The 72,089-nt window shown below is 42.4% G+C and overlaps 1 long non-coding RNA gene across 1 annotated transcript; it reads right to left on the bottom strand.

Annotated features, from left to right (window-relative positions):
* Positions 1-36,916: 36,916 nt before the first annotated feature.
* Positions 36,917-60,692, bottom strand: LOC124863889. The gene is made up of 2 exons (XR_007037215.1): positions 60,455-60,692; positions 36,917-37,210 (listed from the first exon to the last, which is right to left on the bottom strand). It is a non-coding gene; the product is annotated as an uncharacterized LOC124863889 (long non-coding RNA).
* Positions 60,693-72,089: the final 11,397 nt, after the last annotated feature.

Genomic DNA, 72,089 nt, shown 5'->3' with positions numbered 1-72,089 from the left:
CAGAGTGCTTTGCTCTTCTCTTCCTTTTTCCAGAACTTCTGCACGGTCACAAATTGCCGGGCTTTCCGCTCCAGTCTCCTTTCTAACTGGAACGGTATCTCCTTCTCTTCCAGCGTCGCCGTTCGCTTGGCTGACTTGTCTTAAGTTTTATAGTCTGTAGCGTCCCGGTCTAAAAGAAGGTCTCTCAGCGGATGGTTCACAATCCTTTGGTTGAAAAAGCCTTGCATGTGATCACATTGTTGTCATGATATGACATCCTTGGACTTGGTTTGTGTTTTGTGTTAACTTTTGTTTAGTTCTGTTTCCATGTGTTGTTAATCAGTTCCACCTGTCCCCTCTGCCTCCCTGCCAGCTTGTCACTCCTGTTCTTAGTTCCTGTGATTACTTGCCTTTGTTTTCTCCCTGTATATTACTTTGTCTGTGTTCTTTGTTCCCTGCTGGTTCCTCGGTTTATTTACTCACTGTTCTGCCATGTTTCATTTCCCTGATCAGTTCTTTGTGTTTTGCTACTTCCTCGAGATTGCTAATTAAAGATGGAAATTCCTTTAATTATGCGGCTGCCAAGCTCTTGTCTGCACTTTGGTCCGATCCAAACTCAGAAGCTGACAATTGTATGATCTAAGGATATGCAGAATGTAATGCCTTTTAACCCTTTATGAACTACCATAGAACAAGTTCGCCAGAGCATATTTTTACGTTGGTACATGCTGTAGAGCCATTTTTTAGAGCATTTCAATTTGTTATACATCAATACAACCCTTACATCCTAAATTTTTATATTTTGTATATAATAACTTCATATTAACTAAGTAAATTGCTAAAAAAGTGCAATTAACCACCAGAAAGATTAAAATCGTTTTTATTTTTTGCACATATTTTCCTAAATACAGAAATATCATAGCTGTATCCCTCAAATATTGCAATATGAAAAGGTTGCACAAAAGCCTTTTAAACCACAGGAAATGAATTGGGAGTGTGTCCATAACTTCATTTTTGAAATACACACATTTTTATGAACAGAGACCAAAACAAATATAAAATGTACATTGTGAACAGTTTGAGAAAAGATAATACAGGGGTTGGACAATGAAACTGAAACACCTGTCATTTTAGTGTGGGAGGTTTCATGGCTAAATTGGACCAGCCTGATAGCCAGTCTTCATTGATTGCACATTGCACCAGTAAGAGCAGAGTGTGAAGGTTCAATTAGCAGGTTCAATTAACAGTTTTGTTCAAAATATTGAAATGCACACAACATTATGGGTGACATACCAGAGTTCAAAAGAGGACCAATTGTTGGTGCACGTCTTGCTGGCACATCTATGACTAAGACAGCAAGTCTTTGTGTGTCAAGAGCCACGGTATCCAGGGTAATGTCAGCATACCATCAAGCAGGATGAATCACATCCAACAGGATTAACTGTGGATGCAAGAGGAAGCTTTCTGAAAGGGATGTTCGGGTGCTAACCCGGATTCTATCCAAAAAACATAAAACCACGGCTGCCCAAATCACGGCAGAATTAAATGTGCACCTCAACTCTTATTGTGGTCTAAAACCAGGTGTTTCAGTTTCATTGTCCAACCCCTGTATGTACATCAAAATAAACTATTTACAGAATTGTAATTAAATCTCTAAGTGTGCCAAATACCTATGAGCACACATATATGTTCATAAGACCATCTTCAAACAATAAAATGTGCAAAAAACAGCAAAAATGAAAGCGAAAGTGCGAGTGAAGTTTACCGTAAAAAACTACAACTTCAGGGTAAAAAAAGACCACTCCTGGGAAAAAACACCCAGGAAATGACATTACTTCTTGTTGTTGTGGGCATTGGTGTGATTGAAAACCATGTGATATTTCATCATGCATATTCCGATGTAGGAAGTACTCTTTGGTCTGGATTTTAATGTTTGTTTTTTGCGGTTTTTTACTGGATTTCTGCAACAGTTTCTGGAAAATAAAAACCTTGCTCTGGGACACATGGTGAGTAGAATATTTAAGTTGAACTCTCTGGTTTCATTTGCAAAACAAAGTGTTGTTTGAGCTTATTTGGTCTCAATTCTACAGGCATTTAAAAATAGATATGCAAATGGAAGCGCCAGCGCTCCGACGGTCATAAAGAGTTAATAACTCAATCTTTATGCTACTTTTAACCTCTTTGCCTCATTACTTTACCATAAAAGACTTATTTATCTTTAATTATTACAACCCCTTCGCCCTTGACAATCTTTTGAGTGCTTTTACCCCGTTTCACCATATATTTATTAAACATCCCACCTCCCTATATTTCCCAGTGCCATGAAATGATATAAAATATATATTTCAACTGTCTGTGACTTTACTTAGTTTATGATATCGAACCTAATAAACCTTCGTATTGCAATTAAGCATGCATAACATACTAAGAATATTGGCACCCTCAACTAAAAAATTTAATAAATAATGTAACTTGGTATTCTCATGTCAAATAAGCTCAGCACATGACCTTTCTGCACTCCTTCTCTTCTGTTTGTCTTCCATTTAAACACAGAGTTGTAAAGGAAGAGCCTGTGTGTGCTTCTCTGTGACTCAACAAAAAGGAAATTGTACTTGAGCGACAAATCTTTGTCCTCGACGCAGCTTTTAATATGTAAGCACTTATTTTCGCTGGAACCAGACAGATTTATAGTTGACGAGAAAGGCTCGTCTTAATGGTCTTATTCCCAAAAGGATTTGAGAGTCATTATAATAGCAGAGTTCAACTATAAATTCATTTAGGTGTTTATCATCTGAGTAACATGTTGAGATGTTTCCTTAGTGCATGGCTAAGAGATCATTGAACATTTCTTCTTTCTTCCTGTCTATGGCAACTGGCACCATGCTCCACCGTAACCTGCGAACAGGTGGATATGACCCGTCAAGGGTGGAGTTAAGCAATGTGCCTCTCATTGGCTACCGACCCTTATCTCCTGATGGTGGAACCCCAAGCAGCCAGTCAGGGATTATTATTATGATATTTCAACCTTGTTCCCTTATCAACCAGGCACTACAACTATTTCCTGTTACAATATTCATCATAACTAACTTTTCCCGTGATGATTGTAAAGCACACTTTCTTTCTGCACACAGGATTGGCGGTGCTCTGTTCAGTGGTTTACAGCATCTCCCCGGACTATGCGTTTCAACATAAGCACCAATCGTGCTGCTGCCACAGCAGCTTAACAAACTCTTATGAAACAATTTATGAACAGTCAATTTTTAGTAAAGTTATTTACATGGACGTAGCTTCATCCGTAGGTTTTGGGGGGTTTCTCAGGGCAATTCGTTTCCGCTGTAAGGCCTTCTTTCTTCCCGGATCTGAATCCCCAGCTTTCTATGAGATCATCCCATCACTATAGCCTGCTACATTTGGGGCATTTCTGGAAGAAAAGCATCGCCGCTTTTCTGATAATGCAGCAATGGTCAATCCCGTTAGTCAAAGCCGCTCGTCCTCTAAGGCATTATGCCTTACCTCCGGTGCATCCTGGCAAGTCATAACTCATAACTTCATCATTCCTGCCCATCATGTTCCAGGTTATTCTATTTAGTTCCTAGGTCTTCTGTTGTTTCTCCCCATCAGTCAACTTCAATTTCTCTTTTAAAGTCTAGGTTGATTGAATCCATCTCTTCATCCTTGCTAATATCAACCTGCATTCTATTATTTATCAGGTTTAAACTTTTTTCTACTTTCAAATTATTTTCTTTCGCATGCCCCATTTCTCACGCTAGAAGGAGCCCCATGTCTACATCCTGGTTCCTCAAATATTATAGGCATGTCCCAGTTCAATGCATTACGCCCCATCCAGTTTTCACGCCATTCCTTCAGAATAGGAACAGCCACTACTGCAGTGACCCAATGTCTCTCCCTCAGCCGCTCTCCAGCAATTGGGTCGTTGGTCTTCTTCGTCCTTCTCTTCCTATGTTTGGCCGGATTTCCACTCCGTTCTATCTGCTCAATGTTTTATCAGCTCTCAGATAAGAGCTCCCAACAATACCTGGTGGTGGTTGGCCTTTATCCATCATTGGCTTTGTTCAATCGACATGTTACTGTTTTGCAAGTCTCTTCCCCTCAGCACCTGCCAGTCTTGTCTAATTTTCTCCCTCACTCTAGCTCACCTATGTTCTTCGAAAAATACTTCTATTTGTTTCACCCTTCCTTAATTGGAGGCTGAATATTCCTTGTCTTCTCATGCTTTGTGCAATTACTTTACTCATTTTCCTGCATTTACCTTGACGTTCTTTACTCAACCCCAACTCATAGATCTTTATTTTAACCTTATTTCTTATCTTCATCTGCATTTCTTTAATAGCGTTTTCAGCACTCCATAGATTTCTGTAATTTCTTCATCTCATTTTTCTTCATCCTTCATCTTTTTATTCCTTCATTACCCGTTCTATCTGTTCTTTACTAGCTGATCTGTTCATAACTTCATATCTTTATTCAAATACTCAGTGGAATATACCTCTAATCACGCATTGCCACAGGGCATATCTATCACCTCGCTTAGCTATTTAAGCATCAATCATATTGCATTGCCAAGCGGCATATCTATCATCTTACTCTGATCTCTAAACTTTTCATCAAGCGTCGCATCTCCTTGCATCGCCTAAACGCCATATCTAACACTTCTTATTGCCCTTTTTGGCATATCTATCATCTCCTCTGCTTCTCAATTATTTTCCTTACTTCATACCATATTTACAAACTTCTCTTTTCTGCTTTAATCTTTCCTGCGGCTTTCGCCCCTCTCATTTTCCTATTTCATCCCACTCTCCTTAGTACTCAATTAGGCCTCGTCACGACCTCAACCTTATTTTTTGGGGGGAAGACATCTCTAAATCTAAGCTTCCCCGTGCGTCTCCCGGCCTTCCAATCAGCATCCTGTCCGCCTGATTCATCATCCAATCACCTTCCGATGTCTGGTTTTTAAAGGACCTTCAGCTGTGTTCCTCCTCGCTTGTCAGCTGAGCTCATTCCTCCTCCACCCCACCTCCACCATCTTCCTTCACATCTACTCCTGGCTTCCTCGCTCCCTGGCCGCCAATCCACCACCACTGTTGGATTGGGGGGAAGACATCTCTAAATCTAAGCCTTACAAATTGTCAGGTTCAAACAACCTAAAATACTTACAACATCACAAAAAGAAGAGAAAGACAAATAATTAGTTTTTTCACTCACTGCGAGGAGAACGGACAGAGATGTGCTTTTCAGTTACAAATCTCCTACCGCTCTGAAAACCATCTGTCCGCACATCTCTTTATATTATCTTTGGGGGTTCCCTAGTTACAATGAATGTCACTCTCTAAGGATGGGAAAAACAGCTGCATCATAAACAGATCATAAACACCATTATCTTGCAACAACACACTTCCACAGTCTCCCCCATCCTTAAGATCAGTTGTGTCTTCTGTTCAGCACAATCAGCCTTCATCTTTATGACCTCCTCAACTGTGACTGCTTCCTTTCCAGCTCCACCTTTGATCCTTGCCTGCAGACAAACTCATCACATCCTTACTCACACATACATCATGAAAGGTTATAAGATCAAATAGTGAAGTTAAAGAAAAGGAAAAAATATAAGATAAGAAGAAATATAAAAGATAAAAACTATATACAATTATTCCAACATTTCCCCCTTGTTTAGCTTATATTTGCTCATATTCTCATATCACTTAAACAGCCACTTCTTTATGATTTTTAACTGCAAGATCATTTTTCATGAGCACAAATATAATTACACTCAGAGGCACTTACTGACATTTAAATCACAGATTCATATAGAGATGGATCTGGGTACAGGTCAGAAAAGTGGTCAGTCGCATCCTCATCATCTTCATCATCCTGATGTTTAAGTAACGGATAGAGTTGGGTAACTCTGTCTTCCATAGGAGAAATAGCTGTGGTGATGAGACGGTTAAGAAGAGAACGAAGGCAGGGAATACAACAACATCCACACAATGTCAAAATTGCAGCAAATACTACAAAGGAAATTATTACTGATGATACTAAAACGTTATACTTCCCAAACACATCCAGCCAGGAGTACCACGTTGAGGTGTCTACTCCAGAATGCTCCGTCATTTTGCCATTTACAGATCTCAAACCTTCTATGGCTTTAGTTAGACTGCCATCAGCAGCAGTGTTGTTAGGTATGAATGTGCAACATTTTTCTCCAAAAATGGCACAAACTCCTCCTTTTTCAGCTGACAACATGTCCAAAGCAATTCTATTCTGGAATGCCATCAGGGAAGTTGAAGCCAATTGGTCATGGACAGCTTCAAACCCGCTTTGTGTCCAATTTCCTAGTTTCTGCACATTGTAGTGGATATAGTTGATCTTGTCCACGTTGTTGTTCATCGTACACCACCAACAGATACTTGATTCAAATCCTGCAGCTACTTGATCAGCCAATTTATATGCATCTGCACCCGCGAGGTACACCTATAGCATCGATGTACGTAGGGTCTCCCTCAGTCTGCCAAGCTGCAGCTCTGTGTTTTCTATTACGCCAGTCATGTGGGGTTACACTAGATAGTCCATGTGTTACCTCATTTACTGACATAGGATATACTGAAACTGGTAACAATAAAGTAACTGGAGCACAGAGTCCTGTTACATTGGAAGGCAATCGATCAAACAATCTGTCGTCACCACACCACCACCAAATGTCTCCTCTAGAGACTGGTTTAAAATACTTATTTACTTTTACAATTGCAGTACACCATACTGCAGTGAGATTTCCCAATTTATTGCCTCTCTCTGTCGTATTTATACATGTGTAGTTTCCAGTGGTGACCCGTTTATGGAATACTGGTTTGTTCTTATCTGCTGTAGTTACAGGAAAAACAGAATCCCAGTGCTGACACATTTCATTAGGATTAGTTTGATTCATTACTTCCATCACACAGGGTTGTGGTACCAAAGCTGGAATTATTTGTAACAAAGGTCTGGGACCCATACACAAAACACAATATCTTTTAGTCATGTAAGCCGCTTGCTCTACCATCAATAACCAGTTATTATTTGTTCCTGATACTCCAGTAATAACCTGGAACCAGTCATCTGTGGTTAAGTTTCCTAACATAATTTTTACTCTCTTCGCTGAAGCCTTAGGGGAGAGAGTCGTTTCAGTTTTTACTTAACAAACAAAAAGGTCAAAGTTTGGATCTGACCCTGAAACACAGACCCACAGGAGAAAACCCCAACGTAATTGGAAGGAAACAGAGAGTTATGCGTGAGGTTAATTGTTACCTGGATTGCATTATCAGCTTTATGGAGCTTAAACAACTCCTTTTGATGACTAGCATAAGCAGTGGTGCCCCACTCTGGTGTCCAATTGTTTCCTTCATCACCTACCATTGTGGACCATGAGGTGTCTCTTCTGTCATTAGTTAAGTACCATTTATAGCTTCTATAATCCTGCCCTTTCCTTCCTCGTTTGGTCAAGCTAATGAGTGGGATCAGCACCTCAGCTGTGGTATTAGATTTCACGCACACTTGAATTCCATAAGTATAAGAAGTTCGTTTAGTGCACATATTTAGGTTATCTTGCCTTCCTTGATTTAGTGCTACTTGTTTCATATGACTTACATTCTTATTTATCTTAACTGGTTCCCAGAAGTACCAGAAAAATAAGAAAATCAATATAAGAAAAAATATAAATACCCAGCAACGGAATGCATTGCTCATCCATCTAAAAGTCATTTTGGCTGAAATTTTGACTCCTCTAAGTGGTTCCACTGTCTTAATTTTCTTCACTGACAGGGCATTTTGGTTTTGGAAATTGTCCCTTTCGTGGTCTTAAATTCCCTTGTGGATTATGTTTTGCACATGTTAAACATGTTTTACAAAAATGTTTTGAATAAGAGTTAAATCCATATGTTCTATAATATTGATGTATCTGTCCTTACCATATCCCCTGTCTAGACATGTGAAACACCATGGCTCAATACTGCTGCCCATTTGTATAGGTTCTTTGGTAAGATAGGCTTATTATCTGGTCACATATAGATTTCATCTTTTAATGCAGCTCTACGTTTTTTCCACATTGCTATCTCCTGTGGTGGGCGTTGTTGTTTAATCTCTTTTAACACAATATTGTCTATATTATGTTGTTTTTCCATTACTTATATTTTGATTTGTCCTGCTGCAGCCACTTTTGTTGTCTTATCTGCAAATGCATTCCCTTTTATGACATCACTTGTGCCAGAAGTGTGAGCTGCACACTTACAGACTGCTAATTTTCTAGGGAGTTGTACTGATTTCAGTAAGTTTTTTAACAAATCAGCATGCGTTACTGGTTTCCCAATTAAACGCCTCTATTTTTCCAATATTGATCGAATGGATGCACTGTTGCAAATGCATATTGACTATCAGTATAAATAGTTATTTCCTCATCTGCAAATAGTTTGCAGGCCTCGGTTAGCGCAATTAGCTCTGCAGCCTGTGCAGAATAATGTGAAGGTAATTGCTCCGCTTTTAACACTGTATCTTTCGTCACTACTGCATATCCTGTTTGTGTCTTCCCTCTCTCATCTTTTTTGGAGGAACCATCTACATAAACTATTTTGCCGTGTACCAGAAGTTGATCCTGCAAATCAATTCTTGTTTTTGCTTCTTTTTCTGCTAATTCTTGACAATCACGTTGAATTCCATCTTCAGGCGTGGGTAACAATGTTGCTGAGTTTAAGGCGGTGGACCTTTCTATAGTTAAGTGTGGTTGTCACAGTAAGGTTGACATGCAGGACAAATGTCTGGCAGGTGATAGAAAGGTCATATTCGTCTGCAGTAATAATGCTGAAACTGCATGAGGAACTCTTAAAGTTAAGAGACAGGGTGAACAGTGTCCAGTTTTGAAGAGAAATAGGCTATTGGTTTCATTTTATCTCCATGTTGTTGAACCAGAACTGAAGTCATAAAATGTCCCTTACAATCTACCATCTGAACAAACGGTTTACTATAGTCTGGTAATGCTAAAGCAGTACTGGAAACTAGAACTCGTTTTATGTTGGTAAATCCTTCATCAGCTTCTACACTCCATTTCAGTTCAGACGTCATTTTCAGCTCTTCCTCATACATTGGTTTGTTTAATGGAGCTACTATTTCTGCATAATTTGGCACCCAGTTTCTACAATAATTAGTTAGTCCAAGGAAGGACATAATTTGCTTTTTTGTTACTGGTTTTGGAACTTGTAATATTGCAGTCTTTCTTTCTTCTACAATTGTGCATCCCCCTGCGCTAAGATTGTGGCCTAGGTATTTAACCTCATTTTTACACAACTGAAGTTTCTTTTTACTGACTTCTGCTAAATGTTTTAATAATGCTATTGTGTCATTTTTACAGGTGTCCTCATCAGGAGAGGCTAATAGCACATCATCAACATATAGTAAAACTTGACTAACTCCTGGAGGGTCAAACTTGGCCATACTTGCACTCATTACCTGAGAGTATATAGTTGGACTTTCACAGTAGCCTTGAGGTAGTCTGGTATAAGTATATCTTTGTCCCACAAAGGTGAATGCAAACCAAAACTGACTATCTTTATCTATAGGTACAGAGAAAAATGCATTGCTTATATCAACTACAGTAAATATTCTAGCATCTGGTCTTAGGGAATTTAATAATGTATAAGGATCAGGAACACACGGTGCTCTCTGAACAACTGCATTATTAACTGCCTGTAAGTCTTGTACCATGCGCCATCCTGTTGATGGAGCTTGTTTTTTAACTGGAAAAAAGGGGGGTGTTACATGGTGAGTCCTCGCATTTTATTATCACCCCTGCAGTTAAATCCTTTATTACTGGTCTTATTCCTTCACGTGCATCATGTTTCAAAGGGTATTGTTTTACGCTGGCCCTGTATTCTGTTTTTGCCCTGATTTGGACAGGTAACGCTCCTTTTACCAAGCCTACGTCAGTAGGGTCTTTTGACCATAACTTATCAGGGACTTCACTCAAGAACTGTTCCTCCTGTTCAGTAAGGAATATTTCTCATTGTTGCTTTGTGTGCAAATGTATCCCTTCCTGTACTGTCACTGTCCAGAATAATGGCTTCCTAGTTAATCCTGTGGATGCACTGATTTCTGTATTCATTGTTGTTGCAAACCAGTCTGTGGCATCTTTCCCCCTCTGCACTATTCTTCTCATGACCTGCCACTTGAGTTCTTTATTCTTGAATAAAGATATGTGTGGAGGTGTCCACATTTTGCAGAGCTTCCTAGTGTCTTCAGCTAACACTACTTCAGCAACTGACGTACTGTTCCCATCTGCATAAACATAAGTTACCATGACTTTGGTAGGGGTTACTTTAGTTAATGCTTCTTCATAAGTTTTATCTGGTCCAGGAGTATTTTTATACCAAATGGTAATATGTAGATCATCTGGTGTCATCTGATCTTGTAGTCGAGTAATGACATTTCTTCCTTCTGTTAATAAAGCTGTACCTATGTCTAGGGGTGACTTACTCGGAACATCCAGTGAGTAGTGGTAATAAGGTGGTCCCACTCCTTTTAACACGAAATAATCTCCTTGGCTGAGTTCTGCTTTTCTCTTTACTACAATATATCCTTCTGAGGTCGGAATTAATGCTAACCCCAGATGTAATAATCCATCTCGTCCCAATAGATTCACCGGACACTCAAGGAACATTAGAATCGATAGCTGGCACGACTGTCCATTGGGATCTCTTATCCAAACTGGTTCAGACTCACAGATTTGTGTCAATTTCCCTCTAGCTGACCTTACTGTTATTTGCTGATCACTAAGTCTGGAATTTGTTTCTCTACAGGTGATTCTGCATGCTCCGGTATCACAAAGAAAAGTAATTGATTTTCCATTCAATAGTAAGGTAACTTCAGGTTTAATGCTATCTAGGGAGAGAAGGTCCTGGAAATTTAGGTGACATCCTGCCCCTGTGTTTTTGTTATTTTGTTTTTATCGGTGTCTGAGGTACTAGGAACAATTTCACATGTTTTCTGTCCTAGTCATGCTGAATAATTATTTCTCCATTCAGGACAATTTCTGGCCAGATGTCCTTCTTTCCCACAACACCAGCACCCTGAGGTGTATTGTCTGTAGTTTCCTCTGCCTACTCCTCCTCTCTGACCCCTGCGATTTTGTCCTCTGCCTCTAAATCCTCCTCTTCCTCTGTTGTTCTGATAATAAATCTGTTCTTCTTCTTCTTCTTGCTGAAAAAAGGTGTTGGCTATCTTTTTTTGTTTTTTATCCTTCATTACTTTTTCTGCATGGAGGGCATGATTTACATAGTCTTCTAGATTTGCTGTGGGGAACCCTATAAAATGTCTCCTTACCCAGGTATTAATTGCATCCCTGGAACCAGCATGTAGTGCATTTTTTAAATGCTGTCGATACGCTCCTTGCTCGTTTTCATCTTCTTGTAGACCACTATGTATTTTAAACACTTTTGTCAGTCTAATCCTATATTCTTCAAAAGGCTCTTCCTCTTTTTGTTTCACTCTGGCTATTTCTGTATAGTCAACTCTGCGTCTGTATCTAACTGTAAGCCTATCAATTAATCCCCTCACTCTGTGTGTTAGTTCCTGGTCATTATGTGCAAGTACTGCGTTATTGAGTACAGGTTTCCAATTTCCCCTAACGTGATGCCAGTCAGTTCCTGTGACTGTCATCCATACTTGTTGAACTTCCTCACCATTCAAATGATAAGATCTCCTAAGACTCTCCAAATCTTCTCCACACTGAATGGGATCCTCTCTGGGGGAGGTTACTCCCTCCACAGCTTTTTTAACATCCTCCATTGTCCATGTTCTATATACAAAAATCGCAGGAGGTTGGTTATTTCCAACATTTGGATTGGCCACCTATATCATGGGATATGTTTCTGTTAGACTAGGGTTTTCGTCATGAGATAATTTAGGAGCTGTGGGGACTACTCTTGGGGAGTGAGTTAAAGTTGGAGAAAAAGTTCTCCCATACTGTCTAGACCATCTTAGGGAGATCTTATTTGATCTAGTCTGTGGTGGAGTGGGGTATTCAGGTGGTGGATCTTGTAGGGGCAAACCTGGATAAATAGATGAGGTTACAGCTGTTGCATGTGCCTGTGGTTGCTCATCTATCTGTGCTTCCTGCTCTTCCGCTCCTTGTGGTTGTATAGCTGCATTTCCTGGTTGTCTCCATCGAGCCCCAACACACCCAGTCTCATTATCTTCTGCTCTATGAAACATTAATTGTTTCCTACAATTTTCTTCTTCCTTTTCTTTCTCTTCTTTCTTACGCTTCTTTACTCCTTCCTCTCTCCTTTTAGCTACTTTTAACCAATAATCTACATCCTCATAACCTTCTTTTTCCAATTTTCTTGGGTCACGTTTTGTTCTTTTAATTATTGCATCCTGTAGATTGAGTAATTTTTGAGAGTTTAATCGACCATCATAATTATATGTGGTTATCCATTTTTCTAAATATTTTAATTTATTTGGATCTTGTGCTTCTATGAACTTCCAATCTTTGCAGTGTAATTCGTTTTTTAGTTTATTTTTACTCGCCCCTTTTCCCATTTTTTTTATTTTTTATTTTGTCCAGTATCTCAATACCTAGGGTATTCTAAATGCTGGATTATTCTGCTCAATAGGGTGACAGAAAAACCTCCTTTTGTGGTAATTCTCACTTCAACTCTTTCGAGTGGAGAATTCTTGCCTTTGCATCCACAAAAGTTAGTCACTTACAATTCTACTGCTTTGGTATGAGGCAAACCTAGTGGTTTAAATCCTCCATTCATTTCTCACATGCACACATTTTTAAACGCGGAATTTTCTTAGTATTTTTGTTTAAAATACTTAAACGCGGACTCTGCCGTCCTGAAAACACTGAATTTTCAGTATTACTTCTTAATACTTAGAGGACTCCGCCATCCCCTTTTTTAAACACAGAATGACCCCCTGTCATTCGTCACACTTTTAAATCCAAACTCAACTCACCACTTTGGCTTCTCCTCTCTCTCAGAGTTCCGTCAGCCATCACACCCCAGCAGGCGGGCCGAGATCCAGTCCCGGAAAGGGTCTGTGAGTCTCCCTGATGAAGCCTGCCATGCGCACGGTCTTTACTGGAGTCCACCAGTGATTTCGATGTAACTTCTCACAATTTGGTGATGAAGTGCATTACTAGTAATGGAATTGCAGCCAGAACGTCAGCCTCTCTCGGCTGATCGCCAGTATCAGCTTCTTCCATCTGCTCTGTTTTAGGTTCGTTGCTATTGTAGTCATCTGTTCCATCTTTTTTCCAATTTGTTTTTATTTTTGACCTCTGTTTATTCGGCATCCTCATTGGCTAAGTCAGATCAGTAACTTATTTTGGGGCATATACAAGTAGAAGGGTGGCTCTAGATGTGGTGAAGATGCAGGTTACAATGTGTAGGTCGGAACTCCTTTTGGGGCTGTTTAGGTAGATGCCATAACTCAAAGTCCTGTATCCAGAGATACAGTAAATATTCAAATCAGTACCATCATATAGACAGGGGCTACATGGTGGTAGCACTGTTGCCTTGCAGCAAGAAGGTCCTAAGTTTGACTACCAGCTGGGGTCTTTCTGCATTGACTTTGGATGTTCTCCCCATACATGCGTGCGTACTCCAGCTTCCTCCCACAGTCCAAAGACATTCCTGTTAGGTTGATTGGTCTCTCTTAGGTGTGTGAATGAGTGTGTACATGAGTGTCTGTGTTGCCCTGCGATGGATTGGCGACCTTTCCAGGATGTACCCCGCCTCCCGCCCTTAGACTGCTGGAGATAGGCAGCAGCTTCCCTGTAACCCACTATGGAAGAAGCGGTATAGCAAATGACTGACTGATATATAGTTATGTTATATTACAGGACAGATATTTGCTTAAATTACCAACTGGTAAAAAGTTATCCATATTTAAGGAAGCCAAGTTGATTGGATTAAGTAATTGACAATAACTGTAATACCTCTTTAACCCTTTGCTCGCACAGAACAACTTCAAACTTGGCTATCAGCATGTATAATTACGCGCTCAGAGGCACTCTGCGCAACTAAACACCAGTGAAATAATATTTTGTCAGGGTTGAGGCTGAGATGTCAGTCCTGCTTCTATGCATCATGACAACAAAGGCTGCAAATTGTAACAGTTTAACGATGAACAGAGCAGGTTAACAACTCCTCAGGAGGTGCATTGAAACAAAGGAAACTAATCAGTAGCTGGATCATGTTTAATGACGCAGCATAACAACCCTTGCATGCCTCGAGCACCACAGTGGAGAAGGACTAATCTCTGGCCACAGGGAGGCTTGATGAAATTCAGATGTAATGACAAATAAAAGCAAAAGTCATGAACTGGGACTGAAAAATATGTGGCAGCCATGCACACCACGTAACACGACAGCAAGCGCATGGAACAGAGGAGATAAGACATGGTTTCCTCCTCAGAGTTACGAGGTGAAGGATATAAGCCATTCAAAGTTATCCCCCTCGACCTGACTGAGCTTCTGATGCTTTTAGGTGTATAAGCAGGTGTAGGACGCAGTACAGCTGAGCTGCCGTCATCCTGTGTTCTGAGACAGGAAGAAGCGACAGAGAAAGGAGATAAATCACACACACTCTTTGCAGATGTCAAAGCTAACAGCAGGGCTGTTTTAACTGACAGACATTTTACTGAAGCCTTGTCTAAGGGTTCAAATAGAGGTTTAACCAGCAGGTGCAGAAACAGTGCTAAATACCACTGAGTAACTAGTGGGCAAGGCACCAGTCCATGTACACCTTTTGAAAACTGTTTTATCGGTGGGTGGTTAAAGACTGTTCTGTCACCAAAACCCTCATAACAGAATGAAATAGCCACAGCATACATTTTGATTGTGCTGACAGCTAAATTTCTGTTCATCAGCTGCTGGAGAAATGACAATACGCAGGCTAACTGACATGAAATGGAATCCATGCATTTCTCCAGACACTGGATCTAATATGGCTGTCTATTTAAATGTGTATTACCCTGTGGTAGCGATTCGTGCGCCCTGAATCATGCCCACCACATTCTGCGGGAGGCTGAGCCTCTCTGACCACTGGGTAACTCCTGATTGCCCCTCCCGGTAATATGTACACTTTGGATGCATATCCAAAAAAATTATTGTCACGGGTTCTTCCACGGAACTAATATGGTAGGCCTAGGCATCATTATCATGACTCCAAAAATGAGGAAAAAATCATGGAGGGCACGACGGAGTCTGAAGGCTGTGATTTTATTTACACACCTCCCAAAAAAGACTTTCAATATTTACAACACATTCTTTCTCCAGTGTTACCTCCTCTGTAACTAGGCCAGACTAACTACAGCAGGAACAGAGCCTCTTCTTATATACCCTTCACCCCACCCACAATCAGATCAACCAACAATTAATCACTTATTTTACCACATAGAACACCAAAAAAAAACCACTTATGTAACAAAAATTCACTAACATTCATTTACTGCTTTTATTTTAAAGCTCTTATTTTCTTTCATTTAAAATTATTATAATTAAACCTGCTGGCAGACGAATCCTCACTTCCGTTATGGGTACTGTGGAAGCACCACACCCACTTTTATTCCAGCCACCCAAGGCGGACCGGACAACGCTTCACAGGTGAGTTCGACCATAAGAATGTACGTTAAATGTGATTGTGTTATTTCCGATGTTTACGAGCATTTCCAAGTGTGCACCCATGGTCGCGCTTCAAACTACACAAAAGGAGAGGTGAGTGTGTAAGTTGATTTGGCTGTAGCTATCATACAAAGGGGAAACACGTAATAGAATTGCTGTGTGCTCATGTGCATCGGGGTGTATGAGTGTGTGTGTGTGCATGTGCTTTCAGCCTGAGGGACAGAACTGCTCCATCACATCATCCCCCTCCTCCCTAAGGTTGACGATGTGCGGCAAGCTGGACAGGTAATCTGCTACCACATTGGTTTTGCCAGATGGATAACGAATACTAAACCTAAATGGTTGTAGCAACAGATACCATCGGGTGTGCCTACTGTTCTTCATGGGGTTTATCCAGGTTAGGGCTCTGTGGTCTGTTTCTAAATACCAGCAGATATTATTTGAGGCTTTCTAGCGCCCACTTGATGGCCAGGCCCTCTTTCTCTACAGTAGAATACCTGGTCTCACATCGGTGCAGCTTGCAGCTAAGATATAGCAGTGGGTGTTCATCTTCTGGGTCTCCTTGGGCCAGGACTGCTCCCAAGCCAACTGCAGGGGCATCTACCTGTACCAGGAACTGTTTGCCAAAGTCTGGACTTTTCTGAACAGGAGAAGAACAAAGCAGTGTCTTCAGAATTTTGAATGCTTTCTCACAATCATCTGACCAGGTTACTGGATTTCTCTGATCTTTTCCTGTCAGCAATGTGAGTGGGGCTGCAATAGTTGCAAAGTGGGGTACAAAGTGCCGGTACCAACCGGCCAGCCCTAGAAAAGATCAAACCTCCTGTTTGGTGCAAGGTCTAGGATAGTTTCTTATGGCTTCCACTTTATCCACATGTGGCTGAACCTCTCCTCCTCCCAGAAGATAGCCCAAATATTGTGCCTCTCATTGTGCCCAATCGCACTTTGAAGGGTTGAGGGTTAACCCGGCTTCCTGGATCTTTCCCAAGACTAGAGACAGATGCTGGACATGCTCCTCCCATGAACTGCTAAAAACCACCACATCATCAAGGTAGGCTGCACTGCAGTGATCACAACCCTGGAGAACTCGATCAGCCCATACTCCATGCAGCCCAAACCACATTACTGTAAAGTGGAACAATCCTGATGGCACTCAGAATGCTGTGTAAGGCCTGACGCTCTCTTCAAGGGGTATCTGCCAGTAGCCTTTACATAGGTCGAGTGTGGTGATGTATTTGGCAGCTCCGATCTTCTCCAGCTGATCATCCACACGAGGCATTGGATAAGCATCAAACTATGAGATGGCATTAAGTTTTCTGAAATCAATACATATCCGCAGTGGACCATCGTTCTTGAATGCGATGACCACAGCACTGCACCATTCTGAACAGGAAGGCTCAGTCACTCCAAGACTCAACATTTCTTTGATTTCAACTTGAAGTTTCCCTACCAGTTGCTGGGGGACCCTGTAAGGGCTTTGGTGAATGGGTGTCTTGTTCTGTAAGCGAATGTCATGATGGGTCATAGTGGTTTTGCCTGGTGTAGCTGAAAAGAGTGAGGAGCCTTCTTTGAACATTATTTCGAGCTGTGCAACCTGCTCTGCTACAAGATGTGTCAGTCTAGGAGTAGTAGTGGTCATCAGACCTTCGGTTTCTGTATCCTCCCCACCTTCCAAGGTGAACCTTTGCACCATCAGAGCATTTGCACGGCGGTGAAAGGGTGACTCTTTCCATTCTTTTAACAAGTTCATGTGGTAAATCTGGTCTTTCATTTTTCTTGTCGGGAGTATGTACCTCGTAGGTGACAGGTCCCATCTTTTGGTTAATTATATATGGGCCCTGCCACTTGGCCAGAAGTGTATCAACTGAGGACTTTTAAAGGTTTCATTTTGATCTGAGGCTACTGACAAAACAGGCCCAGGCTAACAACGTGCCTATAGCAGACATAAAAACACAGAAGCGCAGGAAAAGAGTTAGGGGCTGCAGTAGTTCTGTAAATGGCTTTATCTAGATATGCACAGCTTAAACAGATAAGAGCTGACCCTGTAGTCTGTAAGATTGATGCAATGGGACAAATACGTTTTTGTGTCTAAAGTGGGGCTCCCAGAAACAACTGCATTTAAACATTTTATTCAGTTGAATCTACAGACGTTTCTCCTGCATCCTGTAATGAACTTTTCTGCAGCAAAGGAGAAAAAAATAAAAGTCCCAACATCTTTACTGCAGAGATGAACCACATAGAAAATCTGATCGAATCAAATCAATCAGCCAAGAATTAAATCTCACCTAGATGATCAGTCCAAAAATGATTTAGGGTAAATAATTAACAGTTTTTTTCAGCTAGTGAGTGGTTATACCAACAGAGAATGTGACCTGATTCCAAATCAAACCAGGTAAAATTTTAATAACCAGCCACGCCAGTATGAAGGAAGTTATTAGTGAAATAATATCAAATCTAGCTAAATCAGACTGAAAAAAAAATCTGATGAAATTTCTACACCTTTGTGATGTCAGTGAGGCTGGTGATTTTGTTTATGCCCATTTCATTTAATGTTCTGCTGGTAAAATTAACTAGATCATACGTAGTACAAAGATACTTTACCACAATACAGCAATCACGAAGTTTTTCAGCACTCATTAGGCAGAGCTAAGACAGCTGGCTGAGAAAATGTCACATACAGAGCAGTGAGAACACACAGCAGTCAAGATGAAAACTTGAACACTTCTCTGTAGGTTTCTTCAGACATCATTAAAGCTGAAAACAATCTTATAAAAGCTAGATACTTCTGATCTGGAGCTGTTTAGATACACCTTATTTCCACACATGTAAACAGCTAAGGAGCCATTAAGCTGCCTTTGAGGACCCTAATGGGCTTTGTTATGTAGACACGATGAATGGTGATGGCTACTGTTTACTAATGAACACAAGCTAAGGCATGAAAGGGCCTATATTTCTCATGATAATTGGGTTAATACCTGTCATGATGTCCACTATTACCAGTGGATTAAATATAGGATAGGTAGGAATTATCATTTGCTGTTTAAGAAACATGTAGATCAGCAGTAAGGAGTGGAACTGTATATCTTAAAGCAGAGCAGAGACCACCTTTATTGCTCTGTGCACATTAATAGTTCTGGCATTTGTGAGTGTCCTCCAACGACAGAGCACCTTTATGTGTTTCTATTTATCAGCATCTGTTAAACCAATGCTCTATTCACATACCTTTGAATTGCTTGCACAGACATTGCAGAATGTCATATGTACCAGTGCACTGCAGGCTGAGTGTGTGCATATATACACGTTTTACCGAGTGTGTGTGTGTGTGTGAGAATGTGACATGGTGTCTATCCCCGGTCCTCTTCCCTTTTCTGGGCTGGTTACTCCAGGGGCAGCTAAAAATGGAAGGGACTCTGTCAGCCACACACACACACACACACACACAGAAGACACACACACAGAAAAATAAGGGGGCAAGAGGATATGGGCCAAAAGGCCAGCTGAGATAACAAAACTTTTGTTGAAGACTAAAATAGGTTTTGTGAATTTAAAAGACTTATAGTTTCAGAACGAGAGAGTGTATCAGCCCCAACCCCTATGACACTATCAGCCCTTTCTGTTATGATGCTACTTGAATATGTCAGTCTCATACTAAAATAACATGCTCACAGAATTACAAAGCAGCAAGTAACTGATCTTTTATCAGATGTGTGAAGGTGCCACGTTCATGTGTTCAAACATTACACGATAGTATAAACATCATGGAAATGTTCAGCAATCATACAGTTCAGGAAGGAGACAGGTTCTAGGTCTTGGGCTGCTCACTCTCCTGAGTCAGCTTCTTGGGCTGCTCCCTCTCCTAGATTTACTTAGGCCCCCCATCAAATGTGGGGCCTATTTCCTCCCCGTCACACTCCCTGTCGGTTGCTGGTGTCTGTGCCTGTGCCTGCTGGTGTATTGGTGGTTTTTGGTATCTGGACCTGGGTGCTTTGGTGTGTGCCGACTCACTCCTTGTGGCTGCTTGGTGGGGCCTGGGCCCCCTGGCTCAGTCGGGCATCTGCTGGGGGGGGTGATGTGTCCCGGGGTCTTGGGTTTCTGGGTCCAGGGCTGGATCTGCTCCGGCATAGACGACAGTGAGGCCTATGAGCTCGTCGCTGCAGCTCCCTGGGGCTTCTACACTGTGGCTGCTGGGTGGTCCCACTGGGGTACTCCACTGCTCTTCTCTGGGAGGGAAGTGCGGTAGTCCCCAAGGTGGTCTGCTTAGGGTTTCCGTGCTCTTGGGGGCTTTGGATGTCTCTGGCTCAGATCTCCTCCATATCTGTCTCAGGTCCTAGGGGGCAGGTCTGAGGCTCCTGACACTTGCTATTGCATAATTTTATCAAGCAATCTCATATACACTAGCTCACTCACACATACACACAGTTGTTAACAGATACAAAGATGTTCTATATTGAGCTGCTGTTGCCACTAAATACATCTTTCATTCATTGGTACCATGCATGTTTTGGTAACATTGCTGTTGTTTTATATGCCTTTCTGCAGGTGTAGAAGCAGTCTCTAGAGTGTTATTTTGTATTTTCTCAATCCTTCTTTCACTACTCTATTCTTTTCTCCTTCTCTCCCTTTTACCTTTCTGCTCCACCTCTGACTCTTTCTTCCTTTTTTTCTTTCCCTTCTGTTTCCAACTCCACATCCATCACAAGCTGACTGGAAGCTGACTGCTGTTCTCCTGCTTTCTGATCCTGAGTTACTGAATAAACCTTTTTACTTATCACTTTGTGTTTTGATGAATTTGGGTTCTCTGTCTCTGGTCGTGATAACTTTGAGTTATATTGTGTTGTTTAATTGTTCCCTTTATTTTTTGAGTAGTGTATATGTGTTGAATTGTTATGTGACTGCCAAGACGATATATATATATATATATATATATATATAGTCAGTCAGTCATTTTCTACCGCTTATTCCATAGTGGGTCGCGGGGAAGCTGGTGCCTATCTCCAGCAGTCTATGGGTGAGAGGCGGGGTACACCCTGGACAGGTTGCCAGTCCGTCGCAGGGCAACACACAAACAACCATGCACACACTCATTCATACACCTAAGGGCAATTTAGAGTGACCAATTAACCTAACAGGCATGTCTTTGGACTCTGAGAGGAAGCCGGAGTACCCGGTGAGAACCCACGCATGCACGGGCAGAACATGTGTCTTGGCAGTCAGACAACAGTTCGACATATATACACTACTCAAAAAAATAAAGGGAACACTTAAACAACACAATATAAATCCAAGTAAATCAAACTTCTGTGAAATCAAACTGTCCACTTAGGAAGCAACACTGATCAACAATCAATTTCACATGCTGTTGTGCAAATGGAATAGACAACAGGGGGAAATCTTTGGCAATTAGCAAGACACACTCAATAAAGGAGTGGTTGTGCAGGTGGGGACCACAGACCACTTCTCAGTACCTATGCTTTCTGGCTAATGTTTTGGTCACTTTTGAATGTTGGTGGTGCTTTCACACTCGTGGTAGCATGAGACGGACTCTACAACCCACACAACTTTGCTGTGTCTGTCAGCGTAGTGTCTAGAGCCTGGAGGTGCTACCAGGAGACAGGCCAGTAAACCAGGAGGAGGCCGTAGGAGGGCAACAACCCAGTAGCAGGATAGCTACCTCTGCCTTTGTGCAAGGAGGAAAAGGAGGTGCACTGCCAGAGCCCTGCAAAATGACCTCCAGCAGGCCACAAATGTGCATGTGTCTGCACAAACGGTTAGAAACCGACTCCATGAGGATGGTATGAGGGCCCGACGACCACAAATGGGGGTTGTGCTCACAGCCCAACACTGGGCAGGACGCTTGGCATTTGCCAGAGAACACCAGGTTTGGCAAATTCACCACTGGCGCCCTGCGCTCTTTACAGATTAAAGCAGGTTCACACTGAGCACATGTGACAGACGTGACAGAGTCTGGAGACACCATGGAGAGCGATCTGCTGCCTGCAACATCCTTCAGCATGACCGGTTTGACAGTGGGTCAGTAACGGTGTGGGGCAGCATTTCTTTGGAGGGCCATACAGCCCTCCATGTGCTCGCCAGAGGTAGCCTGACTGCCATTAGGTACCTAGATGAGATCCTCAGACCCCTTGTGAGACCATATGCTGGTGCAGTTGGCCCTGGGTTCCTCCTAATGTAGGACAATGCTAGACCTCATGTGGCTGGAGTGTGTCAGCAGTTCTTCCAAGATGAAGACATTAAAGCTATGGTCTGGCCCGCCCATTCCCTCTGGTTTGATGTCTCTGCCTGCCCCTTGTCTGACACCTCTAGCCAATGAATTCGACCTTGTTTCTGTCCCTGGATTTACTCCTCAGCCTAGCCACTGGTTTATTCAGCCTGAGCCCGCCTGGCTCTCAAGTCCGCCTGGAATTATTGTCAAGAAGACAATCACAGCTCTCTGTGTTCCTGTCACAGTTTCAGCTGATTCCCCGGAGGATTTGGATCAGTCAGCAATCCGACTTCAGTTTGCTGGTTGCTTCCTCATTAACTGTCTGGATCACTTCCTCCTGTGGATTCTGTGCCTCATCCCCAGACTGAGAAGGTTAGTGGCTTTATCTAACTCTTTGCAAATCCTGAGTTTTATTCAGCCACTAACTAGTCTCTCTGTCCTCAGTGGTTCCTGGAAGCTGACTGATGTTCTCCTGCTTTTTGACCCTGAGTTACTGAATAAACCTTTTTACTTATCACTTTGTGTTTGGCTGAATTTGGGTTCTCTGTCTCTGGTCGTGATAGTAAAATCTGGCCAAAAGATGGACCCATCGCTAGCACACCAGTGATGCGCTAATGTTGATCAGTCTATTGCCCGTCTAGATTCCAGCATGAGGGAAATAATTTATATGCTGTCCTCCATGACTCCTGCCTCCACACCAGTGCCCTCACAGCCAGTTTCCTCCAAAGTTCCTGATCTTTACGCTGTGGTAGGAGAGCCTAGACTTACGCCTCCTGAACTGTTTAAGGGAGATCCTGACCAGTGCCATGCTTTTCTTACTCGATGTGAGATTCATTTTGAGCTTCAGCCTTCTTCGTTCCTTTCTGAACGCTCTAAGGTGGCGTTTGTCATTTCCCTGCTCTCTGGAAAGGCTAAGAAATGGGGCACTGCTGAGTGGCAAAATGGTTCGGTCACGTCCTTCTTATTCTGCATTCTCCAAGGAGCTCATCGGGGTTTTTGATCCAGTTCTTCCAAGTCGTGAAGCTGCCAGAGGTTTACTCTCCATTAAACAGGGAGAGAGATGTGTCACATCTTATATCATTGACATTCATTTATTAGCAGCAGACAGTTTTTGGAACAAGCATGCTAAAATGGATGCTTTCATGCAAGGTCTTAATGAGAACATTAAGAATGAACTGGCTACCCCGGACTACCCTGCCTCCCTTCACCAACTTGAGGACCTGGCAACCCGCATCGATTTGCGGCTCACAGAAAGGAGGAGGGAGAGGCTTCATAGGGGGGTTAAACCTTCTTCAGCTCACAGTCCTGTTCCCCACATAGAACCCAAGGTTCTTCCACCCCCTTCTGATCACCATTGTGACCTGGAGCCCATGCAGTTGGGTCGTTCAAAGATTTCTGCGGGGGAGCCTGATTGACGAAGGAAAAATAACTTGTGCTTTTATTGTGGTGGACAGGGTCATGTTGCCTTCAAGTGTCCGTTAAAAGCCCAGGCTCAGTAGAGGTGAGGAGAACTCTCCTGAGCCGAAGTCAACTGTCTATCTCCTCATGCTCATTTCCTGCAACCATTCAAGTGTCTTCTACTTCTCATCAGGTGTCAGTGTTCATTGACTCAGGGGCGGACACAGAGTTTATGGATGAGTCGTTTGCCAGGGACCATGACATCAAGCTCCTTCCCACGTCTGACACCCGTAATGTTCTGGCATTGGATGGTCATAGTATCAACAGTTCACACTACAAAACAGAGGTAATAAGACTCACTGGGGGGCATCAGAACGAAGTCACATTCAGGATCATCAACTCGCCTAAAAGTACTCATTGTTTTAAGGGCCTCCTGGTTACAAAAGCACAACTTGATATTGGGCTGGGCTAGGTCCTGCTCGGCCACTTGTCTGTCTTCTGCCTCTACAGATATTATTCCGGAGAATGACATTGAGGAGACATACCCCGATCTGTCTAAGGTGCTGCCCGAATATCATGCGTTTAAGGAGGTTTTCAACAAGTCTAGGGCCACGGCAATTCCACCTCATAGACCCTATGACTGCGCCATTGAGCTCCTACCAGGCACTTCTCCCCCTAGAGGTTGATTGTATTTATTATCAGGACCAGAGAACCAAGCCATGAGGAAGTATGTTGATGAGTCACTAAAAGCTGGTATTATCAGACTTTCTTCTTCTCCGGCAGGGGCAGGCTTCTTCTTTGTGGGAAAGAAGGATGGTTCCTTGATACCGTGTATCGACTACAGGGGTTTAAAAGTCATCACCATCAAGAATCAATACCCTCTACCACTTATGATCACTGCTTTCGACCAGATTCAAGGCGCCAAGAGCTTCTCTAAGTTGGATTTGAGAAACGCTTACCACCTTGTTCGTATTAAGGAGGGGGATGAATGTAAGACAGCATTTAACACTCCCACTGGTCACTATGAGTACTGTGTAATGCCTTTTGGTTTAACCAATGCAGTTGTTCAGGCATTGGTGAATGATGTCCTGAAGGACATGGTTGGACAGTTTGTTTTTGTTTACCTTGACGACATTCTGATTTATTCCCAGGATCTGGAAACTCACAGAAGTCATGTTTGGACCATTCTCCTCCATCTTCTTCAAAATCATCTGTTTGTCAAAGTTGAAAAGTGTGTGTTTCACACCACTACCATTTCATTCCTTGGATTCATCATTTCTCCAGACCAAGTCATTGTGGACCCCTCCAAAGTCAAGGCGGTCTTGGAATGGCCTTCTCCTACTGACCGCAAACAGCTTCATAGGTTTCTGGGGTTTGCTAATTTTTACAGACGATTCATCAGGAATTATAGCCTCGTAGTAGCCCCTCTTAATGCTCTCACATTGTCTAAGACAAGGTTTGTTTGGAACGAGATGGCAGAAAGAGCTTTTGTCAAGCTCAAAGGATTATTTACATCTGCTCCTGTTCTATGGTCCCCTAACCCTGATAAACAGTTTATTGTGGAGGTTGACGCCTCAAATACAGGGGTTGGAGCAGTCCTAAGCCAAAGAAATTCTGATGACCGTATTCACCCATGTGCCTTTTTTTCTAGGACTTTGTCTCAAGCAGATTATGATGTGGGGGACCGAGAACTGTTGGCAGTCAAATCTGCTCTCAAGGAGTGGAGGAATTAGCTAGAGGGGGGCTAAGGAACCATTTCTTGTATGGACACATCATAAGAACCTGGAGTACCTGAGATCAGCGAAGCACCTTAATCCCAGGCAGGCAATGCAGGCTTTATTCTTTGGAAGATTCAACTTCTCTCTGTCTTTCAGACATGGAGTCAAAAATGGCAAACCGGATGCCCTGTCCAGAATACAGGAACCCTCCGAGTCACAGGCGTCTGGGGAGGATGAATGTATTCTCCCGGAATCAGTGAGACTCTCTGTCACCATGTTGGAGTTGGAGGGAGAGGTTAGAGATGCCACCAAAGACCTCCCTATCCCAACTTCATGCCCACCTGACCGGTGTTTTGTCCCGGAGCGACACGTACCCAAGGTACCTAATTCATGCCATAATTCACGTCTGTTCTGTCATCCTGGTATCAGCAGGACGTTGCAGATGGTCCGGACTCAGTTTTGGTGGCCATCTCTTGTCAAAGATGTCACAGATTATGTCACGGCCTGTACTCAATGTTCCCGAGCAAAGTCTTCTCGTCGCCCTCCTGCTGGATTCTTGCATCCCCTACCCATTCCCCTTTGTCCCTGGTCACACATAGCCATGGACCTCGTCATAGGTTTGCAAGTTTCTAATGGCTTCACAGTTCTGTTAACTGTCATCGACAGATTTTCTAAGATGGTTCATCTAGTTCCTCTCAAGAAGCTGCCTTCAGCCAAGGAAATGGGGGACATTCTGGCACGTGAGATGTTTCGCCTTCATAGCATACCCACAGACATTGTCTCAGACAGAGGGCCCCAATTTGTGTCACGTTTCTGGAAAGAGTTTTGTTCCTTGCTGGGGATTACTGTTAGTTTGTCTTCAGGATTTCACCTGAGCTAACCCTTTTATTCAGAGCGAACGCACCTTCAACCCCCCACGAAGCTACCAAGCTAACTGCTTGTTGACTGTGGATACTTTCTTCAAACTTCGCCCTTAGACAACGATTCCTCACCACGGTTCATGAGGTGAAAGGTTTTGGGCAGAGAAAGATTTAGGATGAAATGATGAACGTTTATCATTTTATGAAGTTTGGTTTGTTTGTGTGAAACTCGGCTATTTTATTGCTAGCAGGCTATCTGCAGCACACGTGCCGGTTTGTGTTCTTTGTGTTTTTAAAGTTAAGACAAACTTTATTTAAAGGGTGATTTTAAACAGAACATTGATCATAACGCGCTGTCCGCGCTTATGCATTTTAACCCTTATATTAACCGAGGTATTTTAAAGCTGTGTTTGTTTCTGGTGCTAAGCTATCCACTTCTTTGTTAGCTAAAATGCTAACTGGTAAGAACACGTGCTTGCTACTAAAGAGTATTTAACAGAAAGGTTGTTAGTTTTCAAGCTAGTGAATAATAGTCCCTGAACATCATTTACTAGATTTGATAACTAAGTAAACACCATTAAGCCCCATTTCTCCAGAAAGATTTGGCTCTTTTCCAAAATACTCCCTTAATAATATTTATTCAAATATTATTTCAAAAAATAAAAGCAGCTAATTAGACACCGTTGAGAAATGGTAATCCAGAAGGTTGGTTTTATTCAGCAAATCATTATTTAAAACGTTATTTTATTAAAATAATATTTTATCTGAGCTTGCATTGTGAGTGGTTGTCTAAACATTTGCTGATTATTGCTTAAGTTGGTTCCAAGACTAACTTAACTTCACTTCCAGATTCTTCAAGATAATCCTTGGTCCTCAAACATAAATAACATTGCATGGTAATGTTGCATCACTCTTTTGGTCATGGTTTTCAATCATCTTTAATCAACCTGTTTATATTGTACATAGCCCATTAGTCTTCCTTATTCTTTAATTCTGCTTGGTAGTTTAGTTGGATTGTTTTAGCATAGTAAAGAGTTTGTTGATTGAAATATGTTTGACTTTGAGTTGACTTATTTTTGTTAATAAATTCTTGTATTTTAAGAAATTATGTGAATTCATTCCATATATGTGCAGTATGTTAAAATGCTTTCAGTAGAGCAGCAGTACAAAGTTATCAGCATCTCCTGTGGGAGTCCAGCCGTTTTAAGCATCCTCAGGAAGAACAGTCTTCTTTGCCTGAGCAGTAATGGTTGAGGTCCATATAAGATTTTCTGAGATGTTAACTCCTAAGAATGTGATGTTTCCAGCGTTCCGAAGTTTGGAGCTGCAGCTTTTCTAAAGTTGATGGTCTACTCCGTCTTGTTTGTGTGGAGAGACAGATTGTTCTCTGAAAACCAGCTGACCAGGTTTTGAATCTCCGCTCTGTATGCTGATTTGTTGCTGATCTGCCTGATTATGGTGGCGTTATTCACAAACGTCACTATGATGGTGCAGTTAATCAAACATCATTAACTACCAGCAGATATATGTATGAGGGACAGGTACAGAATTCATAGGTTAGATGAAAGAAGCCCTCTGAAGCAAATATAGTATTTGTAAGACAAACAACATCTGCCTTTATAAGGATTCCTAAAACAGGAACAAGTTAAAATAATCTGCAAATTTTTAGGTTAGGTAATAAAAGGCAATATGAATGGACAGTATGCTGTCTTTTGTTTAAAGACAGTAATGAATACATGAATGTGATAGTCACATGTCACCGGGAGCTCGGCCCCTTTTTTCTTCTCGAGCGCAGGTTGATTGAATGCAGGTGTTGGCTTGTGTTCTCCTAGCGTTTTCTGCTCATGCTGAGTCCGTTAAAGGTTTTCGGCAGTGGTTTACTGCTCGCTTTTGTTTATTCTTGTTTAACTGACTCGCCGATGGCATTTTCTGCTCGTGCTGAGTCCTACGGCTTGCTGCTGTTATTGCCGTAACAGGGTCTTGACAGCATTTTTTCGGCTCATTCAACCCCTCTGTTGCCGCCTTTCCGTTTGTAATGGACAATCTTTGTTGTGCAACCTGTTCAGCTCCTCTGTAGCCTGAGGATGGCCATGACATGTGCCCTTCCTGCCTTGGTGTTGAGCATCTCAGGGAGGCGCTTTCGGATCATGCATGCTCTAATTGCAGCGTTCTGCCCCGAGCAGTATGGTTGGCCCGGCTGTCCTCGGTGGAGCAGCCTGGCAGTCACTGTCCAGCAGCATCCGTTGCCACCTGGACAGACTGCGGCTTCCGACGATGCGGTCCGCTGTGGACGTGCCTTTGGTGTTTGGGAGGAGGGCCAAGCGGCGCGGGCCCCCGGAACTGTCCACTAAGGTGGATCAGCTTTCGATGGAGCTGGCCCAGGTGAAGGCCCTCAGTCTCTCCGGGCGGATGGTGGCCGCAGTGAGACTTCCCCTCATGAACAGGGCGGGTCCTCGACTTGCGAGGATGATGCTATTTCGGTCGCGGCATCGGGCACCCTTTTTCGAGAGGACTTTCTGGAGTTGTGCTCCCGGACCTCAGGTTTTGGGCTCTCAGGGAGGTGCATGGGAGCCGGTGTCTGCGGCTATTAGAATGGCTCTGGGCCGTTTGCAGCTGGATGTTCCACCAGCCCAGTCTGCTCCATCTAGCGCCTTCTTTAGGCGTCATGATGCCGAGGCTGCATGCTTGCTGGATGGACACGAGGGGGGCCTTTTCCTGCCCAAAGGCAGATGGTAGGGCCCTGGCTGCCATGCATGAGGCGTCCAAGTTTGGGTTGGGTTGCATGCCCCCTGTCAAATCTGCCATTGCCTCTCTTATTGTTCCTCCTGATGAGGCATTGAGGCCTAATGCCCATTGTCCACGACGGCAATGCCGTGTCACAGATTATTTGCTTTGTAGGGCCTACAACTCGGGTGCCTGGTGGCCGGATCAGAAACTCGCTCCCATCTTGGGCCTCTCCTCCTCTTTGGAGTCAGTTTCCTTGGACCTGTTGACTCAGGGCTTGTTCATCTCTGCAGGTCTTCGTTCCTGATGACACATGAGCTTGGGCACACACTCTCTATGCTGGTCCATGCTCAGCGCCAGGTGTGACTGACGCAATCATCTTTGACCGAGCCCTGCAGGAGAACACTGACGGTTCTTCCTGTGGTTCCGGGGAAGCTCTTTGGCTCTGTTGCACTGGAGGCTTTGGAACGCACAGCCACAGTCTCAAGAACGAGGCAGCACTTGGCGGGTCTCCATAGACCTGCCTGCCGGCCTGTTGCTGCTGGAGAAGCTGGGGGCTCGTTGCCGGGTTCCTTTCCCCGTCCTGTTCCTTTCTTGGATCCACGAGCATGGCTCTAAGACCGCGACTGGCTAGGGCCCAAGGGAACCACATTGGGGCCCAGGCTTCACGCCCAGTTCAGGCCACTCAATCTGGACGCCGTTTCCTCAAGCCCTCCGGGGACCAGGTTTTTTTTTTTCCCCAGGACAGCTCAGTTGTTGGGCTGTTCACGCCCTGGTAGCATGGGTGTTGTCCACTCTGTCCTGGGTATACCATCTTCAGTTCCGCCGCCGGCCTCCCGTCCCCAGCCAAGTCAAGATGACGGTCACCTGCGACCAGATGAAGGCTCGGGCCCTGGACCAAGAGATCTGCACCTTGCTAGCCATTGGTGAGATTGTTCTGGTGGACCCCCTGCGGGATCCAGGGGGTTTTTATTCCATTCATTTTCTGGTTCCCAAGAAGACCGGCAGTCTTCATCTAATATTGGACCTCTGAGGTCTGAACGCTTTTCTGAAGGTTATGCCCTTTCACATGTTGACCACTAGGGAGGTCCTGCATGTGATCTAACCAGGCGACTGGTTCACATCTATCGACCTGAAGGATGCTTATTTTCATGTCCCCATTGCTCTGGATATTGGCGGTTTCTCCGCTTTGCGTTTCAAGGGCAGCGCTTCCAGTTCAGGGTCCTTCCCTTTGGTCTTTCCCTCTCTCCACAGGTGTTCACCCGGTGCGTGGGAGCGGCCCTTTCCCCACTCCTGGCACCGGGACTGCGGATCCTGCCTTATTAGGACGACTGGCTCATTTGTGCTGCGACCCGCAATCAGGCGGTCCAGGACACTCGGACGGTGCTCGCCCACATGCGTCAGCTGGGTTTGAGAATGAACCTGGAGAAGAGCAGCCTGATCCCCTCCCAGGTGACTATTTATCTAGGCATGGTTCTAGACTCTTTTTCCATGACCGCCTGTCCTTCTCCTCGGTGGGTTGCCAATATTCTGGCCGTGGTTCCGAGCTTCCATCTTGGCAGGGCTCCACGGTTTGTGGAGTACCTGCATCTTCTGGGCATGCTCACTACAGCGTCCAGGGTGGTGCCTCTGGGGCTTCTTTCATTGCGACTCCTGCTGAAGTGGCGGAACGGGGTCGGCCTGGACCCCTCCTGGCATACTCACAGGCTTTGACGGCTTCGGGTTGCGCCTCAGTGCCTGCTGTCTCTGTCCCAGTGGTGGAACAGGTCCTACATCGTGGCAGGTGTTCCGCTCGGCCCCCTTCCGTGTTGGAGGGAAGTCGTCTCTGAGGGGGGTCTCAGAGACCTGGATCCCTCTTGATGATTTATGTGAAAGACAACCTTGGTGTTGTCTGACCGTTGTGGACCGCATTTGGCCGATCTTCGGCAGGGCGGAGGTGGACCTGTTTGCCTCCAGAGATGTGGTTCACTGTCCCCTCTGGTTGTCCGTGATGGACAGTGCCAGTCCTCTGGGCTGCGACGCACTGGTGCACGAGTGGCCCCGGACCCTTCTCAATGCCTTTCCCCCATTCCCCCTGATCCCCCAGATGCTCCTAAGGGTTCTCCAGGACGGGCACGAGCTTCTGTTGGTAGCCCCTTTTTGGCTGGGTAGGACCTGGTTCCCTCTGCTGCGCAGGCTCTACTCTGGCTCGCCGATGTGCCTCCCCTCCAGGAGGAACCTCCTCTCCCAGATAGGGGGTCAGATTCTCCACCCCGATCCGAGCCGCCTGCAGCTTTGGCTTTGGCCTCTACAGGTGCACGCTCTGCCTTCTCTCATTATGGGGGCAGGGTGAGCCAGACCATGACTGGCGCATGGGCGCCGTCCACGCAGGCCATCTATGGTGGTAAGGGACTGGACCCTGGACACCAGATATCATATTACAGCCTCAACACCCCAGTCCGGATGTCGTGAGAAATATTCATCTTTGTTAGTATTTTGTTCAGAGAACACTTGAGTATCAGTTGTAATCATTTTGAGTGAAGAAGCGAGAAATGTGGTGCTAATGTGGTGTACTCATGTTTAAGGTAGGCTAGTCATTTAAATGTGCTATGTAGTATCATTAATGCATTGGTATTAGTCAGTAATTTAGTTTTTCATTCTGTATATTTCAGTTACAAAGAGAAAATAGAAATTCTGGATGTCATGTCCTCCAGTCTAAAGAGGAAAATGATTATCCAAAGTGCAAAGTTCCAAAGCCAGCATCTGCGATGGTATGGGTTGTGTTAGTGCTCATGGCATGGGTAACTGGCACGTCTGAGAAGGCACCATCAATGCTGAATGGTACATACAGGTTTTGGAGCAACATCTGCTGCCATCCAAGCAACGTCTTCTTCAGAGACGTCCTGCTTATTATCAGCAAGACAAAGCTGATCCTCATTCTGCACGTGTTACAACAGCATGGCTTTGTAGTAAAAAAAGTGCTGGTACCAGACTGGCCTGCCTGCAGTCCAGACCTGTCACCCAGTGAAAATGTGTGGAGCATTATGAAGCACAAAAGAGAACAGAGACCCCGGACCGTTGAGCAATTGAAGTTGTACATCAAGCATGAATAGGAAATAATTCCACCTACAGAGCTTCAACATTTAGTGGCCTCATTTCCCAAATGCTTATTGAGTGCTTTTAAAAGAAAGGTGATGTTACACAGAGGTAAACGCTCATGTACCAGCTTTTTGGGAATGTGTTGCAAGCATCAAATTCAAAATGAGTGAATATTTCCAAACAAACAATAAAGTACCAGTTTGAACATTAAACATTTTGTCTTTTTAGGGTATCCAATTGCATATAGGTTAAACAAGATTTGAAAATCACTGTATTCCGATTTTATTAATATTTTTACACAATGTCCCAACTTCATTGGAATTGGGGTTGTATTAAAGAGAGTCCACATATATGTAATTTAATCCCAGAATCAGGTCGGCTATTCCATGAAAGCCACTGGCAAGTGGAAAACCATGGTTGATAGAAAGCCATAAAAAGTCTTGTTTGCAGTTTTTCGCAAGCCATATAGAGGACAAAACACACACATGGAAGATGGTGCTCTGGTCAAATTAGTTAAAATTATGTGAGAAGAAAAACTAAGAATAGTCATCACCCTGAACACACGATCCATACCATGAGAAAAGTTGGTGGCAGCATTATGCTAAGGGTAGGCTCTGCTTTAGCAAAGACAGAGATGATAGGATATCCATGTGTTACAATTGCCCAGTCAAAGTCTAGTCCTAAATTCAATTAAGATTATCCAAATCCGAATCATCCATTCTGAGTGAATTTGGGCTATAATTCAAAGAAGAATAGGAAAATAATTTCAGTCACTAGATGTTGAAAGCTGGTGGAGACAAAAATCCCAAAAGCTTTGCTGGTTTAACTGCAGCAAAAGCAGGTTCTACAAAGTATTGATTTAGAGGGGGCTGAATACAAATGTATGGCCCACTTTTCAAAACTTTGTTGTGAAAAACATATGACATGTAATTTCTATTCTAGTGTAATAATTGTGTTGATCAATGACACAAGCAGTTTCTGTTTTGTAGTATGATGAAAAAATATTGAATAGATTTGCAAAGTGTGTGTAATCTCTATGCAGCTCTTCAGATATTACCAGCAAACAGAGTAATTACAAGTTATATTGTGCCTTAGTATTATAAAGCTCATTTGTGTAACCTCAGGTTATCCTAAGGGATAGGATGTCTTCCAGTTGCTTTCCAAGTAGGGGTTGAGGACAATTTATTTTAACAAACAATAACATTTATTTATCTGATGAGCTCTGGATTACCCAGCAATTGCTGTAGCCTTGTAGCCGTTTCCCTATTTCTCCTCCTTCAGTAGCGACACGATATGAATAACATTCAGACAGCTTTCTATTAACTTAGATTTATCTGAAGGATAAACCAGATAGATATAGTACATAAGATAACTCTACATTGACAAGAAGCAGGAGGACAAGGAAAAACATATTAACAGACAAAGCTGCGAAGAACTGAGAGAGGTCTGTTTAGATGGCATCTGTCAGTGACTGGTTGCCATTACAGTCCAACATCAGAACTAAACAATTCCTACATGAGATTAATTTAAATTCAAATGAACTGCACGAATGAATACTTATTTTGAAAAATTTGCATTAGTCAATCATATTAGTATGTTATGGTTCCATGAACAAAAAAAAAATGTATTTCAAATTTAGATGTCATCTTTTCTAAGAATTGTAACCCACTTCTGTAAACTGTTTGAAGACCACATTGATGATTTGAAAGGTTTATTGTCAAAGTGAAGTGAGTAATCTTGAGTTTTCTAACATCTAAACAATCTGTAAAATGTCTGTCTGGCAGAGAAAGGAAAATATCTGAGATGCTCAGATGCAACTTAGAGTTGAGTGGATTCAGTAATTTATCTAACTTCTTTGTGGTTTCTCTGCTTCATGGAGATGAAACATTACTCTGACTAATCTTGATCCCAGCGAGTCAGTCTGTATTGCTCTTCAGATAAATGTTGACGTCGACAACTTTATCATATGAGGCTCAGACCCTCTGTCCCCCCAACCAATCAAATACAAATAAAATCAATAATTGATTTTGCTATATTATCACTTTGAAGATTTGAAAGTTTAAGTCCTGCAAAGTTCCCCCCGAGATATACTACCTAAAACCAGGGACTTGGCAAAACAGCCCCACAGCATGAAGCTGCCACCATCATGCTTTATTATAAGTACTGTGGTCTTAGATTAGAAATCTTCAACTTAAGTTCTCCATAGTGCTTATGTGGCCAAATATTTATTTATTATTTTTTGTCTGATCTGGCAGTAAAACCCTTGATTTGGCAGGTCTATGCGGGAATCTGAAAGTTTTTGTCCAGGTTGAGGATGTTAATTTTGACCTTGAACTGGTCAACCTCTTGCCACATTTCAGGCTTCAAACATAAAGATATAAAATTCAAATTATTTGTGAAGAATCAACAATAAGTGGGACACAATCGTGAAGTGGAATGAAATTTATTGGATGTGTCAAACGTTTTTAACAAATAAAAAACTGAAAAGTGGGGCATGCAATATTATTCGGCCCCTTTACTTTCAGTGCAGGAAACTTACTCCAGAAGTTCAGTGAGGATCTCTGAATGATCCCATGTTGTCCCAAATGACTGATGATGATAAATACAATCCACCTGTGTGTAATCAAGTTTCCGTATAAGTGCACCTGCTCTGTGATAGTCTCAGGGTTCTGTTCAAAGCGCAGAGAGCATCCTGACGACCAAGGAACACACCAGGCAAGGTCCGAGATACTATTGTGGAGAAGTTTAAAGCTGGATTTGGATACAAAAAGATGTCCCAAGCTTTAAACATCCCAAGGAGCACTGTGCAAGCAATCATATTGAAATTGAAGGAGTATCAGACCACTGCAAATCTAACAAGACCTGGCCGTCCCTCTAAACTTTCATCTCGAACAAGGAGAAGACTGCTCAGAGATGCAGCCAAGAGGCCCATGATTACTCTGGATGAACTGCAGATATCTACAGCTGAGGTGGGAGAGTCTGTCCATAGGACAACAATCACTGCACAAATCTTGCCTTAATGGAAGAGTGGCAAGAAGAAAGCCATTTCTCAAAGATATCCATAAAATGTCTCGTTTAAAGTTTGCCACAAGCCAACTGGGAGACACACCAAACATGTGGAAGAAGGTGCTCTGGTCAGATAAAACCAAAATTGAACTGTTTGGCCACAATGCCAAACGATATGTTTGACGTAAAAGCAACACAGCTCATCACCCTGAACACACCATCCCCACTGTCAAACATGGTGATGGCAGCATCATGGTTTGGGCCTGCTTTTCGTCAGTTGAGTCGTTTGGCCGTCTGGAGATAAGCTAGATTGTTATGATCAGTCCAGATGATGATGGGTTGTTCTGTGCCCTTCAGCCAATGTCTCCACTCATCTAGAGCAAGTATGATGGCTAGCAGCTCTCGATCTCCAACATCGTATTTCCATTCCGGGGGAGTGAAGCGTTTAAAGAAGGCGCATGGATGGAGCTTGCCGTCAGAAGGATGCCTCTGGGAGAGCACAACCCCACCCCCTGGTCAGAAGTATCCACCTCAAGTATGAATTGGTTCTCTGAATCTGGATGAATAAGAATTGGCACAGAATAGAATATTTCGTTCAGTTGGGGAAAGGTTTCTTCACCCTCAGAGGACCAGTGGAAGGGCTTCTTGGTGGAGGTAAGTGAACTCAACAAGAGGACTATTAGACTGAAATTGTGAATGCACCTTCTGTAGAAGTTGGAGAAGCCAAGAAAGCATTGAGGGTGCTTCCGGTTTGTGGGTGTAGGCCATTCTTGCACTGCTCTCACTTTTAGGGGATCTGCCTTCATCTGTCTACCCTCAAAAATGAAACCCAAGAACGTGATTGATTCATCATGGAAGTCGCACTTCTCCGCCTTTACAAAGAGTCGGTTTTTCAGGAGGCTTTGTAGAGCCTGTTTAATGTGCTGTTTGTGTTGTTCTAGGTCTGTAGAGAAAATAAGAATGTCATTCATGTATACAAAGATGAAGATGTTTATAAAATCTCTCAGGACATCATTAATGAGAGCTTGGAAGACTCCAGGCTCATTGGTGAGACCAAAGGGCATTACTAGGTATTCAAAGTGACTAATGTAGGTTTTAAAGGCTATTTTCCATTCATCCCTCTTGTGGATGTGAACCAGGTGATAAGAAGCAACTGAGTCTGGGTTCCTGGAAGGGTCAAGAGGAATAGCAGACTGGAGGCAGGTGGTGAGACAGCCAGTCCCCCAAGATTCAATTCGGGAGTCTGCCCAATTAAGATGGGGATTATGCACTCAGAATTGTCTGAGTGCCAAGAAGAAGCCCAACAGATTTACTTAAACAAGTGGAGCATTACGAATTAGCTGTAATGCCCCGATTGATATTTATTAATGAAACCTCATTAGAAACTGCTTTGGGATTATTTCAATTGCAATGGACACGGAGATTGAAACGAAAAGAAAAAAAAAAGACAAGAAAGAGAGTGAGGTGGCGCAAAAATGATAAAGGGAGAGAAAAAGAAAAGAACAGAGGAGAGAAAAGGATCAAGGATAATACAAGAGAACACGAAAGTTCTGATGAACTCCTGGAAAGTTAATCATATCATTGTTTTGTAGGGTGTCAGGGTTGTTCCGGATACGTGTACGTCTGCATGGGATTAGTGAAGACCCTGTCATTTTTAGATACTCACACCGTGCTGTCAGAGAGGAGCTGATATTGAGGCTTTTAAAGCATACATGTTGTTTTATATTTGAGCTAATAAATGGTAAGTCTGAAATCTTATTATTGCATAATGTCTGTTCTACTTAACAGATCTAGTCCTCCTTTATCGTTGGTCCTCTGTAGCGTTTTTAAGCTAATACGTTTTTAAGACATTTAGTGATGGAGGAGTCTAGAGATCTAAACCAATCAGATGACGGTTTATTTGGGATCACTGAGAATAAGTAATTGTTTTTTGGCAAAACCATAATTTTTTTGAAGCAACCCTGCCCATGAGTGATGTGGGTAGACATTTCCATCTAGCGAGAACACCTCCCACTTTTTTTAAAAGTGGGATGTGGTTTAGTTTTGTTAAATCTGCCAATCTAGGAGACACATTAATACTCAAATATGTAATATTCCCTGATTGTAGTTGTTTAATAGTGGAATTGTGGAAAGAACGAGAACAATTAATTAGAGGAACAGTAGATTCTAACCAATTTATAGAATAATCCAAAACTCTTGAGAAAGAATGTATCAATCCAATTACCTGAGAGGTGGAGGTTTGTGATTGCTGGAAAAAAGTATTACATCATACACATAAAGACTGATTTAATGTTCAACATTCATGCATTTTATGCCTTTAATATCTTTAGTTTGCCTGATTGCTGCAGCTAATGGTTCCACAAAAATAGGAAATCATGAGGGGGAAAGTGAGCATCCCTGTCTGGTGCCCTCTGAAGACAGAAGCTGTAAGATGTTTTTTATATGTCCTGGTACATGCTGTTCAATAAATTGTTTGCTGCAGCCCTAGACCCATAAAAAATAATCCACCTTTACTCATCTTTCTGTCCACCTTCCAACTCTCCGCTGCCTTTCATGTCTCCACCTGGAAGAAAGAACAAGGAAATAATTACCAACAAGCACCACTGTCCATCACATGGCGATCCCAGCTTTGTGGATAAACCCACCTTCCTTTCTTTAAATTCTACAATCTCTCCAGCATTAAGCTAACTGTCTTACCATTATTTCCATTATATCTAAGCATATCCCACTTCTTATAATAACTTACGTCTTGTCCTCATCGCTATCCTGAATTTCTCCTGTGAATCCAGAAGAACCATTCACTCATTCATTCACTTGTATAAATAATTGTAGCCTGCACAAGGATCTCAAACAAAATGAACATGACAAGAAGTTTACTGCAGATTCAGCTAATGCACCTCAATAGGAAAAAATGAGCCAAAGAACACAGCAGCATCTGGATACACACCTGAAAACAGAAAAGGTAAACTTATGCCAGGCAAATATTCCAGTCTCAGTTAACAAAAAATTTAAAAATAAAAGATCAGATATCAAAATCTAGTCTATACATGTAAAATCAAATTCTACTCAATCTTTTAGCATAGTTAAAACTCCCACCAATAGCATATGTATTGGTAGGATGTTTAAGTTTGAATTATTTGGGTTAGGGTTAAGCTTGAATTATCTTTAATCTTCAAAGAGCCTTAAATTCAATCTCTGTTAGGTACGTTTAATCTTGTCAATAAATGTCTCTGAGCTACATCGGACAGTGTTTGAGTATTGTGTATAAGTCAATGAAATGGTACCACAAATAGGGATAATATTGGACATAAAAGCAGTAATTGGCATGACTGTTTAAACCATTAAAACAGCAATAATGGTTACAATGGCAGTAAAAAGAAAGTTGTTCTCACAGTTTAATTAATCAATTCGTGAACTCACTCTGTGCTTGGAGCAGTGTCCTAAAGGGTGAAACGGAGACAAGCACAAGGGCATGACTCGGCAGAAGTTTTCAGTTAAATTTTTAAAGTCCAAAGCAAAGCAAGTTCCAAGCAAGAACAGCAAGGAGGTCCTAGATTCAAATACTGGCATAGGTTCTTTCCACCTTCCTCCAAAGTATCTCCAGCCTAAGGGAAAGCTCAAACAGGCTTGAGGAACTATGATTGTCTTCATCTGTTCCTGCTCTTGGCCCTTACTACTAATCGGTGGGGTATCCAAATGTCCAAAGAGACACACTTGGAAATAAACAGGCAAACTGGCAAATATGCTCACAAATACAGGTCCTTCTCAAAATATTAGCATATTGTGATAAAGTTCATTATTTTCCATAATGTTTTGATGAAAATTTAACATTCATATATTTTAGATTCATTGCAAACTAACTGAAATATTTCAGGTCTTTTATTGTCTTAATACGGATGATTTTGGCATACAGCTCATGAAAACCCAAAATTCCTATCTCACAAAATTAGCATATTTCATCCGACCAATAAAAGAAAAGTGTTTTTAATACAAAAAACGTCAACCTTCAAATAATCATGTACAGTTATGCACTCAATACTTGGTCGGGAATCCTTTGGCAGAAATGAATGCTTCAATGTGGCGTGGCATGGAGGCAATCAGCCTGTGGCACTGCTGAGGTCTTATGGAAGCCCAGGATGCTTCGATAGCGGCCTTTAGCTCATCCAGAGTATTGGGTCTTGAGTCTCTCAACGTTCTCTTCACAATATCCCATAGATTCTCTATGGGGTTCAGGTCAGGAGAGTTGGCAGGCCAATGGAGAACAGTGATACCATGGTCAGTAAACCATTTACCAGTGGTTTTGGCACTGTGAGGAGGTGCCAGGTCGTGCTGAAAAACGAAATCTTCATCTCCATAAAGCTTTTCAGCAGATGGAAGCATGAAGTGCTCCAAAATCTCCTGATAGCTAGCTGCATTGACCCTGCCCTTGATAAAACACAGTGAACCAACACCAGCAGCTGACACAGCACCCAGACCATCTCTGACAGTGGGTACTTGACACTGGACTTCTGGCATTTTGGCATTTCCTTCTCCCCAGTCTTCCTCCAGACTCTGGCACCTTGATTTCCGAATGACATGCAGAATTTGCTTTCATCCGAAAAAAGTACTTTGGACCACTGAGCAACAGTCCAGTGCTGCTTCTCTGTAGCCCAGGTCAGGCGCTTCTGCCGCTGTTTCTAGTTCAAAAGTGGCTTGACCTGGGGAATGCGGCACCTGTAGCCCATTTCCTGCACACGCCTGTGCACGGTGGCTCTGGATGTTTCTACTCCAGACTCAGTCCACTGCTTCCGCAGGTCCCCCAAGGTCTGGAATCGGCCCTTCTCCACAATCTTCCTCAGGGTCCGGTCACCTCTTCTCGTTGTGCAGCGTTTTCTGCGCACCTTTTCCTTCCCACAGACTTCCCACTGAGATGCCTTGATACAGCACTCTGGGAACAGCCTATTCGTTCAGAAATTTCTTTCTGTGTCTTACCCTCTTGCTTGAGGGTGTCAATAGTGGCCTTCTGGATAGCAGTCAGGTCGGCAGTCTTACCCAGGGGTTTTGAGTGATGAACCAGGCTGGGAGTTTTAAAGGCCTCAGGAATCTTTTGCAGGTATTTAGAGTTAACTCGTTGATTCAGATGATTAGGTTCATAGCTCGTTTAGAGACCCTTTTAATGATATGCTAATTTTGTGAGATAGGAATTTGGGGTTTTCATGAGCTGTATGCCAAAATCATCCGTATTAAGACAATAAAAGACCTGAAATATTTCAGTTAGTGTGTAATGAATCTAAAATATATGAATGTTAAATTTTCATCATGACATTATGGAAAATAATGAACTTTATCACAATATGCTAATATTTTGAGAAGGACCTGTAGTTGCTATAAGACCAACGGAAGGACATTTTTTACAAGCTCTAGTCTCAACACAGTATATCTAAAGAAAAACCCCAACACATATAGTCACAATGAGTGACAATATAGTGACAATGAGGAGCAGAAGAAGAGAGAAGTTATAGTGTTGTCAATTTGTCAGCTGCTGCATCTAAGCAGCAATCAATGACAATGCAAGTGAAGAGCAGTGTGACAGCCTATAATACCATAACAAATAACTTCAGGGTTTAGAATCTTGGTTTGATTAGCTCCCCGTGATCAGTGCTCAGAACAGTAATGGATTTTGTGTAGATGATTACTTCTGATCGGAGGGAATGAGATCTTTGCAGAAATTAAACTTTTTTTAACTTTGGTACAAAGTTCAGGACAACACACTTGTGGCGCAGAATGCAGGGGTGTGCTGCACTCTGTGCATTGCTTTGCTAGGTGCAGTCCTGCTCTGCAACAGCACAACATGTACACAAGAATGGGTGTGGAAGCTTGCTCACACACTCCAAGATGTTGTTTGCTTGGAGACAAAAGCAATTACTAATCGTTTTTTCAGGTTATAGTCTGTGCGTAGCTTTTAGTTAGTGAGCTATATTCCCTCATTATGAGGGGAAGAAAGATTGAGCAACAATAATCTTACTGAGATTTGGAAGTTTGAGCTTAGTCAGCTGCTGTGCCAAAACCACAAGCACTTCCATTTTTTACTTGGGACTAAGCTTAGTCAAACAAAAATGTAAAAAATGGGACAGGATCAATGGATGGATCTTAAAAGCACAACCTGTTTTCTACACATAATGACACATTTCACTGGACAGGTCGAAATATACAGTGCTTTGCAAAATACTCCATCCTTCATACGTTTTCATATATTGTCATGTTGCTACAAACTACACATTTCATTGCACCTTATTGAGATTTTGTTTGATTTAAAAAAACACAAAGTAGTGCATATTTGTGAAGTGAAAGGAAAATGATTTTTCCCTTTCTAAATATTTTAACAAATAAAAACCTTAAAAGTGACATGTGTATACACTATGGGTTCAGCCCCTGTACTCTAATACCCCTGTATGCTGAACATTGGTGAACGAACAGCATTCTGTCCAAGAAACATCGCAGAGAAAGTTGTGGACAAAGTTAGGTGTTAAAACAATACTCCAAGCTTTTAGCATCTCACAGAGGTCTTTTCAATACATCAACTAAGAATGCCAGGAGTATGGTACCACTCCAAGCCTACCAAGACATGGCCGTCCACCTATTCGACAGTCCAGCAATCAGAGCATTAATCAGAAATGCTGCCAGGAGGTTTACAAAGTAGAGATGCACTTCTCAGTGGGAGAATCTGTTGACAGAACAAACATTAGTGCTATCCACAAATTTGTTCTTTTTGCAAGGATGACAAGACGAAATCATCCATCATCAACCATCATTAAAAGAAAACCATAATAAGTTTTGTTTGCAATTTGCCACAAGTCATGTAGGGGACACAGAAAACATGGAAGAAGGTACTCAAAGAGACCAAAAGTTAACTTTTGGGCCTTTTTGCAAAACACTACATATGGAAGAAAACTTGCATTGCACATTTCCATGAACACATCAACCCCATGGTTAAACATGGCCATGGTGTCATCATGATGTTTAGATGCTGTTAATCAGAAGGGATGGAGTAATTGTTAAGAGTTGATAGTAAGATTCTTAGACAACAAAACCTTTTAGAGGCTGCAAAAAACTTGAGACTAGGTCAGAGGTTTACCCTCAACAGGACATTAACACCAAACAAACAACCAGAGCTACAGTGGACTGGTTTAGATCATACATTAGGAAGGTCCAGTCAAAATACAGACATAAATCCGATAGAGATTAAAAAATAAAAATAAAAAAATAAGGGAGTTTCTAGTTGTGAAAAGTTGGTACACACATACCCCAAAAGACTTGCAACTGTAACTGCATAGAAAGTTATTTTAAAAAGTATTGACTTAGATGGGGAAGAATACAAATGCACACCAAATTTTCCAGATCTTTGTTTGTAAAAAAGCTATGTATCATTTCCCTTCCACTTCACAATCATGTACTGCTTTGTGCTGGTCTATCAGAGAAATTCCCAATAAATCAAAGTAAACATTGCACCATTTAACACCACCAAGTAACAAGTGCACGTCTTGCTGGCGCATCTGTGACCAAGACAGCAAGTCTTTGTGTATCAAGAACCACGGTATCCAGGGTAATGTCAGCATACCACCAAGAAGGACGAACCACATCCAACAGGATTAACTGTGGACGCAAGAGGAAGCTGTCTGAAAGGGATGTTAGGATGCTAACCCGGATTCTATCCAAAAAACATAAAACCACTGCTGCCCAAATCCCTGCAGAATTAAATGTGCACCTCAACTCTCCTGTTTCCACCAGAACTGTCCATCGGGAGCTCCACAGGGTCAATATACACGGCCGGGCTGCTATGGCCAAACCTTTGGTTACTCATGCCAATGCCAAACGTTGGTTTCAATGGTGCAAGGAGCGCAAATCTTGGGCTGTGGACAATGTGAAACATGTATTGTTCTCTGATGAGTCCACCTTTACTGTTTTCCCCACATCCGAGAGAGTTACGGTGTGGAGAAGCCCCAAAGAAGCGTACCACCCAGACTGTTGCATGCCCAGAGTGAAGCATGGGGGTGGATCAGTGATGATTTGGGCTGCCATATCATGGCATTCCATTGGCCCAATACTTGTGCTAGATGGGCGCGTCACTGCCAAGGACTACCGAACCATTCTTGAGGACCATGTGCATCCAATGGTTCAAACATTGTATCCTGAAGGCGGTGCTGTGTATCAGGATGACAATGCACCAATACACACAGCAAGACTGGTGAAAGATTGGTTTGATGAACATGAAAGTGAAGTTGAACATCTCTCATGGCCTGCACAGTCACCAGATCTAAATATTATTGAGCCACTTTGTGTGTTTTGGAGGAGGGAGTCAGGAAACGTTTTCCTCCACCAGTATCATGTAGTGACCTGGCCACTATCCTACAAGAAGAATGGCTTGAAATCCCTCTGACCACTGTGCAGGACTTGTATATGTCATTCCCAAGACAAATTGACACTGTATTGGCCGCAAAAGGAGGCCCTACACCATACTAATAAATTATTGTGGTCTAAAACCAGGTGTTTCAGTTTCATTGTCCAACCCCTGTATGTTATTGATCTGTCTAATAGGAATGTTTTGCAACTTTTTATAAGAAACTATTTCCTCTGTTGCAACGAACTGTAACGTGGAAAGTCTGTGTAGATTACATTACAGCTTCCTTGAATTATTTTTATAGGGTGACATACTTTATGCTTTAAAATTGGTGCTTACACTGCTGTGCAACATTAATGTAACACACTGATGAAAATCTATGCAGTGCTTTACTGTAATGGAAAACAACTCAAAAGAGGGTAATAGGGTCAGGTGATTGATTTCCTTAATGTATAGAAATACATGGACGCCAAAGATGCTTACTAAGTGTTGGAAAACCTTTGCAGCAGGCACATAAAAATGGCCCAAATATATCGACAGGGGGTTAAAACCAGCACTTGCACTGATGTCTTTTTTTCTCTCGTTTTTTTAAATGACCGAATAAAGAGGCATGAAAATAATTTTACTGGAAATTACACATTTCATCAGATCTGTCAGGTTTTTGGCAACAAGAGCATTTTAAAACGCAAACATTGCCAGAGAACTGATCCGTGAGTTATAGCAGGCTGTTCATTGGGCGGGCAAACACTGACCAATTAAACACCATGGCAGTATAAAACGTATCACAGTGAAAACGATTAGAGTGCAATTTTTCAAAGTCTGGGCCAGCATCCAGAGAAGAGAATTTAAAACTGTCTGAATTATCAGAAATTTATAACCCAACCGCGTTAGCACAGTCATGTTACCAAATTCATCTCAAAGCTCTATAACATATAAAAGGATGAAAGTACTGTAAAACATTACCCTGCTGGGGCAGCAGGGTAATATTTTGTTATATTAGCTTATAATGTAGAATCTGCAACGCAGTCAGCAAAAGAGGCAAAAAGGAAAGGTGGAGAGAAAATATCATCCCCAAGAGAGAAAAAAAGAAAGTGACCCCCCCTCTGTAATAAAAGACAAGAGATGAGTTGATGGGGAGATGCAGAGGTGAGAGAGAGTGGCAGGGGAGGTTGAATGAATACCATAGAGTGATTATGGTGGATGTCTTATCAGTCTTATTCCTCAGTAGCTTTATTCCCACTCCCAGACCTGCTCCAACACACAGATCTATCCGTCATCAGCGAGCAGCAGGAGTGTGCTCGGATTAATCTGTTTAAACTACCTCAAAGCCACAATGTGCTTCTGCATGTATCTTTGTGTGTGTGTGTGTGGTGTGTGTTCTGTCAGTAATATGGACTGTCCTGAGAATCTCTTCATTAATCAGAAGGGATGTGCATTCATCTCCTGCTCCCCTTGGTGCTGTTTAATACCTGAGGTGTATTCAGGCTGTCGGGACACAAAGATACACCACGGCGCCTCAGTGGACGGGATGGGGGGCGTCTGCAATCAGAGAGAGAGATAGAAAGGAAGTTGGAGTGGAGGGGAAGAAAAGAGCAAAGGTCAAATAAGCTGTTCCAAGTTAGGAAAACAGAGCAGAAAGAATTATGTTAGCAGAGACAGAGAGATAACAGAAAAGAGCAAAGCTGTGAATGAGAGAAGAGAGACAGATGATTTGATCTGAGTAGAGAGATGACATACAGAAAGGTGGCAACAGCTGGCCCACTCGGCTGTTGGCAGGGCCTTTGCTGCTCTCAGAGAGAGAGCTTCCCTGCCAATGCAACCTTGAATAACCAGAGCTGAAGACAGGCTGCCAATGATAACTAAAGAAAGACTGAAACAGTAGAGCAATGCAGGGGCACCACCTGGGGTTTTAAAGAGGAAAGCAGGTGGATGTGTTGGGATGGTGGGTAAAGGCCTCTGGGACACCCTGCCAGGGACAAAGTCACCTTAATGTTGGGTAACAGCAGGACAGTAGCTTGTCTGCTTGATGACTCATCATGCTCTCACTCTGTCTTTTCCTCAATGGATTTACTGTTCTACAATATTGTACGCTTCATGACATCTTGGCTTTTTCAACGATGACGGAATACATTATGTTTTACACAATAAAAATTACTTTTCAAGATTTTTAATTTTTCTTATTGAACAGTTGGCCATGCTATATATGTGTACAACCAACCCCATTAACAAAGCCCCATGTTAGGGAAGCAAGAAGTCAAGAATCACATTGCAGCCCCCAAGAAACAGATCGTCCTTTTTTTTCTTTTTACTTTGGAGCTGTTTTATTTTGTCAAACCACAAAAAACAATATTGAGATGTCAGAACTGTCCTGTTTTTATAGGTGGAGAAGAATATGCTGGGTTTCTACACAGTTTGGAAAAGTCTGGAATTTGATTTTTTCCAGGTCAGTATTTTCCAGGTCTGGATAAGTACAGAAAAAGAAAAAAGAGATCTATTTCTGTTAATGTTGTGTCTATTCCTCTTCCTTTGTCTTCCTTGAGTTGTACCTCGTCCTTTCCTTACTTATGTCTTTCCTTCACTTTGTACTTTGTTTCTCTCCTTCCGCCATAGCCTCCTTTAATTTTTTTCATTAATTCAGTCTTTTCATGTACCCTTCATTTCTGCCTTTCTTTTCCTGCCCTACCAGTCCTTTTTTGTATCCTTACTTTAGTCCCCCTATCCTTTCTTGTGTGCTTACTTCTTCATATTAGTGTTTACTTCCTTTGTTTTCCAGATTTCTGTTGTTCCTTTTGTCCTTACTTTCTTTTTGTTCTTCCTTCATTCCTTACATCCTTCCTTTTCCCCCTTCTCTCTTTCTTTTTGTCCTCTCTTTCTTCTTTGTGTTGTTCTTTCTTCCCTTCCTTCTTGCCTTGTGTTCTTTTACCTTTAGTATCCTTCATTTTGTCGAACCTCAATTTCTTTCCTTCTTTCTAATTTCAGTTTTTTGGAAGTTTCATATTTAAAGCCTACAACTATTTTACATTTTAAAATGGATGTAAATGACTGAGAACTGTCACATGAATGTTCACATGACGCAAGTGTAGAAACTCAGAATGTGTCCCCTGATGTTATCCGATCTATTAACTATATTTTAAGACCCACATGATGGGAAAACTAAAATTACATTTTACAATGACAACCTTTGCTTAGTTTAGTTTAGTTGTTCCATGAAATAAGTTTAAAATGCTACGTTTCATCTACTGTTAATTCATTCCTGAAAAAATAAAAAAAAGTTTAAAAACACAGTTTTGCATTCATCGTTTTTGAAAATGGTTTTTGAAAATGAACTTCTCAAAATTGTCAAAGCTACTGAGTTTTGTAAAAGGTCATTCTGGAACATTTCACTAATTTTAATTGTTCCACATTTATTTCTGTAGCAAATCCATGCCATTGTCACAGATATTTAAACTGATTCTTGCAGCTCTGCATCAGAGATCCAACAAAACTGTGAAAAGTTTTTTCTCCCCTGAAAGATGTCTGTTTTTGTAACGGTGGACAGTTTTCAGACCCACAAGCATGACAACTCCCAGGATTAAAGGTTCATAAAAAATATTTTACAAAGAATAAATTCAGACAAAGATCTTTAATGGTTTGTTTTGTCATTCCAGGGTCATTTCTGAGAGGAAGAGACGTGATCATGTTACTGTGATCAGAATTTTATTGTGCCAGAAAGAGTATTTTGCAGAGTATGAAAATGTCTTCCGTCAAGGAGGTGAGTTATTGGGTGGTGTGAGGATGACAGCTGATCCTAGGTCACTGGTGGTAAGTGTGGTGGTCCCATGACTGTCGTTTTTATGTAGTATCTTTTTATTGTGGAATAATGATCAACTGAAAGGTCCAACAGGGAAAATGGGGATTGAATTTCACAGAACTCCTTCTTTCACATCTTACCGTGTCCTTTACATGGCTTGTTGTAAACTGCAAACAGGTGTTCTTATGGCTTTCTTTCAGCAATGGCCCTTGTCTTGGCACTCTTCCTTCAAGGTCCTTAGCTGATCTGTTAACAGATCCTCCCACCAGAGCTATGGGTCTGATGAATGCAAGACGCCTGTCAGTTTAGGTGGACAGCGATGTCTTGGCAGGTTAGCAGTTGTGCCATGCTCTTTCCATTTTCAGATGATGGCCTAACCTGTTTAGTTCTACAATGTCTGCATTAAATCATTTTCTCTTTTGCTCTCAGTGGGGTCTGACACTTTTCCACTCTCTCCTTGATCCTCCCCCATTTTTTGCCCTGCTTCAGCTTTTTGTCTATGTTTTTCTTAGAGCCTCTGTTCGCATATCCATATAATTTGTTCATTATGGATTTGGTCGGCTGGTCTCTCAACGCAATTGATCAAATTTTCTCAATGGGAAGACAGGGTAAAGGGGAAACCCTCTTGTCCAGATGGGACGTTCTTCTCTGGATACGCAATGGATTCCTGGAACCAGTGGAAGATTGTGTGCCTGACAACAATGTCAGTTGAGGACGTGGAAGATTTGTACATAATTGGATTTCTGATAACAGGATTTCTGCTTTTTGGAGTTGGCGGTTACCTGGCTTATCGACAGATTTGTAAAACATCAGCAGCTGTTCAAAGCACTCCAAAGCTGCCTGGGATGTTTGAAGGGATCTTTAGAGCTCTCAACACTCGGACTGATATGTTAAGAGAGCAGAATCGCAAGCTGGACATGATCCTTGAACAGAATCGCAGGCTGGCTGCGTTTCCCGGACTCAAAGGTGATATGATTTAATCTTGGAGAAAGTTGTTTGCTCAGGATCTACTGAAAGTACCAGAAATTTGGCTATTTGGATTTGAAATTGAGAATGCCGGTAAGACTTTGAAGGCAGGCGGAAAATCACAGCCGGCCTGAACCAAAACATCTATTGTTTGTCTAATTCAGGCGCCCTGATATGGCCTTCACAGGCTTCTTATCAAAACATTTCTCCTGGATGTTCTGTAAATACGACGCTCTGCCCCAGCAACCACCCTCATCGGTGAACTGAACTGTATGGCCGTTTGATAAAACTTCCATCTCTTTTTCAAGGACAATGGCACCTTCGTCAGTGTTGACAGTCTAATTCTATGCACACGTGATCATACTTAAATATTGGCACCCTCACAAGTCCACCATGCCCCTGCAAACTCTTTGCTTATGTGTGTTGCTTTCCCATGCTCCTTATTTTTACCTAAATGTGGATTTCATTTCTTAATTTTTTCTCCTTTTCATAGATTTTTAGATTCACCAGTGAAATAATACTAGTTTCTTAAAAATTTGAACAAAAGCTGTTTTTAAACCAGTGACTCAGCTGCCTTAGTTAGAACTCAGTGATTGCTTAGTTAAATTTCAATAGATGCAAATGACTATTATTACCTGTTTAGAAAGATTGGTTTAGAACCAGCTCTTACCAATAAAACCCAAAGGATTATTAATGTTATCTGTATTATTGTAATGTTTGCCAGAGGTTTTTAGATTTCTCAGAAGGATTCATAGATTTTTTGATTTCTTAGAAGGATTGTAGTATCATTTGATTTGTTTTTCTCTGTCTGTATCTGTGTTTATTTTCTTTGTGATTGTATTGTAATTGTATGTGCAGCGCTTTGAGTGTCTCGTTTCTGAAAAGTGCTATATAAATAAATGTACCTTACCTTAAATCCACACGGCACACTAGCTGTTGCTCTAAGCTTACAGCTCAATGCTGATCATTATAATGACGTAAATATGCCTCCCATACTTCTATTAGGAAGACTGTCACCACAAACACTATGTGAAGTAGTGTAATCTTTTCTAACTATTCAGGATGCCGCATAAAAAATAGAAATTCACCTAGAGTCTGCTTGAGGTTTGTTCCCAACACTTATAATTAATATTATGGTATAAAGGAATCAACGTGCCATTGCATTAGTGAGACACATTAGCGTGTCATAAATAGGTTGCTCATATATTGAATGGAAATGCCTTCTAATCATACATTTATTTTCACTTACAGATGGGGTCCTTATAGCAGTATGAGTCCAGTCCATAGGTTTGATTACATTCAGAAATCGGCTCAACACTGAAAATGAGAGCCACAGTTTAGGGGAACTTTTTAGAGGTGAGCAACATACGGATGAGGCTGACCCATATGGCTGGCATGGCCTGGCTCAGGGATGACTGTTAAATACCCGACCTGTCAGTCAGCTCCCTCAGAAAAGCTCCAGTAAAGGGCCGCAGCGTAGTGAGAACTGGAACCGGCACCGGAGACTCACGGTTCCTTCTGGTTTCTATCTGTTACACTGAGGCCAGCTCAATGCAGAACTCCAAAATAACTGCCCTGGGCACTTTAAACTGGTTGATAGGCCATGCATCATCATGTGCCATCAGATCAGTATCTCTGAATAAAATGCTCCCTCTTAAGTCTTCCATCCTCCAGCTGTGACAAAGCTATGCTGCCATTATTCCACAGTTTTGTGCAACTTTATGCAGCTATTTATGAGTGATTGTCTACAACTTGTCCACCATAGGAATCATCAAACCTAACTTGTTTGGGATTCATCTGCAGTTTTCTTTTTCAGTGCGAATGAAAGTGGCCCTTAGATGATTCGCATGCATTTTATGCTCCTCATTGCTCAGACCAATGAGCAATTACATCCACAGGTGACAAAACGGAGTATGTTATAGAGATTACGTCCGACTGAGGTTGTTTCCATCATTGTCTGACATGTGTTACATTATTGTATGAGGATAAATGTGATTCAGTTTGATCACTTGGGTTTAAACCATAAAAGCTCAAACTCATAAAAGAGCATCAGGTTTGATGATGCTGAATGGAGTCATATTTCAGTGGATTTAGGTGAGTTTTAGTGGTCTGTCGTTTATTATTGTCAATTGAAAACGTTTGCACGGCTTCTGCACATTTTCATGGCAGGTCAAAAGTTTGCGTGGATTTACGCACACTTTCACGCAACGTTCATTTTAGTACATGCCGAGTTGTGTGTAAAACATTGCACCACAAGATTTTTGTGCATAAGTACGCTTTGTACGTGAGGCCCTAGGGCTTTACAAATGGCTGTTACCCTTTCTAGACTCACTAATTGGCAAGTTACTCTAGGAATTTCCTGATTCTACAAGTGTGGCAATAATTAGACCTGGGTGTGAATAGTAAAATAAAAATGAATAATGTTATAAATCACAGTTAATAATAGCTCATGACTTGAAAAGTGCAGCATTTATACTTTTACTTACTTTAACTTACTTGATTTGTTAAGCTCATTTCCTTAATAAATAAAGTCATTTGAAAACAAATATTTTTGGTATTTACTCAGGTTATCTTGTGTTTGATCAGCATAAATATTTAAGTGTGACAAAAAAGCAAAAAACTGAAGAAATCTATTATGTAGAAAATACTTTTCCCAGTATGATATATATCTGCAGCTAAAACATTTTTTTTTCTGATTTTCTTTAGTTGTGTTAACAAAAAAAATATTTTTAAATCCTCCTGTTATAGAATTTATTAAGTTCCTGAACAGCCATTAAATCAGAGTATATCATCAGAAGCCTGTTTCTGAGTTCATTTGCACTGTGATGAAAGTAATTAATGTGCTTAATTTGGGAAAATGATCAGGATAGCCTCTGTAGTTTGCTTTACAAAAAAGCCCATTTTATCTCCTAAGCTTTCTAAAGAATGCTGCTGAAAGGAGCAAAAGAAAAGTCTGAGCTCAGCATGGCTGGTTTTCAGGTCCACTAACTTTTACCTTCACTGTCAAATGCTTTTAAGTCTATATAAGAAACTAATAAATCCCATAAGTCTTGTGCAAGCATTTTGTGATGTCTGTTCACACTTATACTAATGTGACTTTAAACACAAAATTGCTGATGCAGACATTCCGATCTTTTTCTATGTTTTTCATTAGACAATACTATCACGCAGCTTCAGCTACATTTGTTTAGATTCTTGAAAATAAGTCAAAAGAGAAAAAAAAAACAGAAACCGTAAATAGGAACCTATGTTTCAGGAACAGAATTGAAGAGGAACAAAGACGCAGCTGAAGAATAGAGTCACTCGAAATACTGGAAAACTGCAGCATCAAGTTAAAGTCTAATTTTATGAACTGATCCAATGGCGGATAAAGGGGAGAACAAATTCTGACTTTTCACCAAGGCAAAGTTAAAAAACACAAAAAATTACCATAGCTTGCCAACGGCAAACTCAGGATGCTGGAACATTTCATAAAACGTTTGCAGGCTTTTAGTCTAAAAATTAATCTAATCCGGACATTTTGTCAAGGTGACCAAGTTTAAAGTTTTTACATTATGGCCCTAACTCTTTTTTGCTCTCTGGTGGCAGAAAAAACATTGTAGACGGGGTGAACCACAGAACCTTGATTGGGTCACAATATAAAGTAAAAAATAAATAAAAAATTCTGCATTGAAACCCCTTTTTTGGAAAACTCAATTTTTTCACTTATTTTGGCATTCTTTAGCATGCTGTGTATTGACAAAATGATCATCATCAGCATGCTCCTACTCAGGGTGTGACCGGCAGGTGCTGTGGCGCAGCTGTTGCTCATCAGCGAGCAATCAACCTGGGCTCAAAAGGAGTGGAGATCCAGTAGGAGGCGTCAGCTCGTTGTCTCACAAAGCATGGTAAACCGCTCGACCTCTGCTGCTGCAGCCCTGTTTTCTACTTTTTTCTCTTATCATCTTGTTTTTTCTCCTGTGCCTCTAGGAAATGTTTCTACCGGAGTTTCTGTGGGCTTAATGTCTCCTGCCGAGTTCAGATGAATGTGGAAATTCAAGCCTCAAAGAACCTTGGCCATAAGTAGTGATGTCAAAATGAGGCTTTTTGAAGCATAGAATCATTTTGAACCATTGTGTCATAAAGTGGTTCACTACCCAAAGGTTCATTCAATTCCCTTGGCTGACATCTACTGGCAGCACTGATTGTTGCACCAAATGAAGCCCTGCGAATGTGATGCACCTCTTGTGTAAATAATAGCACTTATGTGTGTGTATATATACGTGTTGTACATATGTGTTTTTAGTAACCCATTAAAGATTCTGAGTAATTAACTCATAAAAAAATTATAATTTAAAAACAATGTGAACTGTAGGGGATTACAGATGAAAAATAGCCATTAGGCTAATTCTGGCTTCTTAAACTTGAATTGTCATTTGTTTTATGAAATTCCACTGTCCCATTTTAAATAAATGACAAAAAAAAATAAATGAAGTGAAAATTTTTGATTTGTCATTCATATCCATCCAGGACTTATACAGGTCTAGGGTCAGGAAAAGACCTGCAAAAATCTCTGCAGACCCCACACACCCTGCACATAAACTGTTTAGAGTTTTACCTTCAGGCCGTTGCTACAGAGCACTGTTTACTAAAACCAGCCGCCACAGAGACAGTTTCTTCCCCCAGGCTGGTTCCTCTGATCAACATTTAATAGAGTACCAAAGTTACAATTCCACCTTGTAAATTATGTAAGGATTATGATTATTGATTAATTAATATTCATCAAGAATTATAATTTAAAATCATAATTTGAAAAACAAAATGTCATTTCTTAACCAAATATCATTACTTACGAATTGAAATCAGAGATGTCCTCTGGTGTTGTGATTATGGGCTCAAAGCTCTTTAATAATTACAAATTATTAACCAAACCACAAACTCGTCACTGTTCATTCAACCACCTCACCGAAGGTGGGGGAACTTCAACCTTGTTTTGACAGATAAATCACTCTTGCACGAAATAAACACAAACGCTTCTCTTAATTATATATATGAAGATTTATTGAAGCCGAATAATCCTGATATACCATTATTCTGGTCCAAAACCATCACCTAACTAACAAGCACTATTCTACAAAAGGGAATAACAATGACTACCTAACAATAATTATAAAAGAAAAACATATATGTGCATTTAGTGTCTATGAAGATCAAACCAGTAGTTTGATGGACAAAATGTGTAATTTGGGTTAACCCTCCTGGTGTTGATGTCTCGATTGCAGCGATCAGTTGATAAAACGGTGGGGCCACGCCCCTTTAGCCACAACCAGCTGAACGCCCCAAATCTTGACAAAGGGTCATAAAACTCTGAGGCGGGAACTCAGTGGAAAATCTCCAGCAATAAAACTGGAACAAAGAGTGGTCAGGCGAGGCCCAGAACGCAGTTGCTTTGAATGAAAAACTTTTAAAAGTCCAACTTCTAACTCCTGGCTGATTTGAGATCAGCCGGACAAAACGTTAACCACGCACAATTCAGCAGCGCTTGCGCACCAAATCAAAACACAGCTCAGCATAACATAATTCAATTGACATTGCATGCAACAAGTTAATACCTGAGATTAACTACTGGTGATCCTACATCACCTTAACTGCCTTATCCTGCCCAGACTTCTAAATGCACCTATCCGGTTTAATATGAAAAGAACAAAATTACTTTGAAGTTGATTTCTGCTCTCCACCGGTTGAGGAGGGATCAGGTCTGAAGAAAAATGGAGGGGGGCATCATGCATCCGTGATCAAATTAAAGAAAGAAAATGGTAACTTCTCATCCGTCCAGGAGAGGAAAAGATGAACTGTTAGTCGACTGCATTGCACAAGGAGGAAAACTCATCTCCTTGGACATAGAACCGCTGTGGGTTTCCACCTGTGCCGGGTGTTGGCCTGGTATTCGATCGGTAAATAAATCTCCTGATCTTCTCGTATCAGACAGATTTCCAGCTTTCAAGCTCTTCCGGGAATGACGTGGTGGAGCAAAAGTTCGCCTGCGAGCTTTTGTCCCTCCAGATATGCGTCTCCGTTGCGCTGTCCTTTGAGACAGGCGGGAAATGGCCACGAAACTCTGCATCTCAGCTGGTTTATGCTCCCAGTGACGTCAGGGCTGCGACGTCTGTTGAGCTCCGTGTCACAATGTGCGACCAAAATGGATGACCCCAACATATGTGTATATTGTATATATGTATTTAAGGACATAAAGATATATGCAGAATATATCTTACAACGCAAAAAAAAAAAAAAAGAAACCCAGAGAGCAAAGTGTACCGGAGTCAAATTCCTTGTTTGTTATATCTACGAACCTGCCAATAAAGCTGATTCGGATATTTTCTTTGGGAGTGTGCTTGGTGTACTGAGTGTTTTTTGACATTGTTTTTGGTGTAATAAAGAGGGTGCTTGTTTTACTTCAGGTGTTTTTATTCAAGAAAAGTAATTTCTGCACAGTAGAAGGGCTCAAACAGTTTCTTTTTTTGAGGCAATTTCTCCAGCTTTGGAAAATACTCTTTCACAGGGAACAGAGGAGACTGATGTGACAAGGAACTGTTTGGCTGTTTTGGCTGGGTGGTAAACAACTCACTGACAAGTTTTCTCCTCCTACAAACCTGTCCACACCCCAATGCAACTTCAGCTTCGTCTTCCTCTCACTCCTCACGGAAAGTACGAGTGCTGTGAACTCTGTGAACTCTGCTCCACGTCTCCCCTGGCGGATCCCGTCCCCCTTCTAGTAAGAACAATAACCATTATTTATGATATATTACCGTCACTGTTTCTTACCTGCCCTTTTCCCTCACACAGTTGGAGAGACCAGACTCCTGTTACTTCCCTGTAGGATTTAAGGAGAAAATAAACTTCTTTTTCACCGTGAGATTTCTCTACTGCGAATTCTTTCTGTATGTGGATTAGATCAGTGTCAAAAATGATGTCAGAACACTCAGGTCAAACAGACCCAGCAGAAAGTCTCAGTAGAACTTTGTCTGAACATTCTCACCAGATTCACTCACACGATTCAGCTCTTCGCTCACTTTTTGAACAAATCCAACAGAATAATCAGCAACTAAGTCATATTGCGTCTTTGCTTCAGCATTCTTTAAATCTTCAGACCTCTGAGTCCACTGAGGGCGCTGTAGCACACTCTCGTGACGTCACTTCCCCTATTCCGGAGAACTTCTCCGGTGACGTAGATCACTGTAAGGGTTTTTTATTGCAATGTACACTCGTCTTTAATCATTCTCCTGATAGTTTTCCCCATGATGATGCTAAGATTTCTTATATACTTGGGTTACTTACTGGAAAGGCCTTACGTTGGGCAGAAGTTCGTTTTTCTAATTGTAACCAGTTTGGCTGCTCTTTTGATGACTTCCTCCTTGAGTTTAAGCTGACTTTCTTCTCTGAGACTGACCAGACTAGCGTCTCTCGCCAGTTATGGGCTTTGAACCAGAGAAACAGACCTGTCTCTGAATTAGCCTAAGAGTTTCGTACTCTTGCAGCTGCCTCTGGCTGGAATGATAGTGTCCTTAGAACAGCATTTTTTCAGTCCTTAGATGAGCCTCTGAAGGATGAATTAGCCTTGATTGATGAGCCTAAGACCCTTAATGGGCTTATTATGTTAGCTACACGGATTGACAGTCGCATGCGTGAGAGAAGGAGAGCTCGTTCTGAGCATTTCATGGCTCGTTCTTCTCTTCCTGTAAACACACAACCCAATGCTGGATCTCTTCCTCAAGTAGTTCTGCCTGAACCTGAACCCATGCAGGTAGGACGCACTCACCTGACCCCTGAGGAGAGACAACGGCGTAGACAGGGTAACCAGTGTTTGTACTGTGGTTCGTCTAATCACTTTATTGCTGCTTGTCCAACCTGTCCAACCCGGCCAAAAGACAGGGTCCGTTAGTTTATTCGGAGGAGCTAACGGAGCAGTTTAATGATTGTGTAGCCCCTAGATTTACCTTACCAGCCACCTTAGTTGGTAGTCAGCAGACTCAGAACTCATTAGCACTCATTGATTCCGGCAGTGAGCAGAACTTGATCGATCGTGAGTTGGTAGAACAGGCCCAGATTGAGATTGAGTCTCTGGCTACGCCACGATTAGTTTCAGCCTTAGATGGACGGAGGTTGCATAGGATTACTCACAAGACTATACCTACAGGTCCTTCTCAAAATATTAGCATATTGTGATGAAGTTCATTATTTTCCATAATGTAATGATGAAAATTTAACATTCATAAATTTTAGATTCATTGCACACTAACTGAAATATTTCAGGTCTTTTATTGTCTTAATACGGATGATTGTGGCATACAGCTCAAGAAAACCCAAAATTCCTATCTCACAAAATTAGCATATTTCATCCGACCAATAAAAGAAAAGTGTTTTTAATACAAGAAAGGTCAACCTTAAACTAATCATGTAAAGTTATGCACTCAATACTTGGTCGGGAATCCTTTGGCAGAAATGACTGCTTCAACGCGGCGTGGCATGGAGGCAATCAGCCTGTGGCACTGCTGAGGTCTTATGGAGGCCCAGGATGCTTCGATAGCAGCCTTTAGCTCATCCAGAGTGTTGGGTCTTGAGTCTTTCAACGTTCTCTTCACAATATCCCACAGATTCTCTATGGGGTTCAGGTCAGGAGAGTTGGCAGGCCAATTGAGCACAGTGATACCATGGTCAGTAAACCATTTACCAGTGGTTTTGGCACTGTGAGCAGGTGCCAGGTCGTGCTGAAAATTGAAATCTTCATCTCCATAAAGCTTTTCAGCAGATGGAAGCATGAAGTGCTCCAAAATCTCCTGATAGCTAGCTGCATTGACCCTGCCCTTGATAAAACACAGTGGACCAACACCAGCAGCTGACACGGCACCCCAGACCATCACTGACTGTGGGTACTTGACACTGGACCTCTAGCATTTTGGCATTTCCTTCTCCCCAGTCTTCCTCCAGACTCTGGCACCTTGATTTCCGAATGACATGCAGAATTTGCTTTCATCCAAAAAAAGTACTTTGGACCACTGAGCAACAGTCCAGTGCTGCTTCTCTGTAGCCCAGGTCTGGGGAATGCGGCACCTGTAGCCCATTTCCTGCACACGCCTGTGCACGGTGGCTCTGGATGTTTCTACTCCAGACTCAGTCCACTGCTTCCGCAGGTCCCCCGAGGTCTGGAATCGGCCCTTCTCCACAATCTTCCTCAGGGTCCGGTCACCTCTTCTCGTTGTGCAGCGTTTTCTGCCACACTTTTTCCTTCCCACAGACTTCCCACTGAGGTGCCTATTCGTTCAGAAATGTCTTTCTGTGTCTTACCCTCTTGCTTGAGGGTGTCAATAGTGGCCTTCTGGACAGCAGTCAGGTCAGCAGTCTTACCCATGATTGGGGTTTTGAGTGATGAACCAGGCTGGGAGTTTTAATGGCCTCAGGAATCTTTTGCAGGTGTTTAGAGTTAACTCGTTGATTCAGATTATTAGGTTCATAGCTCGTTTAGAGACCCTTTTAATGATATGCTAATTTTGTGAGATAGGAATTTTGGGTTTTCATGAGCTTTATGCCAAAATCATCTGTATTAAGACAATAAAAGACCTGAAATATTTCAGTTAGTGTGCAATGAATCTAAAATATATGAATGTTAAATTTTCATCATGACATTATGGAAAATAATGAACTTTATCACAATATGCTAATATTTTGAGAAGGACCTGTATAGAACTGGTTTTCTCCGGAAATCATAGGGAGATGATTTCTTTTTATGTATTTCCGGTTTCTCAAACTTCTTTAGTTCTTGGTTTTCCTTGGCTGCAAAAACACAACCCTCATTTAAACTGGTCCGAGCTCCGCATTGAAGCCTGGTCTAATTACTGTCACTCCAATTGCCTTCAGTCAGCCCTACCTGTTAGGGACTCCACTGAGTCTAGTCCTCTTAGTGACCTTTCCGACCTTTCCAGGGTCCCTGCAGTGTACCATGATTTAAAAGTAGCCTTCAGCAAGAGTAGGGCTCTCACTCTGCCCCCCCATAGGCCCTATAACTGTGCCATAGACCTCCTTCCTGGGGCTCCGCTCCCCACCAGTAGATTGTACCCCATTTCTGGACCTGAACGACAGGCCATGGAGGATTACATTAGTGACGCCCTAGCTGCAGGTATTATTCGTCCCACTTCCTCCCCTGTGAGCGCTGTTTTTTTTTTTTTGTTGGTAAGAAGGATGGTTCCCTTCATCCTTGTATTGATTATCGGGGTTTGAACCAAATTAGTTAAGAATAGGTACCCTCTTCCCATACTTTCCTCTGCTTCCAAACCAGTTCAGGGTCCTACTGTCTTTACCAAGCTTGACCTTAGGAGTGCTTATCATTTAGTTAGAATCCGCCAGGGGGACGAGTGAAAGACAACCTTTCAGACTCCTCGGGGTCATTTTGAGTATTTAGTCATGCCTTTTGGACTGTGCAACACCCCAGCAGTCTTCCAGTCTCTGATTAATGATGTTTTAAGAGACATTTTAAACATCTTTGTTTTTGTGTACCTCGACGATATTCTGATCTACTCCAGAAGCCTTGAAGAACACCACCATCACGTTCGACAACCGATTATTCATTAAGGTTGAAAAGTGTGAGTTTCACCAGTCCTCTGTTACCTTCCTGGGCCTCATCTTAGAGGGTGGACAGGTTCGTTCTGATCCTGATAAGATCAAGGCAGTCCTTGAGTGGCTGATTCCCGAGACAAGAAAACAACTACAACGCTTCCTGGGGTTTGCTAATTTCTACAGGAGGTTTATACGGAATTACAGTCAGACCGTAGCACCTCTGACTGCTCTGACCTTCACTAAATTGCACTACACCTAGACCCCGGAGGCAGATTCAGCTTTTCAGGCTCTAAAGCTGGGAGTCTGTCTGTTTTTGCTTGCTGCTGACCTTATTCATCCAGCAGAGGGTGTCGGAGCTACAGGACTAATCTGGACAGGTGTTTTCCATCTTCTGATTGCTGGGAACGCTACTTAAGCCGTGGCTGCCAGCAACTCTTCGCCTGAGTGTTGAGCCTACGTGGTAACCAGCTCAAGCCAGCTTATTCTGGTATTTTGATCGGTCTGTTTCGGTTTTTCTGACGCATGTGTTTTTTGCCTCAGGTATCTGTTCCAGTGTGTGCGACAATCCTCCGATCATTCATCTAGCGCTTGGAGCTTTATGATTCCCTGTCTGGATTCTGCGTGCTCTCCAGGACCAAGGAATCTTCAGTCTTTCACTGGACCTAAACAACTCACTGACAAGCTTTCTCCTCCTGCAAACCTGTCCACCCTCCAACGCAACTTCAGCTTCGTCTTCCTCTCACTCATCATGGAAAGTACGAGTGCTGTGAACCCTGCTCCCAGTTTCCTTAACTCCGTCTCCCCTGGCGGATCCCGTCTCCCTTCTAGTAAGAACAATAACCATTATTTATGATATATTATCGTCACTGTTTCTTACCTGCCCTTTTCCCTCACACAGTTGGAAAGACCAGACTCCTGTTACTTCCCTGTAAGATTTAAGGAGAAAATAAACTTATTTTTCGCCGTGAGATTTCTCTACTGCGAATTCTTTCTGTATGTGGGTCAGATCAGTGTCAAAAATGATGTCAACATGTCTGCTAAAAAAATACATATTTCAAATGTTTCTAAAAACAATGTTATTTGTTTCTATTGTATTCCATATAATCACTGCCAGCTCCAACTAACCTGACAATAAATCAAATGAAAAATAAAACAAAACAAATGGTTATTTTTGCACACACTGCACTGTGACTGTGCAATTATGCGTATAGGTCTGAGGGGGACTGGCAATTTGTCTGTTCAGTCCAGGGCTGTCAGCCTGCATCATTTATTACCTGAAAAGTTAAACTGAGCACCTTGAACGGGACTACAATAGGGGACACGACTCATTTCAGAGCAACCAATGAGCCAACCAGAGAGTGGGAGCCTGGTGGGTGGGTGTGCAAAGGAACAGGTAGAAGCAAAGCAGCATAACCCAGGCAGAAGCTAACAGTAAAACCTGAATGATGGCTCAGAATGCAAGCTAGCGCTAATCACGTATTCATCCAGCAAGACATGAGGTGGAGGTTCACTAATGAGCAACAGAGTCATGAGGACCAGAGAGTAAGGGACTTTCACCTAATCTACAGGCATAGACGGAAATCCCGAGGGGGACACAGGGGATATAAAGATATTTCCCCCAAAATTATAGATTTTTTTTAATCATAATATAGTAATGTAAATAAAAGTACAACTCAAGCGATTTCATATATAAATGTAAAATGCGGTTTTTAATTACTGAAAGATCATGATCCTCCCCATTCAAAAAAGTGGTTTGGTCCGCATTTCCATCGGATAGGGAAACCAGCAGCTACTCTTGGCAGCTCCGTGTTTCAGTGAGCAACAGCCTCACCTGATGCGTCGTGCCGTTTAACCAGAGGACTCTAGAGCAGGGTTACTCACACTTTTTCAGCATGCGAGCTACTTATAAAACAACCCAGTCAAAAAGATCAACCTACCCACTACAAAAATGCAAAACATATAACTATTTTCAAATTTATTAAGGATTCTTTGTATGTACAATGTATGTTGATATACCTTGCATTACTGAACAAGCCAATATTGCACAACACACATAATAAATAATTTACATTTTTTGTAATTACCTTAATTACTTGAGTCAGCTGCTTCAACGAATGCTTCTTTTACCATCTCTCCGTCTTGGAAGGACTTGTTGTTTTTAATGATCGCGTGACTCACCCCGAACGATGCTTCAGTGGCGGCTTTCGCTTTTGAAGTTTGTTGAGTGAAAAATGACTGCTGTCCGGACAACTAGGATTTTAGTTCCTCCACCTTTCTCTTTCTCGGCTGGCTTTTCGCCGGAAAGTTGATGTCGTATTTTCCATGAACAGTCCGAAAATGCCGCTCCACATTTCATGTCATCTGAATGGTTGCCCTGTATGCCAATCAAGTGACGGGATGTTTGATAGGCTGACAAATATTTTTTTTAATGTCACGCTGCGATCAACCAGTACTGCCTCTGCGATCGACCAGTAGATTGCGATCGACGTAATGAGCACCCCTGCTCTAGAGTGTACAACAATTACTTAGGCAGAATTTAAGTTTAACCAATTTATTGAAACACTGGATTGGAAACCGAGGTCATCTTGGGATCTGGATCTGGCAGGACCATTCACTGAGGAAGAGAGGTGTGCAAGTAGGACTGATTGGAGAAGTACGAGAACTGAGGTTGAAAGAAGGGGATGTGCGACAGCTATTGAGGGTCTCTCTCTCTGTTTTTATCCAGTAAGTGGTGAGTCGAGTTGGAGGGTGGACAGGCAGGAGCATTGCAGGTTGGACCACAGAAGATGAGGTAAGTACTTTCTTTGTGTTGTAGGTTCCAGGAAGTAGAAGGAGGCTGTCGGCCAGGCAAACACAGTAAAGCGCTCAAAGCCAAACACGGACTTGGACCAGGTCCATGAGCTGGGGAATCCAGATCAGGTTCTGCGGGGGAGTTTTCTCTCTGTGAGAGAGAGACACAAAAACTCAGGTAAGAGGCAAGGTCGAATAATTTTTATTCAAACTTGAGGAGGTTGGAGAGGGGGACACTACAGGAAAGACTAGATAGAGGTAATTTTTTTTCTTTAGTATTGTTCTTTTGTATTGCTAATATGTAATAATATGCTTTACACATTTTTTTAAATATGCCATTATTACTAGAATTATAATGATTTTTCATGAGCCTGATTCGGCACTAGGTGCCCTATACACAGTGCCTGATGCACATGGGTGGATCACTGATGCCGCCCAAAGTTTTGCCCTTGCAACTTTGCACAAATAAGGACTGACATTTTTGCCCATTGTTCCTTGCAAAATAGATCAGACTCAGTCACATGAATATTATTTGATTTACACCATTCCATTATAGCTCTGGCTGGGGAAATGCAATATTTTCATGCACATAGGTGTTTTCTATAAAAAACACAATTTTGATCACATCTGAGCAGGGCTCCTTCCATATATTCCCATGTTCCTACAAAGCTTATTGTAAACTGCAAAAGGGACTTCTTATGGCTTTCTTTCAACAATGGCCTACTTCTTGGAACCATTCCATAAAGGACATTGATGTTTGTGGTTGTAATGTGACAAAATGAGGAAAAAGGCAACAGGTACAGTTTGGTTTCAGGAGAAGTTCTCTTTTCAGTCTTTAACTGTTTTCCAAAAGCTTCATTGGATGAATTTCTGGAAAATCAGATTTTCTCTCTTGAATCACGCTAATCTCCAAGGTCTTGAATATTGTTTTTTTAAGGGAATTTTGTGTGTGAACATTGGCATTGGTGGTGTTAAACAAATAAATGGAAGGGCTGCCATCTTACCCATCATCATTTGATGATGTTTTTCTTCTTTGAGCTCACTTTCCTAAACTTTCCAGCAAATGAAACAAGGGACAATTCAGCTGCTGTGTGTGTGTTATTATTCATCCTGTCCTTGTTTCACTATCACTCGTTTATGTCCTTTTCTTCTCCTTCAGAAACTTTTTAATTATTTTTCTGACACATTTTCCTATAGCTGACTTATCAGATTAAATGGGAATGTTTTCAGCAGAAGGGGTGTGATGTGTTGAGCTAGATGGCAGTGCATGTATGTGCGTCCACACATATACCATTTTGCATTGTATGGATAAGTGCATGTGCTTCAGTAAGATCGTCAGAGTGTGTGTTCGTGCATGAGGCATGTACTACTGAGAGTGATGAAAATGTCATTTTATCAACATCTTCTGTCAGAAAGACTGACTGAATACCAATGCACGCTGGCTGCTCTGCGCTGCCAGGCTCTCATGGTGCGTGGACACAGAACCAGTAAATGTCTGTGAAGTCTGATCTCTGCAGCTACTGGAAACATGTGTGTCCATTTGATGAAAAACAGCATGGATAAACTGACATGTGTTGGGCTCAACTCTGTCCTTCCATATTTACAAAGATGGGAAAACACATTTAGCACCTGAGGGTAGTGCTATGCAGTGCAGCACAATGTAGATTAAAAGAAAATTGTATCCATTTCCAAAAAAAGTGGAATCAGTGTTAGAAGAAAACAAAAACAGAAAATGCCTAAAAATGAATAGACTATGTTCTAATGAGTTCATTGTAAATAACAAGGATGTCTATAGGTGCATCACTTATGCTTTCTTTATTTTATTAAATTGAATTTGAATGTTATAGATCATATAACAAAAGAAAAAACAAAATTACTACAACAGTAAAGTACAAAGAATATTTATACATTCAAAGGAGTGGGTAAAACTATAAACTTATTTTTAACCCACCCATTTTCCAGCAACAACATCATTCTGACCACTTTCTAGTCCTCTAGATATTTGTTTTAAAACATATACTACAAACATTGCATCCTGCAATCTCTGAGGAGTGTGAAACTCAAAATGAGCAGTAACAACCCAATATCTAACATACCAGAGGAGCTTAATGGAAAAGCTCTTCAAGGGCCAATGCTGACTGGTGCATTTGAAACTGTCACCTGAGATCAACGCTAACATCATCAAAAATAATGATGAAAAACTGTTACAGTTGTTGCAAATACAAAAGGAAGGATTTCACTGTTATCATAAACAGATTAATAAAGATTAGTCAAAATCCAAGTACCAGAGTACACCACTGGTCTTGTTAAAGTAGGCTTTCATGGAGTAGTTGTGTGCGGTGTGAATCTTATCCACAGCATTCATTAGTCAGAATATTCTTAGTTTGGACAAAAAGGGAAGAATTCTAACGGAGTATCAAACCAACAGGGATTTTAAAACAAGCCAATTTAAGAAGAAAATTCTTCCATCTGAAAGGTTTAAAACCAAAATTTAAATCCTGCAGTTGAAGCAAATAGTGTATTCAACATCAGGCCCTGCTTCCACTAATTACCTTTCCGTCATTATTCAGTTCTTATGCTCTTCACCTCACTAAGAACACCTCTTGGAGTCAGGCTAGCTAGCTTCTGCTGTTTATCTCTGTGTTCCTTTTCATGAGGCTACTTGAAATAAGTTTAACTGCTTTTGTTGGAGTTAGCCAGGTGATCTGTCTGCCCTCCAAGCACTAATTTCAAGCAGTTTGGTCTGGCTTTTGTGGTTCAGAATGAGCGCAAAGCTAGCACAAGCAAAGTAGAAGTCTTTAATTCGTCAATGTCCTCAGAGGTGCGGCTTCTCGCTTCACAACAAGGACCAGCATTTGGCTTGTCCCTTCTGTCTCTGGATCGTTCACGCCCTGAGAGCTTTGGCAAAGCCCAAAGCATGCACGTACTGTTGCTAGGTTCGTCACACTGGAGAGAGGGGTTAAATTCTTATAGAAAGTGCTGGGAGAGGCTGCTGTCTCACAGCGAGACCCACTGCTCTCCGCGTTAAGGAAACCTGGTTTTGCCCGATGGGGACAGCTTTTCAGTCAAATTATGTTGATGGGTTAGCGGACAGTGAATATGCTTGGCCTCAGCTTTGTCTGGATCCCCTACAGGGAGACCAAGACGTGCTCAGCTTTGACGCTCATGGTCTTTCAGATGATGACAATGAGTCTCCGCTGGGTCAGGGTGCTGCTTTGACCGCAGACCCAGGTGACATCTTTTTTCTCCCTTTGCCAGCGTGTAACTAAAACACTGAACTTGGAGTGGCCTTCCCACCATCGCGATTCACTGTTTTTTATCTCTTTGCGGAGCCAGCTGCCATCACATTTGCTCATATTCCCAGAATTTCTTTTGGAGCTGATGTCTTCGTAGAACAATTCACTGTCTACCGATGTCACGGGTGCCAGGCTATGGACAGTAGCGGGACCTGGAAGGTGTTTAAAAAAGATTGGTGAATATTCCTGCATGGTGGTGCAGTTGGTAGCACTGTTGCCTTGCAGCAAGAAGGTCCTGGGTTCGATTCCCAACCGGGGGTCTTTCTGCATGGAGTTTGCATGTTCTCCCCGTGCATGCGTGGGTTCTCACCGGGTACTCCGGCTTCCTCCCACAGTCCAAAGACATGCCTGTTAGGTTAATTGGTAGCTCTAAATTGCCCTTAGGTGTATGAATGAGTGTGTGCATGGTTGTTTGTGTGTTGCCCTGCGATGGACTGGCGACCTGTCCAGGGTGTACCCCGCCTCTTGCCTATAGACTGCTGGAGATAGGCACCAGCTACCCCGTGACCCACTATGGAATAAGCAGTAGAAAATGACTGACTGACTGGTGAATATTCCACCAGTGCAAACGTCCCTGGCAACATATCTCACCTTGACCCAAAACCTTGGTGTAAGTGGTCCAACATCTCTTCCATTCAAGCACTATAGATTCTCCGCTGCTCAGCTGGAAAAAATCTACAGAGCTCATACAACCACTACTTGTGCCTTGAGCTCCATCACCATGCTCCAGACATACCAAGCACAGTTCTTCGATGAGGTCAACGCCCAAACACGGCTGGAGAACCCTCTGACACTGCTCCTAAATTATGTAAGGATCACAGCTGACTACATCCTCCATCTGTGCAGCGCTCTCCCTGGGCAGAGGGATAGCATCAGCGGTGGTGGTGCAGAGATACCTGTGTCTGACACTTAGTGACAGCCTATACAGGGACAGAGTTGTCTGCATGCAGGGCGGACTGGGATAATAACCCAGGCCGGGAATTTGATGCCACCCCAGTGTTGGTACCCTGCCACGAGTTACAACATTAAAGGCCAGTAAGAACTTGTCTGGAACTTTCAAAATAAATCTCATTAACCTACTTCCAGCACAGCCAGGAACAAGAGGGGTAACAGTGGACTTTCCGTGATGTCACTGTTTGAATAAAAACCCTGCGTTCCAACAAACAGACCTCTTCCACACAAGCACTGGAAGGATGGACACACAGCGCAATAATGTCTCTTTGCTGGCAAGCAGACATAACTCTTCAAGTTGGATCCAAGAGTGTCATGCGATCATATGCACTAAGTCAAGTAGGAATGAATTACTGCTTGTGTATCCGGTATTCATTCATGAATGGGGTAATTAAGGCACAAGCATGGCTTGACTTTTCTTACTGAGGTCTACAGAAGCAAACTGTGTTCCAGAGAGTTCCCAGCAGAGACCCTGTCTCTACAACGCTGAGTGGAGCAGTTTTCCCGGTCTGAAGAAAGGACAAAGGTACCGCAACACAGCACGCTGCTCTGCGTGTAGTTCAACAGGGCGGGCCGAACGGGCCGCCCCTTCCCCACATCTACGGAGGTTAGCTGCAAGTAAACCCTTTGTTTACCCACACATTGATGTTTTTCCTCAACGCCCAGGACAACTTCTCCTCAGCAGAGTACACGTAAGAGTTAATGTTTGGGCAGCGAAGCTTGGTTTAGAGTTAAATAATCAAAATAATGTTTGTTTACTGATGTTTGTTTTTGTTTGTGTTGAGAAACTCAGCTACAGTAAGTGCTAGCAGACTAGCAAAGGCTGTGTTCTGTGTTGCTTTTATTTTTTTAAGTCAAGACAAACTTTCTTTAAAGGGTGGTTTTTAAACACAGATCGACCATGCTGTCCATGCTTATGCATTTCAACCCTGTTATTAGTGGTAGATTAAAGCTACGTGCTATAAGCCTCTTTTGTCAGCTCCAACCGCTAACGGCTAAGAACATGTGCTTGCCCACTTTTTGAGACAGCTGAAGATCATTTACCCAGAAAGGTTGTCTAGGAAGTAATATTTCCTTTAATATTATTTTACTAAACGTGATAACTAATTAAACACCATTAAGACCCATTTATCCAAAAGGTTTGGTTCTTCTTCAAAATATTTCCTTAAATATTTTTTTAATAACTCCTTAATAATGTTTCTATAAATATTATTTTAATAAATAAAGTCAGCTAATTAAACACTGTTGAGAATTGGCCATCCAGAAGGTGGGTTTTATTCAGCAAATCATCTGATCTTGCGTTTTATCTGATCTTGCATTGTGAATGGTTGTTTAAAGGTATGCTCATTATTGCCCAAGTTGGTTCCAAGACTAACTTAACTTCATTTCTAGATTCTTCAAGATAATCCTTGGTTCTCAAACATAAATAACATTGCATGGTAATGTTGCGTCACTCTTTCGGTCATGGTATTCAACCATCTTTGATTCACTTGTTTATATTGTACATAGTCCATTAGTCTTCCTTATTCTTTCATTGGTAGTTTAGTTGGGTTGTTTTAGCATAGTAGCGAGTTTGTTGATTGAAATATGTTTAACTTATTTTTCTTAATAAATTCTTGTATTTTAAGAAATTGTGTGAATTCATAGTGTGTGTGTACAAAGTTTTGCTGTTCAATAATGCAAGAGCTTGGCTCATCCCTTTCAATGTTGTCCTAATACCACTGCCATATTGGGGTGGTATTCACAGGACAACCCTTAACAGACCAAATTATTATTATTTAGCATATTGAAGTATTAATATTCAATATTAAATAGTATATTTATATTCATAATCACAACAACCTAAAGTCAGCAGTTCTCATTTCTCGGGCTGGAAATATGCTGCCTGATGAGCAGGGCGTGTTTTTCCGTCCACAGAGAGGCCACCTTTCCCCGCTGCCTTGCTTAGTTTCAGTTGGGACACAAACTGCGTTTCCAGACTATCTTGCAACTGATGGGGATTGTTACAGCTGGTGGCCGTATGTGTGTGTTTTGTTTTGTACCATCATCAACAGACTGGCCAGCCGACGTCGCTGCAAAGCATTGTTTTCCTCCGTGCTATTGGTTTCTGATGGGATTGGATTTCTTCTTCTACCCTCCTACTGCACCTTAATCTCTTCTTCGCTGGTTACTCTCTTCTTCCCTGCATACTCTCTTCTTCGTTGTTCCTGACGGACTCGGATCTCCCTGGAGGCTCTTCACTCCTCCTACTGGACAACTCCAGGAGCTCATGTGGACTATTCATTTCCTGGTTCTTCCAGATTCGCCGCCAATCACTAAAGAGACCACACTATATAAACTCTCTGTACCTGCCACTAAGGGCAGCTGTAATTTGGACTGAACAGCTCGCCACTTTTGACCAGGGTGTTTTGAAACTTTGAAACATTGACTTTGCCTGTGTGCTTACCTGCTTGTTGGGCAGCTTGACTATTTTGTGTGCTTACCAGCTTGATGGTTAGCTTCACTCCAACTTGACTCAGAGGAGTCTCTTTAAAGCTTGTTAAGCTTTCTCTTGAATTGTTTGTTTGCTTGTTGTTAGCTGGGACTCTTTGATTTAAGAAACTGTTGAGTTAGATTGTCCCTCCTTTTAGGGGATTATTTTCAGTTGAATTACTGATTGCTGTGTATTTTGTTAAATTTATGGTTATTGTGTATTTTGGGTTTTACCCCTTTTTTATTTTCAAACGGTTTGTACTTTGTTAAGTACCCTCCTTTTGTTTGTATTTTGCCACAAATAACAGAAACTGAACTGAAAAGCAATAAATTACTCTTTCATTCTCAAAACCAATAACACCTGGTCCAAATGTTTACTTCCCCCTACCCCTAGACCGAGTGGGGTCGTAACAGGGATGATGGCATATATGATCATAGTGGTACCTGTGGTACGCAGTGGTCTACTGAAGATGCATTTGTTCCAGCAGTGGACCCACTCCAGCGGTGGACCTGCTAACAATAACCACTGCTTGTATGTCAGCTTTCCCCTTGGCAAGAATCCAGACTATTGTGCCGAGGATCACCAATAAGGAGGGTGACCTTTTGCAAGGTGGTGCCCACAGATGCCTCCCTGAGCGTGTGAGGGCTCTGTGCGATTGTGTGGGAGTGATCAGGGTTTGGAGACCACTTCAGAGGTCCAGCTCATTAGTCGAGGGGCATCCTATACTACAGCCATTTATATATGTCCCGTGCTCCTGTATTGTACTGAATGAATCGACTGAAAGGGGACTGTCAGAGTTAGACACACTGATAAACTCAGAGAAGGTATGCAATGAAGACACAAGCGAGTCAAAGTTATCTTTGGCTGGCCAGGGAGAGACAGTCCATTCTCTCAGAGGAGCTGCCCTGTGTCACTCCCTTTTATTAAAGAAAGGAAAAAAACACTCATGTTAAAGCATCATGGGTGTGGCTACACACAGTTTCACAAATACAAGTCCTACTGAATAAAACTGGTTCTAGCCAGATACTGATACAGCACATACGTCCAGATCTGGCATTCAAGGACATGGAGATTGGCTGGGGTGCGAACAGACTGCTTCCCAGAACTCTCACACAAACACACAAGTTCCTGCTCAGTCTGCACACCAACCACCCAAATGCAACTCTAAGTCAAGATGACAATTCTGTTAATAGTTCATAAAAGTAGTCAGAAAATAAATGTGAAAAGCATTCAAACCACTTCTATCAAAGTTCACCAAACTAAATAAATGACAATGTCTTTTTAAGGCTAAATCATAAGGATAAAGAATCTTTTTTTAACTAAGCAATGATAATTCATGTACAAATCTTCCAACAGGGATGTAATGTTATGCAACTAGTGTACCCTGAAGGAAAGGCTTCGGGGTTAGGATTCAAAATATGGCTGCCCCACTGCTCAACTGGGCTTGGTGAAGAGTGGCTATAGAACTGAATAATGATAGTGATGACGGACAGATATTTAGTGCAGGTGGGGCTTGTCACCTGTTGTCATCACGCCATTTGCCTAGGAGGTGTGATTAGCAGCGGCTTCATTCAGGACACGATATCCCACACTCGTGTTGTATCTTGTTCCTCTCCTCACAGAAACAGAAGTTATATGCATAACATTAAGTTTTGCGAGATGCTGCTTTCTGGCATAAAGCATACATCTCCATTTTTTTCTGGCGTGAATCAGCTCTACTGATCCCTATTAACACCTACATTTTATCACATTAATTATCAGTTAATCCATCCATCCATCCATCCATCCATCCATCCATCCAGTTAAAGACCATTCTGTTACCAAAACCCTCATGACTGGAGGAAATAGCTGCAGCATAAGTTTTAATGGTGCTGAAAGCTAAATTTCTGTTCATCAGCTGCTGGAGGAATGACAGCACGCAGCCTAATGGACATGAAAGGGGCTCCACGCCTTTCTCTGCGCACCAGCGTTGAAAGGCTGCCCACTTTAATGTTTATGACGCTGTGGTAAAGGCGGCTCACTCGCACCATTTCGTGCAGGAGGCCCAGTCTTTCTAAGCGCTCCCGTTCAACTGCCAGACCCAGAGACGCTGACCTAACTCTGGGGCGCTCCTGATCGCACCTCCCGCCTGGAGGAGTGCATCCTCTCTCCACAGCATCTGGCATGGGCGACCTGACACCAGCTGGTGCAGGTCCGGGAACCATGGTGCGCCTTTACGCTCGGGGGCTACGAGAATCACTGAGAGCTGTTCCTCTCGGACTCGATCCAGGAGCCGCGGGATCAGCGGAACTGGAGGAAAAGCATAAAGGAGCCTTTTCGGCCATGGGCTGTGAGCAAAGGTGTACATTCCTAATAGGGGTTCCTCCCGTGGGCTCAGTGAGAACCACAACTGGCATTGTGCATTCTCCCGTGTGGCGATAAGATCCACTGCTGCTCTCCCAAATCTGCTCCAGATCTGAACAATCTGCTCGGGTTGGAGACTCCAGTCCCCGTTAGGAGGACCACCTCTGGACATGATGTCTGCTCCTCTGTTCAGGACGCCGGGGATGTACACTGCTCTGATGGAGAGCAGGTTCGTGCGCGCCCAGCACACCAGCCGTCTGGAAATGTTTAGCAGCTGAGCCGAGCGCACACCTCCCTGGCGATTTATGAGGCTGCTGGCACTCTGTTGTCTGTGTGGGTCAGAACATGCTGATCCCGCAGCAGAGGAGCAAAGTGCTGTGTCACCTTCCACACTGTGAGAAGCTCCAGCATGTTGATGTGGAGAGACATGTGGTCTGGCCACTGTGCTCCCACCGCCTGAGACTGACACGTTCCTCCCCATCGCGACAGGGATGCGTCTGTGAACACTGAGACGTTTGACGCCGGTCTGCTGAGGGGAACTCCCTCTGACAGGATGCGGGGATTTCACCAGTAGGCCAGGTCGGGTCCCACTGAAGGAGGGACTGAGATCATCTGCCTTTTCTGACACACAGGATCTATGCGCAGGCGGATGAACCATCTCTGAAGATGTCTCATATGAAGCAGACCCAGCGGAACGACCACGTGAGCCGCTGACATTATTCCCAGTAATCGGAGAAGTGACAGAGCTGTCACTACGCTGTGAGGATTGACATGGCGGAGAACGCTGACAGCGCGTCCGCTCTCGGCTGTGAGAGCCAGGCTCTCATTGTGGCTGAGTTTAACTCCAACCCCAGATAAACGATCATTCGGGATGGGAAAACAGAACTTTTTTGACAGTCTGACATTGACAGTTTATGGAAAACCCCAGGACTGTCAGATGTGCGGCCAGCGCCTTTGTCTGCACCGCCGCTTCCTCTCTGGACATAGCCAGCAAAAGCAGGTCATCCAGATAAAAGAGGATTCTCATCCCTGTCTCCACACATTTGGAGAACGTGCATGGGGCGAGAGAGTAACCGAACGGCAGGCGGTTGCACTGATATGAGATCCCCTGATAAGTGAAACACAGTTATTGCTATGTTTCGGGATGATGGGGTTGTGAAAATAAGCGTCCTTCATATCTATGGAGGTGAACCAGTCATTCTGGTGAACATTCTCCATCACCTGTCTGGCTGTCAGCATGCGGAAACGTCTCTTCATGATTGCTTTGTTGAACAGGGACAGATCAATAATTTGTCTCATTCCTCCTGTTTTCTTGGTAACCAGAAAATACCGGGAATAAAAACCGTGTTTTCCTCTCCGTCAGGAACCCTGGAAATTACATTTTTTTTTATCAGGAGTTCCTGCAGTTCTGACATGAGCTCTGTTCCGGGGAGGACAGGACTGTCTCCAAAATCCCTCTGAACGGTGGGGGATGTGACAGGAACTGCAGCGTGTAACCTCTGCTGATCAATCTGTCCATCCACCTGTCCAGGGAACATATGTGCTGCCACTCTAAGAAGTGCTCTGAGATCGGGCGCGCATTTATCTCTCGTGCCGTGGTGCTCATGGATACGAGCCTGGCTAGAGCCCCTGCCACCGTTACCCGATTCGGATTCTAATCGGAGGTAACCAATGGGGGGCTCTGACCAAAAGGGCTGTAAACCAGGGGGATACTCACCCAGACTTGCAGCTTGGTATTGAGGGGGGCATCACTGATGCGCCGCTTCGTAGGGAGCTTCTGTTGGCCATACTCTGTGATCTCACCTGCTGACAGCTGGGGAGGACAGGAAGGAGAAGGCAGCGAGCGCAGCTCTACCGGAGCAGCAT

The sequence above is a fragment of the Girardinichthys multiradiatus genome, chromosome 1 (genome assembly GCF_021462225.1).
Source record: "Girardinichthys multiradiatus isolate DD_20200921_A chromosome 1, DD_fGirMul_XY1, whole genome shotgun sequence".
In the NCBI taxonomy this organism is placed as follows: Eukaryota; Metazoa; Chordata; class Actinopteri; order Cyprinodontiformes; family Goodeidae; genus Girardinichthys; species Girardinichthys multiradiatus.
This window is presented reverse-complemented; position numbering and strand designations above follow the sequence as displayed.